The sequence below is a fragment of the Thalassophryne amazonica genome, chromosome 3, assembly GCF_902500255.1.
Source record: "Thalassophryne amazonica chromosome 3, fThaAma1.1, whole genome shotgun sequence".
Classification (NCBI taxonomy): Eukaryota; Metazoa; Chordata; class Actinopteri; order Batrachoidiformes; family Batrachoididae; genus Thalassophryne; species Thalassophryne amazonica.
In genome coordinates, this window is record NC_047105.1 from 63486952 (window position 1) to 63559040 (window position 72089).

At 41.8% G+C, this 72089-nt stretch overlaps 1 protein-coding gene across 1 annotated transcript; it reads right to left on the bottom strand.

Annotated features, from left to right (window-relative positions):
* Window positions 1-1675: 1675 nt before the first annotated feature.
* si:ch1073-335m2.2 (msx2-interacting protein) lies at window positions 1676-46310 on the bottom strand. The gene is given in 17 exon segments (XM_034166535.1): window positions 1676-2667; window positions 7330-7488; window positions 7615-7809; window positions 7921-7989; window positions 8060-10611; window positions 10614-12242; window positions 12245-15387; window positions 15729-15829; window positions 19030-19143; window positions 19220-19333; window positions 19455-19580; window positions 19679-19830; window positions 19954-20154; window positions 30697-30851; window positions 30988-31464; window positions 44095-44409; window positions 46048-46310. Coding segments are annotated over 17 exon segments (9717 nt in total). The 5' UTR covers window positions 46131-46310; the 3' UTR covers window positions 1676-2535.
* Between the last annotated feature and the right edge of the window lie 25779 nt (window positions 46311-72089).

The following is a 72089-nucleotide window of genomic DNA, read 5'->3' on the forward strand; positions in this document are numbered from 1 at the left end:
GGGGATGTTTTTCTGCGTCACGAACTGGGAAAAAACTAACGCAGCGATGTAGAGACATCCTGGATGAAAACCTGCTTCAGAGCGCTCTTGACCTCAGACTGGGGCAACAGTTCATCTTTTAGCAGGACAGTGACTCTAAGCACACAGCCAAGATATCAAAGGAGTGTCTTCAGGACAACTCTGTGAATGTCCTTGAGTGGCCCAGCCAGAGCTTAAACCTGAATCTGATTTAACATCTCTGGAAAGATCTGAAAATGGCTGTGCACCGACACTCCCCATCTAACCTGATGGAGATTGAGAGGTGCTACAAAGAGAAATGGGTAAAACTGCCCAAATATATGTGCACAAAGGTTGTGGCATCATATTCAAGAAGACATGAAGCTGTAATTGCTGCCAAAGGTGTATCAACAAAGTATTGAGCAAAGGGTGTCAATACTTATGTACATGATTTACAGGGTTGGGTAGGATTACTCTGAAATGTAATCCAAAAGTAATCAGATTACAAGTAATCCAAATGTATGTATGTACATACATACATGTAATCCACATGTATTCTTTCAAAGTAATCCTACCCAACCTTGATGATTTATATATACATATATGCGTAAATAAAAAAAAAAAAAAAAAAAACTTTCATGCTGTCATTATGGGATGTTGTGAGTAGAATTCTGAGGTGAAAAGAATGAATTTACTCTATTTTGGGGTAAGGTTGTAACATAAAATGTGGTAAAGTGAAGCACTGAATACTTACCAGATGCACAGTATTTACTAAGAAAAATGGCAATGTGTTCAATACTTACGTTACCTGCTGTGTGTGTATTTATACACCCCCCACTCACCCCCAGCCCAAATTCCCCCATCCCAACTTTATATGTCTTGTAGGCCTGAAATACAGAAAAGGATGTATATTAAATGGAATGAATTTAACCACACAAAACATTTAAGTTTTTTATAATGTCTGCAATGAAATAAGCTACATGTCAGAATCACTGCAGGGTTTTTAATGTGCATTTTCAAGATTAGAGCTGTATTACTTGTCTACAATGTATTGCCCTGCATGCACACCTCACTGCCACCAAATTGTCCCATGGGCCAAGACCATATAGTTCAAGAGCTAGATATGGACCTTGGACTATGATTACCCCCACCTTGTTTATCCCAGCCTTTTCAGTTAATTTCCTATTCCAGACATGTCAAAGATTCAGAAAATATAGTGAAGGTGTGTGTTGGCCCATATCTAGCCCAACTGTAAGAATAGGTGGAGGTACATCATCTTAGCTTGGCTGGCTGATTTTCAGATTTCAAATTGGACGGGGCCATGTAGTTTGGTAATGGCTGTTCTAGGACATACCATTATTTCTTGAGTCATTTGAATTACTGTACAAAAAGGTATGTATGTACATATACAGTGGTCCCTCATTTATCGCGGGAGTTACGTTCTAAAAATAGACCGCGAAAGGTGAACTGCGATATAGCGAGGGACCACTGTATTTCATAAGTCAATGTTGTGAAGACTTGGTGACATTGACTGCACTGAGAAAATAGTGTAGTTTCTGAAATGTTTGTTTTCAATAAACAAAAAGAATATTTTCAATAAACAAAAAGAATATTAAAACTAAACTACATCCAGGAGTCAATGCTTAAATTTTTTATCTGGGTGAACAAAACCCCAAACTTTTATACTCTGGAGATTTTTATTGAGTTACAAAATATGAAGTGCCATCAGCAGACTCAGAAGTTTGCCAACCTTTTTGCATTAGAAGTATTTACAACCCACCCCTGCTGCCCCCATAATCAAAGGGAGGAATTCACTCTCAAAATCCCGAGAACACTCAGTTATTAGAGTTCCACTGTTAAAGTTTAAATATTTAAAATATTTACAGAGTCCAATAGTCCAAAAACTCCCAACTGGAGCATGTTCAAGGCCAAAGCTGTAACTGCTTCAGTAGTGTGAAAATGAGCAGAGCTGGTGGAATTAAAAGCTGTTAAAACATGGTCCTCAGTCACAAAATAATTCTTCTTCCAAAGAATTTCTGAGCATGGAAGTCTGTACATAATTATTCAAATGTACATGATGTAACAATGTCTCTAGCTGTTGCAGTACAACAGCCTCCATGATCCTCTTTTGAATAAATGAATAACCATTAAAAACGAAGAAAAAAAAAAGGCCACACTCATGTTCAAATGTCATGTTTTCTTCCTTCTTCAGAGCATCTGAGAACATTAAAAAGTTAAATAAATAGAATTACAGCAGAGAAACTGTCAAATAAGACCGAATCTGGTATGGTCCATCCCTGAGTTCTTTTGAGAAGGACAAAAATACCAGACAAGTGTGACTAAAAAAAAAGGAAAAAAAAAAAAAAAAAAATAAAAATAAAAAATCCAAACTGTTGATCAGGTATTTTTCCAGGGGAATGTCCAGGGTAGGGTTGAAGAAGAAGAAGAAGAAGAAAAAAAAAAAAACTACTTGTATTCCGTTTTTTTGAAGCCCATCAGCAACAATACGCATGGACGAGTCTGTCCCAGCAATGAATGTTACACAGACGTGATCACAATCATGAGGTGTGGCGAGATGCTGGAGATCCTGTTGAGAAGGTCGGGAGCGAGCTGTGACAAATGGCTTTCTGAAAACTCACATGGCGGGAAAATCTGGAGCACATAAGCAGGCTGAAGAAAGAGATGAGAAACAATGAAAGACACTTAACTCTTTCCTGTGTGCTTTCTTACACCACACTGCATTTTGTTTCTTTGTTTCCCCTCCGTGGAACACCCTAAAATGAGTGTATATCACTGATGAACCTGGACTAGCAGGGCGAAGCCACATACTGTGAAACAAAGGCTGCATCCACAGCAGCAATACGTGGGTTGATCCAAAATTAGCAGGTATGTGCTGCCATGAATCAAAAAATAATTTTAATGATGATATCTGGGTCATTTGCAGGCAGGCCAGTGAAAATAAATGTAAACGCATGCTAGGCAAATAATACCTAAAAATTAAAACATTTTCTATATACATATTGTTCACAAATCTGTCTAAATCTGTGTTAGTGGGCACTTCTCCTTTGCCGAGATAATCCATCCCACCTCACAGGTGTGGCATATCAAGATGCTGATTAGACAGCATGACTATTGCACAGGCGTGCCTTATGGCCCAGTCACACTGCACTTAACGAAGGGCAACGAAGCTCTGACGAGACAAGAAATATGGACTTTTGTTGGCATCGTTTAACCTTCGCGCAGCTTCGTTCCTGCAGCTGGCGCTTCGTCAGGATTTTTAAACTGTTGAACAATTTGAACAAAGGGCAACGAAAACCTCAATTCATCCGTGTTACTTTAGCTGTCGTTGACATGTTTTGTTTGTTTAGTTTTTGTAACATTTTTAAATTTGACTTCGTTTGAGTAGCTGAATGTTTTCACACAGTACAGAAGCCGGTCTGTGAGCGCTGAGGCTGCTGCTGCGTTCATGTACCGTTGGAAATTACAGGGCAAACTCAGCCTGTTTGCTTGGATTTTTTTTTTTATCTGGGTGGGGGGTCAGCTTCAATGAGCTCAGGCACCTTACATAGGCCAGAATTAATCTTTTGTGTGGATACAATTACTTATTTTGCCACAAGCAACTGCTGAATTTGAAACAACAAAAAAGTTGTAATTTCCGACAGTACTGGAATGCAGCATTAGCGGCAGCAGCAGCTCCTGCGTGCACTTAGTATTTTTATTAAATATAATTAGTGTAGGAATGACAATCCAGTCCTTCTGTACATGTGGCAACGGGTAGATGAATCAAAATGATTATATAAAGAACTGTTCTGGAAGGCAGAATTCAAGTTGTGGATCAGTGATCAGCTGGTGGAAATAACCGCATTTGAGTCAATGCGTGCGTTCACACGCACTGATCAATTTACTGCTCTGATATATTCAATAATCTTGACACATTTATTCCCTGTTTTGACAGTTTTCTGTTGTAAATCAATATATATGGCTTAGAACATAATACAGTGATACAGCAGTGACCACAGCACACCAGGTTTTTTTTTTTTTTTTTTTAAATTGGAGTAAGACGGAGTGCGCAGCGTGTCGTCAGACAGTGTGGATTCTGATGATAAAGGAGATGATCCCTCTTTTGTTCTGGACGAGGAACCAGAGCAGGTGGTCCACCGACGTGCACACAGATCTCCACAGCTTCTGTTTGCAGTTTCTCCAGGACTCAGGCGCTATGAGCTCCATCCCAGCGCAGAGTCCTGGAACGCAAAGATGCAGACACACACTGCTCCAGCTGTGGCTCCAGGCACTTTTCAATTAAAGTGTCAAGATCGTTAGCTTCGGTTTTGTTAAGTTCCTCTTTCGTCCCTTTTGCACTCTTGCTTCGCAGACTGTTCGGTGATAAAGCTCTTTTGTCCACCTTTTCTCAACAAATTGTGCTTTTTTTTTCCTTCTTTTTTTTACTTTTCCCCTTCGTTCAGGAATCGCCATGTACCGTGTGACTGGGCCATTAGGCTGGCCACAATAAAAGGCCACTCTGAAATGTGCAGTTTTAGTTTTACTTTATTGGGGAGTTCTAGGGGAATCAGAAAACCAGTATGTTTTGACCAACCTTTGCCTCACATCTCCTTCCCATAGAGTTGCTCAGTAGCCAGACGCCATCGAATGTGAGCATTTGCCAACTCAACTGTCACGATGAGAAACTGCATTCAGGTTGAGACTGATGAGGATGACCAGCATGCAGGTGAGCTTCCCTGAGATGGTTTCTGACAGTTTGTGCAGAAATTCTTTGGTTCTGCAGCAGTTGTCCAGGTCACTGGTCTCAGACGATCTTGGATGTGAACATGTTGGATGCAGAGGTCCTGGGCTGGTGTGATTACACACGGTCTGCAGTTGTGAGGCCGGTAGGATGTGCTGCCAAATTCTCAGAAACGTCTTTGGAGACGACTTATAGTAGAGAAATGAACATTCAATTCTCTGGCAACACTAACACATTCCAGATCTGATTAGACAGATTTGTGAACAATATGAGAGAAATGGATTTAGATATATAGATTTACAGAGATTCTGATTGGTTGAAAGTAACCAATGACATCTTACGTTTTAGCTAGCAGTTTCAGCAATGTGGTTCCGTGCATATGAGGAAAGGTTTAACAAGCACGGCTGGTTCCACTGCACCTCCCCCCAATTTTTCTCAACAGATTCACGCTGATCTCGGAAATGCCCCAGAAATCCAGAAAAACTTGGAAAGCCGTAGATCTGCAGAAGATTCTCATCCAAGTGTTGCATTAATATTTTTGTTCAGTGTGTGTACATTGGTCCCTCGCTATATCGCGGTTCACCTTTCACGGTCTCGCAGATTTTTTTTTAGTGCAATTTTGCATGCTGCTTTTTTTTTTTTTTTTTTTTTTTTAACTGTCTGCTGTGCTTAGCTGCAGCCAAAATCTGGCAACAGGTCCAGAGACTACACTCGCTGTTTTGACGCAGAGCGCTCCAGCAGTGAAGAAAAAGCACGCGCATTGTGTTCTGCGTGTGTCTGTTTATAAGAATCTTCTCGTTCAGAAGAAAAAAAAAAAAAAAAGCGCGCCAACAACTACCCATATCACTCGGAAAAGACACCTGCCCCGAGGTGGAAAAACACGCTGCGGAGCGGCGCCACGATGAAGGCGCGATCAGAGGAATACTGGTCAGTTACTATTAATGTGTCCAACCTCGTAGGTTGATCGTTAAAATTAAATTTGTTAGTTCTAAAAGCCATCAATTATTTATAGGAAAACGTTCTATTTTTATTTCTCAAACAAATGTTTGGGCCTGAAAACAGGTTTTGATCTTTGGTTTCATTCTATAATACTGGACTTATTTTCTACTAAGGTTTGAACTTTGAGAGTGTTTACACAGGAGAGAAAAGTGAGAAAATGTGTGTAGTGAGGGGTTTTACAGCCTTAAAACATCTATAATAATTGTAAAAAATAACGATGCTACTTCGCGGAATTCACCTATCGCGGGCTATTTTTAGAACGTAACTCCCGCGATAAACGAGGGACCACTGTGTATGTTTTATATACACACACACACACACACACACACACACAGTATTCACAGCGCTTCACTTTTTCCACATTTTATGTTACAACCTTATTCCAAAATATTTTTCCCCCTCAAAATTCTACTCAGAACACCCCATAATGACAACATGAAAAAAGTTTCTTTTTTAACTTTTTGCAAATTTATTAAAAATAAAAAACTAAGAAGTCACATGTACATAAATATTCACACCTTTTGCTCAATACTTTGTTGATGCACCTTTGGCAGCATTTGCAGCCTCAAGTATTTGTGAATATGATGCCAAAAGCTTGGTGCACCTATCTTTGAGCAGTTTTGCCCATTCCTCATGCAGCACCTCTCAAGCTCCATCAGGTTGGATGGGTAGCGTCAGTGCACAGCCATTTTCAGATCTCACCAGAGATGTTCAATTGGATTCAGGTCTGGGCTCTGGCTGGGCCACTCAAGGACATTCAGAGTTGTCCTGACATGCACCGTCAACTGCAAGACCTTATTTTGAGGAAAAAATGAATTTCATCCATTTTGGAATAAGGCTGTAACACAGCAACAATGTGGAAAAAGTGAAGCACTGTGAACACTTTCCGGTTGCACGGTATATTAAATATCATTGGTTTAACAACTCCAACTTTGAAAAGATGCAGTATGTACTGATAACCGACACTGGTGTGATTGGAGAGTGGACATCGAGACTGCGTAGGAGATGTTCAAGATGGGTGAATTTAAAAAAAGAAAGAAAAAAGGCACACCTCAAAGAAAAGTGTGGGAAGTCTATGAAGATGACAGTAGTGCTGGTTATGTTCTGTGGGCTGATTGCGATACCATTTTGACTTTATTAGTACTTGCTGTTAGAGTCGTGGTCGCGTTTAATTAAAGCATCGAGTGAGTTTCGGTCGTTTGTGAATTAACCTGTATGACTGGCACACAGTGCCACAGTCAGTCTGTACTAATATTTTTTCTTAAATCTGAAATGGATCTATGGCTTTCTGTAACAGTGCAACTGTATGAAACGATTGTATCAGTTTTATATGTTACTATTTACATCGGTCGTGTAAGATTTTAATTTTTTTATATTTAGGCACATGGCCAACCAACAGCAAATAAAATTTCACAATGCTCATCTAAGGGGATTGGAATTTGTTTTGCAAGAGAGACAGTAAAGCCCATGGTAACCTCTGAGTAAAAATGCTCCCAGCTTTTCAACACCCACCCAACAAGCAAAATAAAATAATAATAATAAAAGTCTAAAAATATGGTGACAGCAGATGAGTATCAGCATTCATGGCTTACCTGATTGGAACCCGGGTTAGGGATATTTATGATACCAGCAGCTAACTTCGTCTGCAAATAGTTAATAAAGGCAGCTTTAAGAAACTGCGTCTGGTTCAGGACATCATCTTGATCTCGTCCACATGGCAGAGCAAGGAGAAGGCAGAAATCAGTGTCCCCCTTGGAGGAAAGATAGATGCTGCTATTAAACTTTAGGTTTTACTTAAAGAGACTTTAAAAGGAGCTAAATAACACAGAGACGTCTACTACAAAAATCCCAGTATGATTAAGAGTAAAGAATTATACCGTCATTCTTCTGGCTACACTTTCCAGTTGTGATGCCTCGAGTCTCATTCTCTGGACTATTCGGAGCAATGCACCTCCTTCTTGTAGGGGTAGCGATCGATGGGCCAAAGCTTTGTTGCCACAGACAAAATGTAACTGAACTGCAGCTGTGTCATTCTTCAGTGCCAAATGGCCTTGCCACACAATTGGGTATTTCTGTTTAGAGGCAAGGGAAAAAGAAAGAAAAAAATAAAAATAAAAATCTAATTTAGCACATTCAGACACAAAAAAAGAAGTTTAGTATCTGTTTGAAGAATCTTATCTTACTGTGAGTAACTGCACCATATTAACAGGCTGCGTCATCTTGCCATCTGATTTTCCTTGGAGTTCACCACCCTACAGATCCCAATAAACGTGTCAAGAACAATTATAATCGCATATTTACATAAAAACAGAATAAACGTACAATGACTGGTATGACATTCAGTGGTGGCTGACTAACCCCAACAGGAGATGTGTCTTGAATTTGAGAATGGATGCCTCTTTGGTTGGAATACATCCCTGAATACTCTGGGAACGAACCACTTGGCCCTGGTGGCATTAGTTGGACTCTCTGGGAAGATGGCACTGCTGGTACAGATTGTCGAATCCCCACCAATCCATCCTTAGGAAGAGGGGAGTGGGGCCTTTTCGTCTCCAATGGCTTTGCAGCATCCTTTTCAGATACTCCTGTAGGCAGAACATGGGCTCTTGGAGACAAGGCTAAAGGAATGTTGGAAGGGGTTGATGAGGGGGTTAGAGTCTCTTGAATGAGTCCAGAATGAGAGTCTGAAGCAGAGCGCTCCCCTTGTTGATGCAAAAGCACACGCATATCTCTTTGCGTCATGTATGCTTCCAAATGGACACCACTGCGCATGGATCCACGAGGATCTGAAGGCATAGCCTCTGATTTTGTGGCGGATTGTCTTCCAGTAGCCTGGTGGAAGCGCCTGGCTTCTTCTTGTTCACCATCATGGCTCCTTACAGAACTGGGATTTACCTTGACAACTTTGTCCCTCCCAACAGCTTGGGGTGAAGTAGGTCGTTGTTGCATTGGGCCAGACCATGGAGAGGGCAGAGACTCACTGTGTATTCCATAACTCATCACTGACAGAGGTGGAGTATTGACCCGAACATCTCCTTGAACAAGATGCCCAACTGAAATTGACTGTGTAACACGGTGTGGAGACATCCGTCCTAAACCTCCTGGCACACTGTGGGGAGGCATGATAACTGACTGTTCTGGATGATGCACACCAGTAATAAACTGCTGCATGGCAGGAAGTCCAGAAGACAACATCACTGGTATGCCCTTAGGTGATGAAGAGCCAATAGGTGAGGACATTTTCGTAAATTGGGCGTGTGGGTGACCGGACTTTCGTGGGGAGCGCGGCTCTTGTTTGATGTTTGATGAAGTAACATAACCTACATGGTTACCAGGTGGAGAAGGCAAGTGGGGGCTTATAGCAGGACTTATAGCAGAGGTCCAAGACTGCTTAGCCCCATCTGTGCTGTGAGGATCAGTACTCTCCATTTTTTTTTGATGTTTCATCGTCATATATTCTTGGTGATAACTCATTACTTGCTGATTACCAACTCCTTGTGTAAGACGCTTCACTACTCCTTGAGGTCCAGATTGGTATGTGGAGTCCATCTTTTCCAAACCTGACTCTTGTTTAATTGAAGACATTGCTGATGGCATCTTACCAGGATGCCCATGATCTGTTTGGGATGAAGACCCTTTTGGAAGTCCTGACTGAGAGTGAGCATACATTTCCTGCTTAATCTGAGGCATGGATACCAGCTGCTGAGACTCCATATCACCTGCTGTTGCTTGTGGGATCTGACTTATTTTTGCACTTATCCGCTGTGGTCCTTCAGTTTTCTGACCAGAATGGCTTAATACTACAACTCCTTCAGAAGTGTTTACCCTTAGACCAGAACATGGTCCTGTAGTGAGTGTGGAACTCTCAACAATGAAGCGTGCAGAAGTTCTACCTTCATCACTAATAGAGGGACCATGGTATATGCCAGTATCATCTTTACTGGACCTATAATGTTGTTTAGGAACAGCCATATCCACACAGGGAGTGACAATATTCACATTCATTTTGTCCTCAGAGTCAGGAGGATTGCACACACGACTAATGACAGATGTTGCAGTGGATGCAATAACAGAAATGACAGACTTGGTCTCAGGAGATTGTAATGAAGCTGGAGGTCGAGTGATAGGTGGAACTTGAGGAGCAGGGATTCTACTTTCAGGAAGTGGTGATTTATTTGGTATAACACCTGATGCAGGATTGCTTTCAGTTGGACTGTGCTCTCTAATAGTAAGTACATTACTTGGAATAGAACTGTTACCTGCCAGCGAAATGTTCTTGTTTTTCATGAGAATCTGTCTCAAGTCACTGGTGCTTTGCTCAACAGCCATGTTTTCAGAGTCAGAGTCCTTGGGTGCTACTGGCACAACAGGTGAAGGGGAAATGCCTGTATCTTTAGAATGATTCTGGCAATCAGGTGGAGAAACAGGAGTTCTATTTGTTTGAAGGGGTCTAATATTTGGTTTGTTGGCAAGTGGAGACAACGAAGGGGAGATGCATTCAGATGGAATCTGCTGAGGCCTTGGGCAGACTGGACTCTTGGCCTGACGGCACAAAGATTTCAAATGTTGAAGCTGCTCTTCAGAAGATGATTCTCTCTCTGTATTTGCATCAGAAGCATTGACAGCTGAAGACTCTGGTTCTGATTTCCATGTTGATGGAGTGATAACAGCAGCTGTTGCTGATGATGGCTGTGGCTCTGGAACAATCTTTATATTAGGTGTTTCACCTGCTACAAGACCTGTGGAATCCTCTATTGATGAACGCTCTTCCTTCAAGTCCTTCTTTACTTGTCGGTGGCCTTTAGAACGTTTAGGAGTCCGAGGCCTTCCTCTGGTACTCTTTTTCTGCGTGGTTGTGTATTGAGGTTCTTCTTTATAGTTGACATGTTTGGTTCAGGTTCATCTTCCTTGACAGGTTGAATTAATTCTTGCATCTTTGATTCTGAACCTACTTCCGCACTAGTCAATGGAGGTGCTTGGGCCAAGGACACAGTTGCATCTTCAGCTGTAATTGAGTCAATAGCAGCCATAAGTTCTGTTTCACTAGCAGGATTAGATGGCTTTTCTTCCTCTGAATCACACTTTACCTCTGTGATTTCTGCATGTTGCATAAGTGGCTCTGTGATTGGATCTGTAAGTTTGGCAATATTCTCCACTGCCTGCTCCAATTCCAGCTCTTGCGAAATTAAGGATTCTGTTGACTCTAGTGGTTCATTTCTTTCCAGAGCAGCATTTTCTTTTTCTTCATTGTTTGTCCCCCCTCTATTATTGTTATTATTGCACTTTGAATAATGATCAGTGTGATCACCTGGTCTCAACTTCTTTGAAGAATCATCTTGATTTCCAAACTCATCATCACCTAACTGAAGAAGATCTTTCACCTCTGTGACATTTAATCTGATTTTGAGGTTCTTGAGGACAGGAGACTTGGGAGTATTTGTCAACTTGGCTTTTCCTTTAACAGTTGTATCTTTTTCTGAAATAGGTTTCTCTTCAAAGAGTCCTGAATCTGTCTCTTTCCCATTTGATTTATTCTCCAAAGTTTTTTCCTGTATGGTACTCTTCTCTTTATCTCTCTCTTCTCTTTTTTGGTCAACTGACATTGATGGACCTTCTTTACTTGAAGCTGAAAGGTCTTGTGAAGCCAAGGTGTCCTCATCTGTAAAAAAAATTTCCCGATCATCTTCCTCAGTGAGCACAATTTTATCACCCTTCCTCATATCTCCAGTTCCTGTGGCTACAGACATTTGAATTGATGTACCCTTCGTGACATTAGGGGAATGTTTTCCTTTGAAGCCTCGAATTCTTTCACCACATTCAGATTCATTTGAGTCTGTGTCTTTTGTGTCAATTTTTAATTTTTCTACTTTTACTGTTGAAGTTTCATCAGCCTGTCTGCGATTCTTTGGAGGACGACCCCTTTTAGTTGGGGGTGTTGGAGCAGGAGGCTCCTGTTCCATATTTTGCTGCAGTGTTGCATCTTTGTCTGTACCACGCTTTCGTGCAGAGCGTGGAGACTCTACAACTTCCTTTCCACTACGCACTGGTGCATCATCTTCTACTGGGGTTGCATAAACCGATTTAACATTTCTCCGCCGCCCTCTGCTCAGTGATATGCTCTGCTCCACAATGTCAGTATCCGGTGCATGAATAGGGGACTTGCCGGTGGCTTTAGAATCTGAACTAGCCTTTAAAGTCTCAGCTCTTGGAGATGACCCACGTTTCAGTTTCTCTTTGTCAATGCGCTCACTCTTACGTGTTGCTTGTTTCTCAGAAACATGGGTGGAAATGCTTGTGACAGGAGTAACTGGAGCAGCTGATTGTTTGTGCTTTTTACTCTTTACTTCTTTTGTTTTATGTTCTTTCTGAGGTGGCACTGCCTCTTCACTGGTGTCTTTTTCAAGAGGCATTTGTCCTTTGCAGATTTGAATTTTCTTTTCTTCTTCAGACTCCACTACTGCTTTATCTGGGTAATAGTCCTCTTTCTTGAGGATATCCTCATCTTTGTAAGATGAGGTAGCAAAGGGCTAGTATTATCAGGTACTTCTGGATGTGTTGTATCAGGATCAACCTCTGGTTTGCAACTACTAATAAGCTCATGAGAATCATGGTGGATTAGTTTTTCTGCAAACAGAGGTTTTACATTTTCAATAAAAGTAGCAGATGGCCCATCAAAGTGTGTCAAATCAACTTGATCCAATGAACAACTGTGTTCTGGTGCCAGTACAGGTACAGGATCTGGAACAGGTGCCATCTCAGATGGTGGATGACATGCGAGTACAAGTTTATTTTCCTTCACATCTTCCTTTATGAAAGACTCCGGCAGATATGGCTCTGAGACTGGATTTATCACAATGCCTTTATCTTCTTGTGGAGTCGTGTCATTGACCACAGCCTGGATGACAATAGGTGTGAGCCGTGGTTCAGATATTGGCTCGTCAGCTGGGCTAATGGGTTTAATTTCTGGTTCTGTGATAGATTCTGTTGTTTCATTTGACTGGAATGTTCGCCCCTCAGGTGCTTTTTCGATTTTATTAGCATCTGTTGTAATTGTGTCTTTTTTGGTTTCTTCCAATGGCTGGGTTTTATTCTTCTGTTGCTGTAACCGTGTAAGTTCCAAAAAACGACTATGGAACAAGACAACTGGCCCAGAGTCAACTTCACCATCAGCTGTCCCTTGCTGCCCAGACTGATGGTTGTGTGTGTGCTCAGGTTCTTCATGCTTGCGTTCCAAGTGTTTAAGTCGCCTTGAGTCAAGCTCAAACACGGCACTGTGAAGAAAGCGGGAGGCAAATAGTTCTCTGCGTTCCTGTTCCTCTGGCTTAGGCTCCTCTTTCCTGTCATCAAGTTTGTCTTCAGAGCCACTTCGAATCTTCTTCTTTTTCATATACCAGGAAGGTGTAGGCCTTGGTGTGGATTCTACCTTCTCTGTATCTTTTCTGTTTCTAAAGCTTGCAAAGTGAGTGTCATAATCTAAGAATGACCAGTTGTCTTCCCTGGATGATGACAAAGATTTTGCACGTTCAAGCAGAGCCTTTGTATCTGGTGTGATGGTCTGGTCAAGTGCAAAAGAGTAAAATTTGTTCCTTTCAAGATGTGCAAGTTTAGCGTCTGTAAATCGGTCTACCCTTGGCCTCTCAGGTAAAGGCACAGATGTTGAGGGTACAGGTGACTGGGGTTTCATTTCTCTGTCCTCTTCAGAGTCTGATCGTACTTCCCCAGGCTCCAGGTCATGACAAACACCATATTCTAAACGCTTGCGACTAGGAATATTTTTACTTCTAGAAAAGTTCAAGTCGGGCAGCAAACTCTCCTTCACTCTACTCTCACATCTCTTTTGTTGCTCTTCTTCAACACAAACTAAAGGAGCGTTTGGCTTGTTTATCTGAGTGTTGTGTGTCCTTTTGACCAATATTTCCAAATCTGAATGCATTTTGTCATTTCGACTGAACTCTTTCTGAGAAGAAGCCACATAGTCATCATCTGCATGATGGGGGAACTGCTGATGTCCTGGTGAGGAAGTATTGGTCCAATCAGGATCTTCACTTTTTTGTCTAAAACTTCTGTAAATTCGCTCCCTCTTGATCCCAGAGTCTGTGTCAAACTGCTCTAATTTCTTTAGTTTATAAGATGGGAAATTGTCTGTGACATCTTCGGGTGGTTTACCAACTTCATGGACAAGACTGCGATGTTCCAAGTCCTCCATTTCACTTTCTTGAGGACTTCCTGGTTTATCAGGTTTATCAGACTCCCGCTGCTGTTGCTGCTGATGCATCCTTCTATTTTGCTCCATTTGTTTGCGATAACTCTGAGAAAGGTCAATGTCCATGTGGTCTTCCTTGTTCTTAGCACATTTATCATGATCAGCAGGCTGAGAACCAAATTTGAGAGCTGCATGTTGTTCTTGCTCTTTATTAGTGCTGGGTTCTATTGTTCCCTCATGAGTAAACCTTCTGGATGAACTGTGCCCTGGGTGCCGTTTTGGCTCCAGTGAGTCTATAGCTGTGTCTGATTTTTCCTTCTGTCCCTTGGGCTCCTCTTGATCATCCTTCTGAGTTTTACAAATTTTAAGCTTTGAATCTCTCTTCTGTGAATCTTTTTGCTTGTCAGAATCTGTCTCTTTTAAAGACACACCACTGACACCCAGGTCAGAGGCCTGACTACCATGTTCCTCTTCCAGCCTACTTCTCTTCTGCCGAAATGTTCTTCCACTGGAATCAGCAAAACGCCTTTTTCTTGCAGCAAGGCGATCTGAATCTACTGATGAGTCTTTCCCATCATTAATGGCATCTGACTTTAAGTGTTTCTTAAGACGATTTTTTCCATCCAGGTCAGAGTTGTCCACTTTACTCAAATCATTTCTTTCAGTTTTTACAGAGTCACTCTGAGTTCCCGACATTTGACTTCCACTAAGAGGGTCACCATCCCCCTTATATTTCTGTCTCTCATGAGCATCTTGGTCTGATCCCTTTCCTCTTAAAGACCCTCCATCCAAACCAGATTCAAGTTCTGTTGCAATTACAGGATTGCTTGGGGACTGTCCCTTTAGTTTCCTGGATTTAATCTTGTCAGTTTTATCTTTGTCTCCTTTCTCTTTTCGTTTTGTACGTTTGGTTTTCTCAGCACCTGGCACACGCTCAGGTTGACTGTTCTTCTCAGTCTTGTCACTTTTTGATGCATGTTCCAAAAGGGATTTTTCAGCTTTGTCAAAATGTGGTGGTGAGAGTGAGCTCACACTCTCACTTCGCTCAGAGGACTGGCTATATACCCTCCGCTCTGTGTCTCTGGGAGCACGTTCAGATGGTGAAGGGGATACAGTAGGAGTAATGGGCCGACGTGGATGTGAAGGACTCCATCTGCTACGATCAGCCTCAAATCGTTCTCTCTCCCTTTCTCGCTCCCTCTGAATATATGTGTATTTTCGAATATCCTGCTCAAAGGCATCTCTGTAATCCCTGTAATCTCTCGGGTCTTCATGAAAACGTGGATCAAAGTGATCCCCCTGATAATGTTCCAGTTCAGGAAAACGGTCTCTGCTGCGTACAGCATAGTCTCTTCGAGTATCTTCTGGATAGAGGCCAGGAGTCCTTATATTCTCATAGTAAGCTCTCTCTGCAGTAAATTCATGGTATGGAGGTCTGCGATCCTCTCTGGAAAAAAAATTAGGGACTGTCAATACTGAAGTGAATTATCAACATTAGACTCATACCTAGAGATTTTGCAGATCTGTGACAGAAACATTCACAAAAGACCATTTAAATCAACTTCAAAGTAAGACTACATCTTTCATTTGACTGAACAGTTATAACATCAAATTTTGTTGCCCTTACAGCAATTTTAGATATGTAGATATTAGATCAATTCTGTTTCGATGAAAGAGGTGCACAAGTTTAATTTGCCACAACAATGTAGGAAAGTTTAAAATAATGTGCCATATTTTACTAAGAATGTACAAATATCTTAAATCTTGCAAATAAAATGAGAAATTTACCGTCGTTCCGGAGGAATTTCATAGAAGTCTCTAATGTCTTGTCCTGATGCCTGCATGGATCGGTAGAAAGCCATCTGGCTCTCTTGACTGGCAAAGTCCACCTAAAACAAATTCATTTCAAATAAATATTAGTACATAACTAAATTAAAATACTGGTGATGAAAGTGGGCCACGGGGGAAGGGAGCGCTAACAAAACACTCCCAGAAAAATTTGAAATGTCAGATGCATTCTGGTGCATTTTCAGGTCTATTTTGTTGGCTAAGGTCAATTTTTCCACTTGTATTGTGCTACCAGCCTTTAATCCAAAAACACATTGTGGTTCAGAAAAGTACACAGTAAAGAAAATGACAATTCAAAGAACTCAAAAATCATAATTCACAGTATCAATTCAAATGGAACAATATGATTATTTATGACAACTTGTTCTACCTTCACTCACTTCTGAGTTGTCCTAGCTTTGACAGGAGCTTTGGCACTATTGATAATATCCATTTTCAAATTCTTTGTCACCTTATAACCCTTACAAATATTGTTACTTTAACATTAATTTCTGATTTCTGTACATTTTGATGTTACACAAAATTTGTAACTAAAATAGTTTTAATAAAAAAAAGATTATTTAGAAATCTTTGAAGTTCAGCTGTAAATTAAAACCATAACTTATCTATTGTTGAGATAGTTTCTTGATTAACATTATAAGGAACCTTGGGCATTTATTTTTGTACAAATAAAATAGCATGAAAAGTAATGTGAATGTGTGTGCCAAAAGCCATGCTTTTATCACAAAATGAACAATTGTTTTGCTATGCCGCCCCACTATTCATTCAGCAAATGTTGAAATGTTTGTTGTGGGACAAGAAATAGATTTCTTAAAATATAAAGAAATATGAAACAGTGCTGTGTTATTTTCTTTGATTGCTTGATCATAAAAAAAATTAGGGGTGGGCAAACATAAAAAAATCTTAATCGCATTAACTCAATTACTTTCTGTGATTAATCTTGATTAATCGCACGGTATATGTGAAACCCAAAAATGAATTCAAAAGCCGCTTAAAAGCAGTTTTATTTGAAAATGTAAATGAACATTGCATATATTTGAAAATGTAAATTTCAACTGAAACACACTAATGAAATCAAATATAAAACCACTGGCAGGTCATTTGTTATCCTGTTTCATATCAAAATAAAAATATTCATGTCCATGACTAAATGTACCAAAACAAATACGTCACAGTTGTACACATACCACAATTTGATATGTGTACAATTGTGATGTATTTGTTTTAGTATATTTAGATTTTGTTGTGATTTGGCACTTTATAAGCCGATTAAATTGAACTGAAATTGAACTGAAATTGAACATTTTATTGAGTCTTAAAGTAAATAAATATGAATTTGGTCACTGGATCCTTAAACTTTGTACATAATGAACTCTACTTGGTGAATCCTTGATCTCTGGACATAAATAGGAATAAACAAAATCTGTAGTTTTTGTCAAAAGCATTTCCTTTCAGACATTATTGGCATGAATGTCTTTCCATATATCTGAGCTTACAGCTGCTATGCTTCACTTCAGGATGTAATTTGAAAAGAAAACACAGCAAGTTTCATTTTGGGAGGAAAAAAACCCCCAAAACGTCAATTGTAGTTTCTTGTCTGTATTACATTTGGAAAGAGGTGTCATTTTATTTAAAGTGGCGATTCATTTTGAAGTTAATTCCGACAGGACTCTGTCTCAGCCGCGCAGCGTTTCGAGCTGTGTGAACGGAACGGAGGACGATTCTTGTTTCTTGACAGCAACAAGACAAGAGTCCCAGTTAGTGACTTTAATCCACACAAAAGTGACTGACGATATTTTAATGGCTTTGCGAGGGGTTAAGAAGCGGCTTGCCGTTTCTGAAGAGCAGTGAATCAAAGAACCAACGAGCTACTGGATCGAAGCATTGCTTCAATGGTTCATGGTTTCAAAGTGGAGCCGCGCTACAGAAATGGTTTATTACAGACCAAACCCTTAATATCCGACTTTATTTATACGTCCGTATGACTCTGAAACTCGGAAAAATCCGTATAATTTACGGACTATAGGTTGACATGAAACCCACCGAAAAGATGTGTTCACCGCGGGGACACGTTCGGCTATTCGAGATTATTCAAGATTTTTTTTTTTTTTACCAACGACGAACAATGCGTAAAAAAAAAAAAAAAAAAAAAAAAATTGACCGATGCAGCTGCATCGGTCCAAACCGGTCTGGATCCGGGCCTGATCCTGTAGAACTGTGTACCGAAAATGTCCATTCAAAAGTTCGGCGTCTTTCTGCATTTTATTTTGTTGTGCATTGCATAGCCTGTACTTTTCTCGATCCTCGTGTCGTTTTCTGTGTGAACTCAGCTATCAGCAGGAAGCAGCAGCATAGCTCGCCCCCGACTGACGCTTTCAAAATAAAGGGCAACGAACAACAGTCATAAAAGGCTAAAAAAAAAAAAAAAAAAAAAAAAAAAAAAAAAAAATGCAGCGTTATGGGGAGGAACAAAATTGTCGGCGATAATGACCTCAATAATTAATGCAACGTTAGCGCGTTAACGTTGCCCTGCCCTAAAAAAAAATTAAACAAAATCTTAAGTTATTTAAAGTTGAGACTTTTCTTCTTACAGCAGTAAGAATAAAATTTAAAAAACTGTGTAGCTTTATTTAGTAAAAATAAAAATAGGTCAATATAGGTTCCGAATATAAAATATTCACTCGGCTCGACAGGGATCGATTTAACATCCGACAGCTAAAAGCTAACGTGAAGTGAACAGTTTAACAGACCAATAACATCACGTATTTTCAATTACTCACTCACCACAGACAAATTTGGAGAAGCTTTGTTGCTCAAACTCATTACTGTTGTGGTTACGGCTCCAAGACAAGTTAAACTCTCATCTATATGCTAATGACATTAGCATTTTTAGCAGCTGGGAGCTTCACCTGTTAGCTTCACTTAATGTATGATTACTGGAAGAAATATACAGCTCATTAACTTTTAATGTCCACAACAAAGTAAACCATTAGGAGAACCACCACGCAGTCCCCAAAATTATGATTTAATAAACTCCTGAACCCAAAACAAAAATAACCCTTGTTTGGAGATTATTAGCTGCTTGCAAACCAACACGGCGCATTACCACCACCAACTGTATGGGCGTGAAACTGAGTGAATGGAACCCAGAAACGTTCACCACGAGTAAAAACCCGGATTTCCTACAATTTCCAGAATGCTTTCATCACTGATATATACAATCTATTAAATGTCTATTTACCTTTACTTTATTGCCTCCCATCTTCCAGCCTTTTGTCTCCCTTACAGCTGCCTGTGCAAAATCTGTGTTGTTGTATAAAATGAGAGCCATCCCTTTCAACCTGTCAAAGACAACCTAAAAAGAACAAACTAAAATTACATACATATTTGTGAAAAATGAACAAGTGGCATGTCAAAGCAACAAATCAAACCTTGACTACATGTCCATAACGACAGAAGTGTCGTGTGAGATTTTGCTCTGTAATATTGGAGGTCAAACCATCCAGCCAGACACATGTGGTAGGCATGCTTTTCCCAAAACCAAGCTTCAATGACAACAAAAAGAACATACAGGAGTCATGTATAGAACAGATTTGTTTGAAGTCGTACAACAGCCATAAATATTACCATTTTTTTTTTTTTTATTGTTTGCTATAAGAATACTACCTTCAGTCTGTTGCTTCCTAGATACTCTCCATCCATCTTCTTTATGGCTTTGCATACACTAGCAATATCAGAATACTGCACAAAGGCATACTGGGGAACTCCATTTACTTTTTTGATGTCAATGTCCTTGAGAACAAAAGACAAAATCAGTAGAATTTACATTTAGCATATATAAATGCATAAAGTACATATTTACTTGTACAGTCCTTTGCATGATAACATACCACAATTTCTCCAAAGCGTTGAAATACATCAAGAAGTTGTTGGTAACCTGTGGTTTTCTCAAGGTTACCTATGAACAGTGTCCTCGTGGCCTTTGGGTGGAATTCATCTATCCGTCCATCCAAGGGCCGGAACTCGTTTTCACTCTCTGTTTCTGGGGGTTAGAAATTATTTCATATTACTAACACTGAAGTACTTTTTGCCCACACCAAACATAGTCCACAAACAATATAACTCCCATGCATCATATAAAAACATTACAATTATCACCACATACCAGGACCGTTCCAGGCAGTGACCTCAATAAGCATGCCAAAGAAGAGTTTTCCTTTGGAGACACTCAGAGCTTTCTCCTGATCCTCTTGCTGTCTAAAGAATACCAAACCATAACGGTCCTCTGATGCTCCGTGGATCTGCACAGAGGTCACTTTCCCGTGTTTTTTGAATTCATGGAAAAGTCCATCTTTTAAGCTCGTATCTGTAAATGATAAAAATGCATTCACATTACTCTCATGTAGGGCTGCCACAAACGACTATTTTGATAGTCAACTAGTCAACGATGATTTTTTGCGATTAGTCGACTAGTTGGATCATACGTAATTTCCTAAATTTAAGGCCTGCAGCATTTTCCGAGAAATGTCAGGGGATGAAAACATGAACATTTCCAAATCAATGACTATTTCTTAGACTTCATTTACATCAACCATTCAGAAATACAAACAGTGTGGTACTTGATAGTAAATATGCATCAGGTAGGCAGTTCTCAAAAACTAAATGTCCATTCTGGAAGGAGACAAGTGAGGGAAGCCACCAATACACAACTCTGGAAGAACTTTTGGCTTCTGTGAGTGGAGAAAGTGGGAATAGTGCAACATTTTTATTTTATCTTCATTTTACATATTGTCCCAACTTTTTCTGATTTGTGGTTGTTTCTGTTGCATTTCTAAAATTACAGAACTGCTTTAAAGAAAAGTGTGAACATTTTATTGTGTTTTAAAACTTTGTGGAGCAAATGCAAAACACCAAACTCTTAGAAAGAAGGAAAAAATACACAGACGTGCAGGCAAACTTTGATATAAACTGAACAGAACAATGCAGGCTGATTTGACTCCCCATATTTTTTTGTATAAATAAATCAGAATAAAATAAGAGGCAACTTACTTTGAAATGAATAAAACATATAGCTGCAGCTTATAATAACTTTGAAAAATAACAAAAATCAGCAGCTTGCATTTTTATTCTGACTCCAGTTCATTTTTGTGTGATGAAGTCATTTTTAAAAGTCTTTTTTTTTCTCCTTATCAGTCATGTTTTGTGCTTGAACACTACATTAACCTTAAGATTGAACAAATAAATACCTTTGGAAAATAACAGCTGTTAAAGTTCAGAGTTCTTGCCTGCTTTATGTGATCTGTGTCTGAACATAACTGCACAGCTTCTCCACAGCAGGGTTTTTTACGCGTGTGCGTAATTTTTGCTCCGTTAATTTATTTACTCTCATTTTTAAGGATATTTAACTGTTTATTTCATCTCATGATCTCATAAATTCAGTATACAATGCGCACATGGTGTGAACAGTACGGCGCCTTCGGACCCGGACAAGTAGAGAAAGTGCAGAGAAGTAAAGGCAGCTCCACGGTTTGGGTTTTGTTTTTTTTTTTTTTAACATGTTCACTCGGGTTAAAATCCTCTCTCTCTGCACCGTGCTCACTGTCTCACGTGCACTGATGGTTCTCAGCAGAATGTAATGTCTCGTGCCTCAGTTCAGGAATCTTCCTCCCCCACAGTCTACAATCAGTTGACTCTGCGCACGCGCACACACCGACAGCTCCTTCGGTAAACTGTGCATTTTAAACGGCTTTGAACAAGACGGCCACTGTTTTAATTGGCCGTCTTATCCAAATTTGAACGTCGAAATGACGGCAGGACGGCTCGCTGCCTAAAACTATGAATGGAAAGAAAAACAAAGACTTAAATAAAATAAACGACTCGTCGACTACTAAATTAGTTGTCCACGGTTTCAATAGTCGACGTAGTTGTGACTAGTCGACTAGTTGTGGCACCCCTACTCATGCTCATGAAATATGGCATGACCTAACAACACATTACACCATCTGGATTCTTCAAGGCAATGCGAAAAGCAACAGGACACAGTGTTTTCTAATGATCAACGACACCTGAATAACTGGGCCTCTGCAGATACAGGCTACTGGCCAACAGCTCTTACTGAGCCTTGTACAAACTACATCTTGTTCAACTTTGAATAATTAACACATTGTTATATCTTTTACATCAGAAAAAAAAAACAATAGTTTTCATCATGTTTTTACCAGGGAAATTCAAGTTTACCCAGATTGTCAAAAGAACACACACACACACACACACACACACACACACACACACACACACACACACACACACACACACACACACACACACACACACACACACACACACACACACCTTCAACCGCTTAGTCCAATTAAGGGTCGCGGGGGGCTGGAGCCTATCCCAGCAGTCAGAACGTGAGGCGGGGTACAACCAGGACAGGACGCCAGTCTGTCACAGGGTCACAGACAGACAGACAAACACATTCACACCCACTCACACACCTACGGACAATTTAAAGATTCCAATACACCTAACCCGCATGTCTTTGGATGTGAGAGGAAACCGGAGCACCCGGGGGAAACTCACGCAAACACAGGGAGAACATGTAAACTCCACACAGAAAGGCCACAGGTGGGAATTGAACCCATGACCTTCTCACTGTGAGGCAACAGTGCTAACCACTAATCCACCATGCTGCCTATTCAAAAGAACACTGCTCTGGAAATACCAACTCAAACAAACAAAATTACCAGGCAACATTGAATGTGAGACAACCAAGATGCCATGTTTCAAAACTATCATGGTGAACATTTTTATGTAATGTCAGTAATAAGTCACAACTCGATACTTTTCCCTAATAGATTGCTGCCGAGTCAAAGCTGGGAACTACTACACCTCACCTAATGACGGCTAACAAATGGGCTAGCAGGGCTAAGCCCTAGATATCCGTGGCTTATCAACCAAGTCCATACATATCCTGAGATGAATACACTTTTTCCTATTCATACAAGGTTTGAAGTGTGAAGTTTTTGGCAAGGGTCGAACGCCCGAAGCCCCTGGCAGGGGATCTGCGGGTTTTCCCCCAGAAAAATTTGAAATTTTAGATGCATTCTGGTGCATTTTTAGGTCTGTGCAAAACATTCGGGGAGGCCACAAGAAGTTGGCCGACTGTTTAGACTACTGTCCAACATCTTTGAATGCACTATGACACCTCTGGAATGTGGGAGGAATTTTCATTCGGCCTTTAGTGTGACGGGGGTATTATCTATTACACGGGGCAGTATAAATTTTTTAAATATAATCCTTTGTGTTTCTGACTCATTTGCTTTTCTTAAAAGTGCATATCACTAATAGATGAAATGTCAAATGAGTTGACTAATCAAAAATCACTAATTACAAAAATACTGATGTATTGTGCTTTATTTTTGGTGTCCTGTGCCCTGAGATATTAAGTCAAACATGGGGAATTTAGCCAGATTTCACCTTCTGCGTTGAAATGCTCAGATTTGAAAGCCTGCCATAAATGTTGACTTCAGTGACATCATCTTTGAAACCACCCCCTAAAACCCATTTGCCATTTTCACTGAAACTTTGCCTGAAGTAAGAGGCTATTAGCTCCATATGATAGGCCGTTTTCACACAGCAGTGGGTCTATGTGAAGAAGAATAAATTACAGTAATTCAAGATTTGTAATGTTTTGTAATCTATTGTAAGAGCCACAACTTGAGGCAATTTAACTTAATTATGCATATTTAATGTCATTTTATGTTATGCGTAGGTCATAAATAACATCTAAAAAGGCTAAAAACATAAGGACGTAGAACACAATGCGCCGTTTAAAAAAAAAAAAAGCATGCAAAATTGCACAAAAAAAAAAAAAAATCAACGAAACTGTGAGGCCGCGAAAGGTGAACCGCGTTATAGCGAGGGACCACTGTATAGCATTTTCGAGTCGAGCGTCTGTTTACTGCCTTTGTTATTGTTCCGGAGCCGTGATAGTGTAGCTATTACTTGCAGACCACCGCCATTACCTTCGGGTTTTTGCCGTTTGAGTACCTAGCATTGCATTCATCCGTGTTTAGTTAAGTTATTTTCACGAAAGAATAGGAAATAAATGGCAAAGGTTTCGAAAAAGATCGCTGAAAACAACAACATGCCGCCGCCGTGACTTGAAAAGGCTAAAACCTTTCACCCTTGTGTTTGTGCAATATGCTGCGACACACTGGTCAGGCATATTGACAAACAAGTCCCTGAGAGCTGTGTTTAATCAAAGTTTCTGCCGCAAAAAAAAAAAGTGTAAACAACAGCCGCCAGGCGCACAAGCCGATACGGCCTACACGTAGTGACTTATTTTAGCCTTCGTGCTCAACGGGAAGCTGGTCACGGCGCGTGCACATTTTTCGGTGGCGGGCCGTTCAAATGTTATATATAACGGGAGAATCGCGTCCATTTTCCCAAAACGCTTAGGTTGACCGAATTATATAACCTTTGTTACATGTAATAAGACTATGTTGTCTTTAAGTGTCATATCCACTTTAATGAACGTTTAGTGCTAACGTCCAATGATCATGTGATCATTTGTAAACAGGAAACAGTTTGCACAATTTAAGTTTCGTGAAAACTATTAACTTGTTTTCATGTGAAAATGAGTGAATTCCCCACACCCCCCTCCATTCCTCTCTCAACTCTTCCCTCTCTCCTTGTTTAGCTTCAAAGAAAGCTCTTGTTTCTCCAAGAAAACAGGAGGTTTTTGGAAACACAAAGCCTTTAATCTATAAAAGAAACTGTTAATTTCTGAATGTCACAGCAGCTACAGACACAGGAGGAAATCTGGATTATTTAATTCGGTACTTTAACGTTTCCCATAATCCCCTGTTGTCCCCTGCGCTTCCCACAACGCACGGTGCCAGCAGAGTTCTGGCATCTCACAGCGCATGTAAACAATGGCTAACGAGGATGTGGATGGCGCTGATCCAGCACGTTCACAGGCGATTATGATACGTTCTCCCAAATACAGTTATGAAAGTGGGCCACGGGGGGAGCACTAAAACGTTTTGGCAAGGGCCAAATGCCCAAAGTCCCCAGTGGGGGGTCTGGGGGTTCTACCCCAGAAAAGTTTGAGATCTAAGATGTATTCTGGTGCATTTTCAGGTCTATTTTACCACCCCAAAAAAAAATGTGTTTTTTTTTTGTTTTTTTTTGGGTCAGGTCAATTTTTTCCACCCAGTCTTTTCACACAACTTGTATTGTGCTACCAGCCTTTAATAAAAAAAAACAAAAACAAAACAAAAAACACAACCATACATTGTGGTTCAGAAAACTACACTGTAAAAGAAATGCCAATTCAAAGAACTCAAAAATAATAAACCTCAGTATCAATTCAAATGTAACAATAGGAGTATTTATCGCACATTAATAGATCAAGTTGTTCAACCTTTACTCACTTCTGAGTTTTCCTAGTTTTGGCAGGCACTCTGGAGCTATTGATGATCTGTTTTAATTCTTGGCCACCTTAAAATCCTTACAAATATATTTTTAATTCAACATGAATTTCTGATTACTGTACATTCTGAAGTTAAAAAACTTTTCTTACATTAGAAAACATTTTTAGACAAATAAGAGGAAAAGTAAAGTGTACATGTAATAATGGTACATACATCCATTCATTCAGCAACTGCATGTTTCTGATGTGGTCAAGAAATATATTTCTTAAAATGATAAACAGCACTGTGCTACAACCTCAATTCCAATGAAGTTGGGACGTTGTGTACAGTGTAAATAAAAACAGAATATAATGATTTGCAAATCCTCTTCAACCTATATTTAATTGAATACATCACAGACAAAATATTTAATGTTCAAACTGATAAACTTTGTTGTTTTGTGCAAATATTTGCTCATTTTGAAATGGGTGCCTGCAACACATTTCAAAAAAGTTGGGACGGGTAACAAAAGACTGGGAAAGTTGATGAATGCTCAAAGAACACCTGTTTGGAAACAGGTGAGAGTCATGATTGGGTATAAAAGGGGCATCCCCAAAAGGCTCAGCTATTCACAAGCAAAGGTGGGTGAGTATCACCACTTTGTCAACAACTGCATTAAAAAAAAAAAGTCCAACAGTTTAAGAACAATGTTTCTCAACGATCAATTGCAAAAAAAATTAAGGATTCCATCATCTACAGCCCATAATATAATCAGAAGATTCAGAGAATCTGGAGAACTTTCTACATGTTAAGCCTAGTTCACACGACAGGATTTTAAAATGATCTTTAGGTTTCCAAAACCTGAGAGACCACACAGGTGAAGATAAAAAAAAAAAAAAATCATAGCTCTAACAGGTTTGGTCGTACAGTGTGTGGTGTTCAGCCACACAGTAAGAACAACACCACCACACACGAACTTTCCCACCTCAGACAGGAAATCTCGCAAAATTTCTCAAGATTAAACATGACTTCAGAGTAAACAAACGGAGGTACTTTGTGGACTATTTAAAACAGAGGGAAAAAAAACAATACAAAAAGAAAAGAAAAGGTGTTCTTTAAAGGAGTGGAGACAGCGTGACCACCGGACTTTCTGGTAAGTCAGAACAGCTGTTTTGATTTTATTTTCCACTCTGTACGTCCGTCATCTCGCTTTCTGATTGGCTGCACGTCACATTCAGCAGGCTGTGTGCTCGTTTGTGGTCGGAAGACACAACACACGCTGAGATATCGGCCCAAAAAAAATCCAACATGTTGAATATCCCCGATTTGCGATCGGAGCGCTCCTGACGGCCTTCCGAGCAGATCAGAGTGCTCTAACACACCACACACGGGAGGAATATCTAATAAGATTATCTTTAGCATCATCACGATTAGGAATTTTTGGAGACGATTAATTGTCAGGCAAATAATTACGATTGACGATTATATAGTCTATTTTTTTCTCTTTTTTTCCCTTCTTTATATTCTACTATCATAGTATGATTACACAACTCTGGAAGAACGTTTGGCTTTTGTGAGTGGAGAAACTGGGAATAGTGCAACATTTTTATTTTTATCTTCATTTTACATATAGTCCCAACTTTTTATGATTTGTGGTTGTTTCTGTTGAATTTCTGAAATTACAGAACAGCTATTAAGAAAAGTGTGAACATTTTATTGTGTTTTAAAACTTTGTGGAGCAAACACCAAACTCTTATAAAAAAGGAAAAACACCTGAACATGTACAGAAAAACTGATATAAACTTAACAGACCAATGCAGGCTGATTACACTCCCCATACATATATTTTTTTGTATAAATAAATCAGAATACAATAAGAGGCAACTCACTTTGAAATAATTAAAACATATAGCTACAGCTTAATAACTTTGAAAAACAACAGAAATCAGCAGCTTGTATTTTTATTCTGACTCCAGCTCATTTTAGTGTGATGAAGTCATCCTTTTTTTCCCCTCATCAGCCACGTTTTGTGCTTGAACACTACATTAAGCTCAAGATTGAACAAATACATACCTTTGGAAAATAAACAGCTGTTAAAGTTCAGCTTTTTGTGATCTGTGCCTCTGCACAGCTTCTCCACAGCAGGGTTTTTTTTTTAAACCTGTGTGTGTAATTTTTGCTCAGTTCATTTATATATTCTAATTTTTTTAAGGATATTTGACCGTTTATTTCATCACGTGATCTCATAAATTCAGTATACGACGCGCACATGGTGTGAACAGGACGGTGCCGTCAGAACCACACGTGTAGAGAAAGTACAGAGAGTAAAGGCAGACCCAAGTGTTTTAATACATGTTCACTCGGGTTAAAATCCTCTCTCTACTCCGCACTCGCAGTCTTAAGTGCACTGATGGTTCACAGCAGAACGTTAACGTCTCGTGCCTCCGTTCAGGAATCTCACTCCCTCACCTGCTCCCTCCCTCGCAGTCTGTAGCGAGTTGACTCCGACACACACACACACACACACACACACACACACACACACACACACACACACACACCCTTCGGTAAACTACCCATTTTAAACGGCTTTGAATAAGACGGCCACTCTTATTCGGCCGTCTTATTCAAAATTTGAACGTCAAAATGACGGCTGCCTAAAACTATGACTTGAGAGGAAAAACAAAGACTTAAATAAAATAAATGGCTTGTCAACTACTAAATTAGTTGTTAATGATTTCAATCGTCAACGTAGTCGTGACTAGTCGTGGCAGCCCTACTTAAAACCGAAATGCATCCACAGTGGTGCCGTGGTACGTGGCTTTGGAACCAGAACCTCCTCACGCTCCGTGTTATTATCCGAGCCTCGCTAACCATCCGACCAAGACGAGAGGGAAACAGAGTGACGCAGCGAGGCTGAGTGTGGCTGCTGCTGCACGATGACGTCAGATTGAGTCGTTTTATGCAACTTTGCGGATAATATAAGTAATTCACGGTAATCGCGATTAGAAAAAATATTTGCGAATATGAAAAATAATCGCGACTGGCGAATATTGTAATAATTGTGACTGCCCTAATCACGACTGTCGGGGCATCCTTAAGATTGTCGGAAGGGGAAGATCGGGTCCGATATTGACCTAATTATCCTGCCACGTGAACCCGACCTAAGCAGCAAGGCCTGAAAACCAACACTGAATGCCTGTGACCTTCGATCCCTCAGGTGGCACTGCATTAAAAACCGACATCACTGTGTAAAGGATCTTACCGCATGGGCTCAGGAACACTTCAGAAAACCATTGTCAGTTAACACAAATCATCACTACATCTACAAGTGCAAGTTAAACTCTACCATGCAAAGTTGAAGCCATACATCAACAACATCCACAACCACCGCTGCCTTTTCTGGGCCCGAGCTCATTTGAAATGGACAGATGCAAAGTGGAAAAGTGTGTGCTGTGGTCTGATGAGTCCACATTTCAAAATGTTTTCGGAAATCATGGACGTTGTGTCCTCCGGACAAAGAGGGAAGAAGACCATCCAGATTGTTACCAGCACAAAGTTCAAAGCCAGCATCTGTGATGGTATGGGAGTGTGTTAGTGCCCATGGCATGAGCAACTTACACATGTGATGGCTCAATCAATGCTGGAAGGTACATCCAGGTTTTGGAGCAACACATGCTGCCATCCAAGCAACGTCTTTTTTAGGGACGTCCCTGCTTATTTCAGCAAGACAATGCCAAGCCACATTCTGCACGTGTTACAACAGCATGGCTTCACAGTAAAAGAGTGCGGGTACTAGACCTGCCTGCTTGCAGTTCAGACCTGTCGCCCATTGAAAATGTGTGGCGCATTATGAAGCGCAAAATAGGACAACGGAGACCCCGGAGTGTTGAACAACTGAAGCCGTACATCAAGCAAGAATGGGAAAGAATTCCACCTACAAAGCTTCAACAATTAGTGTCCTCAGTTCCCAAACACTTATTGAGTGTAAGGAAAGGTTGTGACACAGTGGTAAACATACCACTATCCCATCTTTTTTGAAATGTGTTGCAATGAGCAAATATTTGCACAAAAACAAAGTTTATCAGTTTGAACATTGAATATCTTGTCTTTGTGGTGTATTCAATTGAATACAAGTTGAAGAGGATTTGCAAATCATTGTATTCTGTTTTAATTTACATTTTACACAACATCCCAACTTCATTGGAATTGGGGTTGTATTACTTGATGGTTAAAAAACTTTAAATAAACAATCTGTTACTTATAGTTAAGACTTTTCTTGTAGTTACAGCAGTAACAATAAAAACTGTGTAGCTTTATTGGTAAAAAGAAAAAAAAAATAGGTCAAACACTCAGCTGCAGCTAAAAAGCAAATTTAGCTGATAAACCTCAGCAGAGCACTAACATGTATTATTTTCACTCACCTCAGACAAATTTTGTCCGTTGCTCAAAGTCATTAATCTTGAGATTGACTCGCAAACAGTTAAACTCTCATCTAAATGGTAACAGCATTAGCATTGTTAGCCGCTGGAAATGTCACCCGTTAGCTCCACTTAATGTATGATTACTGGAGGAAAAGTGCAACTCATCACTTTTAATGTCCACAACAAAGTAAACCATTTAAAAAACAACAGAGCAGTCCACAAAAAAATATGACTTTATAAACTCTTATAACCCAAAATAAATGAACCGTTCTTTTGGAAATTATTGGCGGCTTGCAACCAACACAGTGCATTACCGCCACCAACTATTTGGGCGTGGAACTGAAATGAACTGAATGAATGGGCTCTAATGTATGTTATCAAAATAACCTGGAAACATTCACACACATGAGTAAAAACCTGATTTCCGTTCATTTCCGGAAAACTTTCATCCGTGCAAATAGAGAGGGTTATCTAAAGGAGGTGTAGCACCTGTGATGGAGTTCTGCTGTGCCCTGATGTTGACTTATTGTCCATATTTCATGAGGTTTGTTTACACTGTGCCCTGAACCGGAAATCTGCTGAAACTGACCTCTCGCGTGAGTCACGGACCACGAGACAGCGCGAGGATTCACAACTGTGAAAGAGTAAATGAAGGATTTGATTACATTTTTCTTTTACTCAGACAGAGAGAGATGCTGCTTTCAGCCTGTGCTACACAGAAGCAGTCAAATGTTGTTAGTTTTTATTCATCAATTTATTTTGGGGGCATCAGATCATTCTGAGTGCTTCTCAATAGTTTTGTGGAGTACTTGCTATAAGACGGTGCTGCTGTTATAATACAGTATCTCTGATATGACGCTGCTATTGCTACAATGTGAACTATACAGTAAACCATTTTTTGAAAAAGTTGTTTAGGAAGGGCTGAATGAGAAGACAAGCATACCAGGAGTTACAATTATCCACTTTTTTGTACTCAAAATAGCAACTGGAAAAAGGGGTGGGGAGTGGGGAGGGAAGAGAAACTATTAACAAGTTGAGCTACTGACTGACATAGTAACTCACCGGTGGAACGCACTGGTAGGTTTTGCACTTTAATTCCAAAGCTTCTGCGTGGCTCCTCTGAATCAAGCACCATAGAAGACTGAGGAGGCGCGTGCGTCGCTGATGACTGAACAGAACGTGCCCGAGACCCGTCACTTGAGCTGCTGTTTGAATCACTACCATAACAAGCCAGACAAAAAAAAAAAAAATCACCAATATGTTATAGTCTACCCACTGACAAAATGTATTCAGCCAGAATGTATATTTCATATGAAACTTCATTTTTTGACTAAATAAGAAAATGTATCAAACCTCCCACTTCCTGTGCTGCTAGTGGTGCTGACAGAATCCGAACTGGATGACCTGCTATGGGATCCAGATCGAGGGCCTCTTCCAGGGGACAAAGGCGCTCTTTTAGGGGAGTGAGGAGTTTTGGGCGTTTGTCCTGTGGTCCGATGTGGAGAAGGGTGCCTTGACTGTGAGGAATGAGAGGATCGGCTTCGACGGTGATGGTAAGTTCTGTCAAGACGTCGCCCTCTGTCATCTCTATAGAGGTCACGTCGTGTAGCATTCGTAAGTGTGAAGGGATCCCGGATCCGAGAATCAAAATGAGGGTCTGAAGTCTCAAAGCTTCCGCTTAAAGCACTGCTTCCTGGGCCAGCAGCAGCAAACAAAGAACGATCACGGTAATAATCAGCATTGTAGTGACGCTGTCTGTCAAAAGTGCCACTGCGGTCATGATGTCCATAAGGGCTGTGGTCATATGCACGTTCCCGGCTTTCTGAACTACTGTGGAATGAGAACAGAAGAGACAGGGAAGAAAACCGTTACTTCATTCCCACACAAAGACAAACTACAGTCATAGCCATTTTGTTTTGCAAAGACAGAACAATATAAATTCAAAAAAATCCAAAAAGACCTTACACTATAAAACAGCTGTATATTACAAATGAGAAATCACAGTTGGGGTAAAATGTGACAAAAACTAAAAGCACAGCATCAGAGTGGTGTGGCGAGCAGTGTCATTTTTGCTTTGACAAACATGTCATTTTATGACTTTAGAACTCTTACACTTTTGAAACTCTTGCAGAATCAAGATTTTTAAGAGGCTCCAGTTTATAAGCTAATAAAACAAGGTGGTTTTTGCACTTTGTGATTAAACATTGCTGATCACTCTTCTGAAAGATGAGGCCTACTGGGTAAGTACTCCTCACTGTACACTGCAGTAAGAAGCAGAGAGTCTACAGACTCACATGGATGGGACACCCACATCCTCCACAGTTTACTTCCTCAGCTGAGGCTAGGCACCCATTTACTGCTGGGTGGACTGGAAAAATGTATACGTATATGCAGCCTGAAGCACCATACCATATAGGCTGTGTGTATTTTTACTGGTTTAGAAGGCTCTGCAACTTACATGCACTGAAAAATCACAAGTTGTTATGAATAATTTGTTGACTTTTTAAAGGGCTTTTCCATGGAATCAAAGCACTAACAAAATCAACTAATACAAGAAAAAAACCGCATTAAAAACTACACTACAACAATGCATAAAAATCCCAAATTAAAGAGCTGGATAACACAGAAAACAACATACACGATAATACAGAAAGTGACATACTCCAGTGTAACTTGTATATGGATTTTTCCTCTTCAAGAGGCATGTCTTTTTTTTTTTTTTTTTTTTTTTTTAAACAGGGGCAAGTTCTACTCCTGTGGAAAATACAGTACCTGGAATAGAACTAGACTATATATTGGTTAAATACGGAAACATTTAGGTACCTCATGATTTGATTATAATTCAGAAGGCTGCAATTCAATTATAAAACAATTATCTGTGCATCTTCCCTCCACGTCCTACCCACCCAAATACAGATTTTTTTTGTCTCACTGTGGGGCTACTTGGTACTATTCAAAGCAAAGTACTTGTAATTATTCATTTTCTATACCCGCTTACTCGAATCAAGGGTCACAGGAGGGCTAAAGCCTAACCCAGCAGTCATAGGGTGTGAGGCAGGGTACAACCTGGACAGGACACCAGTCTGTTGTAGGGCTACTTGTAATTATTCATAATGAATTTACATCTAATACATCCTTTAGCAGCTCCACTATATTTGGACACACGTAGCTCTCGTTCACAGATTCTAAATAGTAAAATGGTAAATGAACTGCATTTTTATAGCGCTTTTCTATCCGCATCAGGCGCTCAATGCGCTTTACAAATAATGCCTCACATTCACCCTGATGTGAAGGTGCTGCCGTGCAAGGCGCTCACTACACACCAGGAGCAACGAGGGCCCTTTGTGATTTTCCAGTCAGGCTAGGATTTGAACCGAGGATCTTCTGGTCTCACGCCCAACGTCTTAACCACTAGACCATCACCTCCCCAAATAGTAAAACCCAGAAGGGCTATGTCCCCCCCACCGTGCTTGCTTCCACTGCCTGTGGAAGTGTGGGCTAATGTACAACTGACTCTGGTGTCTGGATTATTGCCACTCATGCAAAATAAGAGGTAAAACATCTACGTGTACCTCATCACGATGCACATGCTCACTGGTTGTAATGCAATAACGCACTTTGTGCTTGTCTCAGAAACAGACACTGTCATAACGATGAAACACTGTTGCACTGCTCATTTGCTAGCATGTTTAAAAACTGCACAAATCATGGCACACGATATCTGTTCTCTTCTTGTGCACACATATTTCCTAACTGCACTTTGGATTCAGCAAGACACAGTATGCACACAGTGCACTCCAACACAATGCGCTGCACAACACAAAATGAAAATAGTGGAGAAGATTATTTTAGTTGATCAACCATAAATGACGGCCATAATACTCTACAAATAAGCCATTTGGATTTTCTTAACCTTTTACAAAACAGAATAGCGTTCACTGGAGCCTTCAACATGCTTCAGAAGGGTGAGGATAAAAGTTGGGATTTTCTTTAGCAACACAAAAAGTGTTTAGTCATATAACTGTTTTATTAGATTTGAACTGTGCTCAGATGTAGCCAGAATTTGTCATTTGGTGGTTCTTGTTCTGTGGTGTGCTGCACTATCACAGTAAAAAAAACAAAAAAAACAAAACACAACAACAGGGGTTCTGTCTCATCAGACTGCAGCTGCACAGAGGGCTGTCTATCCCCCAAGATTTGGAGCAGAGTGTGGAACAAAGCTGCATGGCAAATGCACTAAAAAAAAAAAAAAAAACTGCTACCACCAATTTTATTTAAAACACCCATTCTCCATGTAATGTGGAGCTGCACCAGGAAGAGCATTCAGCATAAAATGTGCCAAATCAACATGCAGATCCATCTTGGCTCTCCTGTGATGAGCCAGAGTGGAAAAAAGGGAGAAACGAAAGAGACTTATTTTTTTAAAGTTAGAGTTTGAGGTTGTTCTACAATCACAAAAATGGCTTTTTACTCAGAACTAGGGATGGGTATTAATAAGGTTTTATCGACACTGATGTCATTATTGATTCTGCTTATCGATCTGTGTACTAAAAGTAGGCTTTACAGGTCTTCTATGTAAACAACATTTTACTGAGTCTTAAAGCAAATAAATATGAAATTGGTCACTGTATCCTGGATCTCTGGACATAAATGAAAATAAAAATCTGGAGTTTTTGTCAAAAGCATTTCCTTTCAGACATTTTGGCATGAACTGTCTCCATACCGCTGAGCTCAGCCGGCTGCTGCACGTCTGCGCAGAACGTCTCATTTTGGGTGGGGGGAAAAAAAATATTTTGATTGATTGCAGTTTGTTTGTATTACAAGATTTGGGAAAAGGTGTCGATTTAAACAGCGTTTCGCTTTGAAGTTATTAATTCCGACTGGATTCTATCATTCTAACTTGACTCGGCAGAGAGCCGCACAGCATTTGGAGCTGTGTGAACAGAATGAAGGATGATTCTCGTTTCTTTCTCGCAACAAGACAGGAGTCCCAGTTAGTGACTTTAATCTGCACAAAAGTGACTCACGATTGACATATTCAGGAATGAAAGTGGTGAAAAACAAAATAAGCTGAAACCCAAAAATTAACCCCCCCCCCCTTAATGCTAACTTTAACATTGAAAATGCCATAGACATGCTAATGCGTTAGCATCGGTCCTGTTTTTTAAGTTATAAAATACATCTATCAACTGTTTCAGAAGACCATAAAAACATAAAAAAGGTAAATATTACTCAGACATATGTTCTTTGGGGTTTTAGTGGGGAAAAATTAAGATAAAACAAAATAAAACAAAGAACCAATGAAGCAGCGAGTTGGATCAATGCTTCAAGCTTCCAAGAAGAGCCGGGCTGCAGAAACAGTTGTTCACAAACCCTGCAGGGGTTCTGTAATCAACGTAGAGACATGATTATTTTCCCGACAAACACCCCCAAAAACAACGGCCGCTCTGAAGGACCAATAAGGGAATCATTAAGCAAAAAGGCTATTGGTGACTGTGGATCGAATCATTTCTTAACGATACCGAAAAGAACCGGTTCTCGATACCCAACCCTACTCAGAAATACACAAATAATCTTAACAATTCAGCTAACTTATTTTAGACATGAATAACAAGCAAAAGAAACATCTACGAAGGCATCCTCTTCTACTAACATGGATAACTTTGTTGCACTGTTCCTGTACACTGAAAAATTACATTTTGGTTTGTACAAGCAATACTATACTAGAAGTACTGTTCTATGTTGTTGTTGTCATCCATTCGACTGCTCCCGTTTTATTCTGGGTCACCACAGCGGATACAAGCAAATCCGCATTGGTATTTGGCACAAGTTTTATGCCAGATGCAATTCCTGATGCAACTCTAGTGTCACCTGGAGAAACGCACACAGCCGCTGGTGTTCCGCAAAGGTCTCCCATCCAAGTACTAACCAGATCTAGGAATGGGTATCGAGAACCGGTTCCTTTCGGGTATCGTTAAGAAATGATTCGATCCACCGACATCAATAAGCTTTGTGTTTAACGATTCTGTTATTGGTCCTTCAGAGTGGCCGTTGTTTTGGGGGAGTGTTTGTCAGGAAAATGATAATTTCTCTACATTGATTACAGACCCTGCAGTGGGTCCGTAATCAACTTTACTGCAGCGCGGCTTTGCTTTGAACCTTGAACCAATCGAAGCAGTGGTTCGCAGATTGAAGCAATGCTTCGATCTATTGCTTTGTTTATTCTTTCGCTTAATTTTCCCCCGCTAAACCCCCAAAGAGCATACATCTGAGTATTATTTACCTTTTCTATGTTAAACCGACCTGTTATGGTCTTCTGAAACAGTTGATAGATGTATTTTATAACTTAAAAACGGGAGCGATGCTAATGCGTTAGCATGTCTATGGCATTTCCAATGTTAAAAGTCATAATCTAATGATTATTATATACAATTTTACAGAAAGAGACAAAAATAGAATAGAAACAACAGAAAATATAAAAGCAACTAACAATGAACATACATAAATAAATAAATAAATAAATACATACAGAAACTAGAAGCACTCAGAGTGCAAATCTTCACCAAGGCCATGGGGTCACTGACGCCATAACGTCTGCTCCCAGACCACCAATAACCAGCAAAAATCTATTTAAGCATAAAAATTCAAAAAGAAAAAATAATATAGTACCTTCAATTGCACCACAGACTAAAACAGTTAAATGTGGTCTATTAAACATTAGGTCTCTCTCTTCTAAGTCCCTGTTGGTAAATGATATAATAATTGATCAACGTATTGATTTATTCTGCCTAACAGAAACCTGGTTACAGCAGGATGAATATGTTAGTTTAAATGAGTCAACACCCCCGAGTCACACTAACTGTCAGAATGCTCGTAGCACGGGCCGTGGCGGAGGATTAGCAGCAATCTTCCATTCCAGCTTATTAATTAATCAAAAACCTAGACAGAGCTTTAATTCATTTGAAAGCTTGTCTCTTAGTCTTGTCCATCCAAATTGGAAGTCCCAAAAACCAGTTTTATTTGTTATTATCTATCGTCCACCTGGTCGTTACTGTGAGTTTCTCTGTGAATTTTCTGACCTTTTGTCTGACTTAGTGCTTAGCTCAGATAAGATAATTATAGTGGGCGATTTTAATATCCACACAGATGCTGAGAATGACAGCCTCAACACTGCATTTAATCTATTATTAGACTCTATCGGCTTTGCTCAAAAAGTAAATGAGTCCACCCACCACTTTAATCATATCTTAGATCTTGTTCTGACTTATGGTATGGAAATAGAAGACTTAACAGTATTCCCTGAAAACTCCCTTCTGTCTGATCATTTTTTAATAACATTTACATTTACCCTGATGGACTACCCTGCAGTGGGGAATAAGTTTCATTACACTAGAAGTCTTTCAGAAAGCGCTGTAACTAGGTTTAAGGATATGATTCCTTCGTTATGTTCTCTAATGTCATATACCAACACAGAGCAGAGTAGTTACCTAAACTCTGTAAGGGAGTTAGAGTATTTCATCAATAGTTTTACATCCTCTTTGAAGACAACTTTGGATGCTGTAGCTCCTCTGAAAAAGAGAGCTTTAAATCAGAAGTGTCTGACTCTGTGGTATAACTCACAAACTCGTAGCTTAAAGCAGATAACTCGTAAGTTGGAGAGGAAATGGCGTCTCACTAATTTAGAAGATCTTCACTTAGCCTGGAAAAAGAGTTTGTTGCTCTATAAAAAAGCCCTCTGTAAAGCTAGGACATCTTTCTACTCATCACTAATTGAAGAAAATAAGAATAACCTCAGGTTTCTTTTCAGCACTGTAGCTAGGCTGACAAAGAGTCAGAGCTCTATTGAGCTGAGTATTCCATTAACTTTAACTAGTAATGACTTCATGACTTTCTTTGCTAACAAAATTTTGACTATTAGAGAAAAAATTACTCATAACCATCCCAAAGATGTATCGTTATCTTTGGCTGCTTTCAGTGATGCCGGTATTTGGTTAGACTCTTTCTCTCCAGTCGTTCTGTCTGAGTTATTTTCATTGGTTGCTTCGTCCAAACCATCGGCATGTTTATTGGACCCCATTCCTGCCAGGCTGCTCAAGGAAGTCCTACCATTATTTAATGCTTCAATCTTAAATATGATCAATCTATCTTTGTTAGTTAGTTATGTACCACAGGCCTTTAAGGTGGCAGTAATTAAACCATTACTTAAAAAGCCATCACTTGACCCAGCTATCTTAGCTAATTATAGGCCAATCTCCAACCTTCCTTTTCTCTCAAAGATTCTTGAGAGGGTAGTTGTAAAACAGCTAACTGATCACCTGCAGAGGAATGGTCTATTTGAAGAGTTTCAGTCAGGTTTTAGAATTCATCATAGTACAGAAACAGCATTAGTGAAGGTTACAAATGATCTTCTTTTGGCTTTGGACAGTGGACTTATCTCTGTGCTTGCTCTGTTGGACCTCAGTGCTGCTTTTGATACTGTTGACCATAAAATTTTATTACAGAGATTAGAGCATGTCATAGGTATTAAAGGCACTGCGCTGTGGTGGTTTGAATCATATTTGTCTAATAGATTACAGTTTGTTGATGTAAATGGGGAATCTTCTTCACAGACTAAAGTTAATTATGGAGTTCCACAAGGTTCTGTGCTAGGACCAATTTTATTCACTTTATACATGCTTCCCTTAGGCAGTATTATTAGACGGTATTGCTTAAATTTTCATTGTTACGCAGATGATACCCAGCTTTATCTATCCATGAAGCCAGAGGATACACACCAATTAGCTAAACTGCAGGATTGTGTTACAGACATAAAGACATGGATGACCTCTAATTTCCTGCTTTTAAACTCAGATAAAACTGAAGTTATTGTACTTGGCCCCACAAATCTTAGAAGCATGGTGTCTAACCAGATCGTTACTCTGGATGGCATTTCCCTGATCTCTAGTAATACTGTGAGAAATCTTGGAGTCATTTTTGATCAGGATATGTCATTCAAAGCGCATATTAAACAAATATGTAGGACTGCCTTTTGCATTTACGCAATATCTCTAAAATCAGAAAGGTCTTGTCTCAGAGTGATGCTGAAAAACTAATTCATGCATTTATTTCCTCTAGGCTGGACTATTGTAATTCATTATTATCAGGTTGTCCTAAAAGTTCCCTAAAAAGCCTTCAGTTGGTTCAGAATGCTGCAGCTAGAGTACTGACGGGGACTAGCAGGAGAGAGCATATCTCACCCGTGTTGGCCTCTCTTCATTGGCTTCCTGTTAATTCTAGAATAGAATTTAAAATTCTTCTTCTTACTTATAAGGTTTGAATAATCAGGTCCCATCTTATCTTAGGGACCTCGTAGTACCATATTACCCATTAGAGCGCTTCGCTCTCAGACTGCGGGCTTACTTGTAGTTCCTAGGGTTTGTAAGAGTAGAATGGGAGGCAGAGCCTTCAGCTTTCAGGCTCCTCTCCTGTGGAACCAGCTCCCAATTCAGATCAGGGAGACAGATACCCTCTCTACTTTTAAGATTAGGCTTAAAACTTTCCTTTTCGCTAAGGCTTATAGTTAGGGCTGGATCGGGTGACCCTGGACCATCCCTTGGTTATGCTGCTTTAGACGTAGATTGTGGGGGGGTTCCCATGATGCACTGTTTCTTTCTCTTTTTGCTCCGTATGCATCACTCTGCATTTAATCATTAGTGATCGATCTCTGCCCCCCTTCACGGCATGTCTTTTTCCTGGTTTTTTCCCTCAGCCCCAACCAGTCTCAGCAGAAGACTGCCCCTCCCTGAGCCTGGTTCTGCTGGAGGTTTCTTCCTGTTAAAAGGGAGTTTTTCCTTCCCACTGTTGCCAAGTGCTTGCTCATAGGGGGTCGTTTTGACCGTTGGGGTTTTTCATAATTATTGTATGCCTTGCCTTACAATATGGAGCGCCTTGGGGCAACTGTTTGTTGTGATTTGGCGCTATATAAGAAAAAAGTTGATTGATTGAGTTGATTGATAACATCTACACACTGTGGAATCATTGAACCTAAAAAAAAGTCTAAAAATGATGTTTGCTCAGTAGTAAAAAAAGTTTCATCTGCTGTGACTGGATAGCATGTATCCTTAGCGCTTGGCATCACAGTTTATTGCAACTTGCACCTTTCCCAGAAGCTACTGTCATCTGAGCACTGATATTGATATTGCATGTGCTTACAGACAAAAACAAATAAGAGACAAAATTCAATTTATTATTCAACTCAACTGCAAATATGTTTTTTTTTTTTAACATTTATGAAACATTTCTCTAAACAAGGCCATAGGGTCAGTGACCCTAAAGAGATTCCCTCCTTGGCACAGTGATCTATTTTTTTTCGTCTCTTTCTCTAAAATTGTATATAATAATCATTAGATTATTAATATACAAACACAAATAAATTTAAGAAATATTACAATTTGAAAACAAATGCACCCGAACGTGATGACAGCTGCAACTGCTTAATGCTAACTTTAACATTGAAAATGCCATAGAGCATCGGGATCCGGATAGTTCCAACCACTCCACAAAATTTCATCAAAATGTGTTCAAAACTTTTTGAGTTATCCTGCTGACAGACAAACAAACAAACGCGACCGAGAACATAACCTCCTTGGCGGAGGTAATAAATAAGTGTTTCCTGTGAACACCTAGTGACTCTTACACCTCCATTTCATCCCTGTCTTATTTAAATTTAATGACAGTTTGTTTCGGTCAAACCATATTTTCAATTTGTTAATTTCTTAAGTGATTTCCTCTAGAACTATCTGCCAAGCTAGAAAACTGCTGCATCCTAGTAACAGTAGAATACTACTGGAATGAATTTGAATAAGTTGTTTTTTTTTTCTCACCTAAATGGATGCTGCACTCACTCCAGTTTATTGTCTGGAATAATCCCAGATTGCATTTCAGAGCTTCTAGAATTGAACCATTTTCGTGCGGGTGGTATTGGGGGGTAATTTTGGGTTTCAGCTTTTTTTGTTTTTCACCACTTTCATCCCTGAATATGTCAATCGTGAGTCACTTTTGTGCGGATTAAAGTCACTAACTGGGACACCTGTCTTGTTGCGAGAAAGGAACGAGAATCGTCCTCCGTCTGTTCACACAGCTCCAAATGTTGTGCAGCTCTCCGACGATTCAAATTTGAACGATAGAATCCAGTCTGAATTAATAACTTCAAAGCGAAACACTGTTTTGTTTATTTTTATTTATGTCCAGAGATCAAGGATACAGTGACCAATTTCATATTTATTTACTTTAAGACTCAATGAAATACATAGAAAACCGGTAAAGCCTACTTTTAGTACAAAATTCACGAGGTATCGATAAGCAGAATCGATAATGGCATCGATAGATAAAATCTTATCAATACCCATCCCTAGATCCTGCACTACTTAGCTTCTAAGATCTGATGGGATCAGGCTTACATAGAGCAGACCAGCCGCGAGAACATACTGTTCTATAAGACTGCAAAATCACTAACAGTCAAATGAAATAAAACTACCCAAGTCAATCAACTTTTACGAATATTTTCCCAATACTGAAAAATTTGATTATTTTACTTTTATTAACTCATCTCCAAAAATAAATAAATACTGAGCATTTTCCATCATTTTGTAAACCAGGGGATCTGATTTCAGAGACAGGCTGAAGTATAGCTGAAAGAGAGAAACTTGTAACATTATGGTAAATAATTGTACAATATTGTCACATATGCTGAAAGTTAAAATACCATGCAGATTTCTTACATCTCTCATACACACACACACACACACTAGGGTTTGTCACAATGTACTGAACCATACGGTACACATGCAACGGTTCAGCGCACAAAACTGTATGTAAAATACACAGCATGACTGTACACAGTTTGATTATATATACAGGCATATTCGTTTTCGCAAGTCACCGACATTTCAGTGAGCTGCACTGCTCCTGTCTTCAAGTGGTCAGCCTCCTCAGACCGCTCTCTGTCAGTTGAATGGAGGAAGCTGGAGTGTGCTAGCCATTTGAAGCAAGCAACCACATTATTCCACTCAGAAACTTTTGAAGCATAAATGGAATTTGTTACCCCTTTCTTCCAAAATACAAATCTAAAAGCAAAAGTGTATCGATCCGCATTTGTGTCCAATCACTGTCTTCGTATGAGATTACGAACATTGGAGTTTAATCAAGATGTAGTCATGACCAACTTGTGACAAAAGTTGGCATTTTTTATGAATTAATGTAAAATTTCAAACATGAGATGGCCACCAAATAGCAACACTGTGTATATTGATTTCAAATCTGTATGGAGTGAGGTTTTATGAGATGCAGTCATTTGCACAAAAATCCAACATAAAATGGACAAAATATTAAAGGCAGTCTGACACAACACGTCACTCAAAATAACAAAAAAAAGTGCTGCACAGTAAATTCATCCAACATGAATTGCAAGCAACATAATCCAATTCAAGTGTTTAATAAAAAAAAAGTTTACATTCAAACTTTATCTCACAGTGCTGAAGTGGTTGACAGCAGTCCTCTGCTACTCATAGATTAAGGCTACAGTATAAACGTTTGAAGAATTTTCAAAAACTGAACTCGTACCAAACTGTGATATCTAAACCGAGGTGTGAACCGAACCGTGATTTCTGTGTACCACCATGCCCTTAATACACACACACACACACACCGAAAATTAAGCAATTAATGAATTAAAGCGCAATGGTCAGAAAAACAAAAATATAGAGGACAGAACAATACCAACCTTTTGAGAAAGCAGTTACCGAAACTTATCCAAATAAAATCTAGATGGTCAGAATGTGAGAGCCCGAATGAAAAACCAAAGGGAAAAAAAAAAATAACTTGACTTGCTCAGGTGGGGAAAAAAAAAAAAAAAAAAAAGAGAAGCTTTTCTTGATTCGCACTGCAAATAATCTTCAAACAGAGTGGAGCACGAGGCCAGTAGATTGTTGAGGTATAATCCACAATTAGGCTACTTAAGTCTCATCACTGGATGAAAAAGGGAGAAAAGAAAAAAAAAAACCACAGAAATGGACATCTTGATGAATTTCAGGATATATGGGAGGCGATAAAAAAAAAAACAACAAAAAAGAGGCCAAACGTAACATCTTAATGAATAAAAATGGATTTTTTATGAAGTTTTGAGCAATTCAGTACATTTCCAGGTAGAATGAATGTACAGTACATTCTTGCCCAAATAGAAAATACATCCACATGGATCAGGCTTGATGGCATGAGAAAAAATGGTATGTTCCAAAAAAAAAAAAAAAAAAAAAAAAAAAATATTCCTCTGAATAGTGCCAACTTATAACAATCTTGAAAATACTAAAAACAGTATGATGATGGCACATATAATCCTAGGAGATGGGAGTAATTCCACAACCGATTGATCCAGTTGGACGTGGATTTGCAATCTTCTTTCTTGCCGTGTCATTTCAGGCAACATGAAAAAAGCGTTCTTCAGTTCTCTGTAGATGTGCCCTTCTTCTCACTGCTTATACTGAGGCCTGACAACTATATCCACACTTGAATAATCCACAAGGACAGCAGCTACACCTATCCACACTAAGGTCCATACAGAAGTCAGTACATCCAACACGGGGTATCATATTGCGTAAATTCCAACTATGGAGTTATCGCATGTCTTCGTGGCCAGCAATCCCCAACGAGAATAGCTCCACAAATTTTGCTGGGTAGCTTCTTGGTCTCTTAATGCCGTTTTAGGTCTTCTTGAAAGAGCCTCCACATATGGAGCAAAGTGACAATTATACAGACTGAATTTCAACCTAGAGTGACAGACAGCCTACAATATATGTACTAAAAGTCTTTCCTGTGGTATCTAAGATGCATAAGCTTCTTCCAGCCATTTGTTTAAATTTAAATCCAGAAAAGGTCTTATCCACTGTTGGGTTAAAAAAAAAAAAAAAAAAAAAATAGTCCAACAGTCAACTGGTGTTCAAAGAGGGAAAATTAAAATGAAAGTGTACAGTCTTGACAGTACAAATACATTAGCTGATGGAAAATGTATCCTTCAACAGAAAGGTTTTACTTCCGCTTTCATAGGAATCCATGGGGGAAAAAAAAATTCAAGTAGAGATCCAAAGTTTGGCAGGAAGATGTTGATTAAAAACAAATCCAAAAGATCCGAGAGGTAGTCTCCCACAAATGTAATAAATCCAAAACTCATCAGGATATTCCTCACAGATGTATATCCAAATCAGAAGTCAAACTCTGAATCAGTTACATTATCAAATGATTGTGTGTAATTTACTTAATCCAATAGCCAAGGCAAGTCGGGGTGAAAAGCGAAACAATCCCTAGATTACCTTTGTGTAACCCATGTGGCATTTATCCGTCACAAATAACCAAACTATGTCATTATGTTTTACAACTACCTGACACCTAGATTCCCCTGGATATTAAGGGGAGACTGTGTCCACTTACCCATCTATTCTCCGTTCATAACGCCCCTCTCTGGTGTGAAGGGAAACAGGGGGGCCAAACACTGGACCAACCGTTCCCCTAGAGAATCCAGTAACGTCTCGACTGCTCGAAGGGGTGCTGTCTTCAAGGCCCCTAACAGCACTAGGGACTGACCCAGGTTCATTGTAATCAGTTCGAAGGTCTCTGTCCCCCATCTTGTTGACAGCATTGTGAGCCTTCTGAGCACTTTTTATATCCACAAAATCCACAAAGGCTGCAACGCCGCCTTCTGATCCACGCTTCCGCAGAACTTTAACGCTCTCCACACGACCATACCTAAATGGGGTTGCAAAAGACAACTTAAAAATACATACAAATGTACGTATACACACCAAGTATGAGTATAGTAGCTGTTGGACAGCTGCTCTGTAAGATAAACGCTAGTAAATAAGCTCATTTTGACTAACATTGTAACTGGTAAGCTAACTTAACCTGTGATGCAAGGCAGCACTACACTACATACATGTGCACAAACTCTTGGGAAGAATTCTTTGTTTCTTTCTACTGAAATATGCAAATTAACATTTTCAATGCTAATCTAAAAAGAACTCCTGTCAATATAACTACCACGAGATTGCCAAATCTTAAAGGATTGTCAGCAAAGAAAACTGTAACTGTCATTCAATTTTTTTGGTGCTTTTTTACTTAAATACTCAGGGAAAGGACAAACAACTGAGTCAAGAGACTGCACTACACTGGAACTCTTACAACAATTTTGAAAGCATGTACCACAGCATCATGGCAACTTCAAAACTAATTTTTTGGTTGCCAAAGCCAAACTGCACAAATTTAGTGTTTTGCCATTACCAGTAATGCAATGTATTCCTTTCTGCACACATACAAAATCATTGGAAGAGGTCCAATTTACAGTTTCTCTCTATAGATATAGACAGATTCACATCACTCACAAATAACAAAATTGTCAAAGTGTCAGAGACTGTCAGCAAGGAAAACTGCAACACTCAGTAAGTTTTGTTAAGTGACATTTGGCTTGAATACTCAGGGTAAGGTCATAATGTGATTGGTATCAATATGAAGTCTTCCAAAATTTTGTACGCATACGCTATAGAGAACACCATATTATGTGTAACACATAACACAGAATAACAGCATGAAGCTTAGGCTTCATCATGCTGAGATGTGTCCAATCTTCAAAATTAGCTGAAGAACACTGGTGATTTTTAAGAATTCCGATTGGACGCAACATATATAGCAAATGTAAATGCTGGATCTTAGCCTAGCAAACGTTTGTTTTGGGTGTCTTCCTGGAAGTGAGTTTGCTCGAAAGCAATTTAAGGTTTTGGTCTTAAACTTTTACACACAGTTAAGTATGAAAATTCATATAATGTATTTAAAAAACACACATTACAAAAAGCAACTGTTCTTATGTAGAAAGGCACCCAAAAAGCAAAATAACAGTCTGGGTTAACGATGGCAAGCAGCTCGCAACGCGCTCATATTTCAGCTACTTAAATTTTCACCCACGTTAACGTCAAATATTTCTGCACCAACAGTTCAGTGCTTTAAAAATCAATGTTCACACAAGAAAGCCAAGTTCTCCTTCTGCCCAACTGACGTTTTTGACCAACGTGAAACGTCGCGACTTCCCACAAAATGGTTGGCAGGAAGCTAACCGTGCTAGCTACTAGCAGCCAAGAATTAGCAAAAGTTAGCTAAACACTGCAGATTGTAAACATTTATGCTCGTGTGAACTTTTTACGCGCACTGTACTCCAACGAATGAAAATGTGTGATTAATCCGTACGCACAGTGTGCACGACACTACTCGAAAAAATAAATATTAGGAGGAAGAAAAGGGGGGGGGGGGGGGACCCGCTAGCGTTAGCTGCATTAGCAGCAGGCTATCCACCGCAGCTAGGCGGCCAGAGCAGAGGATCCCTCTTGCGTAACATACCGTTTAAAATGCTCCACGATTTTATCCTCTCGAACGTGTTCGGGTAAATTTCCCACCCAGAGGTGTCTGGTTTCCCGAACCATCTTGAGCTTTTCTGTCCCCCTTTATACACATATGATCTGGCACGTTTCTAATCCCTGCCGGTCAGAGTTCCGCTTGCACAAAATGAACGACGGCGACTCTGTGGACGTCGTGGGCCTGAGCTCGCCCGTTGCTGCTGGCGTTCAGCTTCAGCCAGCCGCGGCGTCCTCGATTCATGCGTGTGAGCGCGTGGAATACACGGGGAACGAGCCGCGCGTGCCTGATATGGTCCCGCGCGTTCAAGGTCCTCTGCGGTGCACGCGATCAAACTGCACCGAAAAAAAAAAAAAAAAAAAATCAATACTGTTGAAAGCAGTATGACATTGAATATCAATTCCCGCACATAACAGGAAAAGAAAAGAAATAAAGTCACGCCACAGTAACGAGGATATCAATTATTGCAGAACATGGAAAAATCTGTCAAACGGCTGGACTGAACTGAATACTAATGTAATTACTGATGTAATTGAATATTTGAAGGACTTGTGGCCCACTCTTGGGCCTATACTATGCTGGAAATTATTAATCTGTCACTAACCTCAGGATCTGTTCCTAAATGTTTTAAATCTGCAGTGATTAAAACCATAAGAAACCTAATTTTGACCCTACTGGAAAATAGGCTGGTATCAGAACTATCATTTTGTTCTAAGATTCTTGAAAAGGTGGTTTCGCAGCAGCTTGTGGACCACCTTACTGAGAATATTCTCTTTGAGCCACTGCAGTCTGCATTTAGAATGCACAGAGACACAGACACCACTACGGCTCTGTTACTGTTAGATCTTAGCGCTGCGTTTGATATAGTGGACCATCGTATTCTACTTGATAGACTAGAGAATCATTTTGGGATTACTTGGAATGTACTTGCATGGTTATTATTAGTATTATATGAAGTTAGCAAAGTAGCAAATTAGCCATGAGACATACTGCCCCAACACATCTTACCTAATCAGTCACTCTCATTGTGTTCTATACAACAGCACTACCTCTAACCTTGGTGACATGAAATACGGGGTTCCACAGAGGTCTGTCTTAGGCCCCCTGCTTTTCCCCCTTTATATAACACCCCTCGGGCACATACTGTTGGGTTATGGGATTACTATTCATAGCTACGTTGATGACACTCAGTTGTACATGATGATAACTGCTGGTAATCTAGTATATGTAAAGTCTTTAGCTGATTACTTTGCATCAGTGAAAAGCTGGATGTCCAGCAAATTAAATGATGTTCCTTGGTCCAGCGAGACATTGACACCATTTTGACCATCTGACCCAGTCTTGTGTGTCATACATCACACTGACAAAGTGAGGAACCTTGGGGTAATTTTTGATTCCATACTGTCCGTTGACCACATTAGAGACATCACGAGGACTGCTTTCTTCCACCTGCAAAACATAGCTAAGATTCATCCCATCCTGTCTATGGCTGATGCAGAGACTATGATCCATGTATTTGTCCCTTCTAGATTGGACTACTGCAATGTTCTGTTCTCTGGTTTACCACAGTCCAGCATTAAGGGTCTCCAATTGGTTCAAAATGCTGCTTTCAGAGAAGCTGGTGTCAGAGAAGAAGCAGAATGTATGACCACATTAAATCGATTTTAGCATCTCTTCACTGGTTTCCGGTCTGTGTGAGGTTGAATTTTAAGGTTCTATTACTAACCTATAAAATTATTCATGGACTTGCACCTCCCTACTTAGCTGACTAATTATACCCTACACACCGGACTCTGCGTTCTCGGGGCGCAGGAATACTTTGTGTCCCTAGGGTGAATAAAAAGTCTGTAGGCATCAAAACCTTCTCTTATCATGTCCCTGTTTTGTGGAATGATCTCTCTGTGACTACGTTTACATGCCGTTAATATTCGGGTTAAGGTCAATATTCCGGTTTCTGAATCATTAGGAATAACCCGTTTACATGCTTAAGCAGACAGAGTTACTCCTGTATACATGGTCAGGTATCATTTGGAATATCCCCATCTAAACAGCGACGCACGTCTTCCATCAGTGCTTGATTTGGTCTGACGTTCGTGCAAATCCTGCTTCATGTAATCCTGCTTCTGTAAAACCCCTCACTACACACTTTATACACTTTTCTCAAACAGGCATTAACATTTTCTCACTTTTCTCTCCTGTGTAAACACTCTCTTTTTTCTTCTGGGCAAGAAGATCATAAATAGACACACGCAGAACACAATGCGCGTGCTCTCCCTTCGCTCACTGCCTCCGGGGGTACGGATGCGGGACCCGCAAAGAATCCAAGTCATGGCCACAGAGTTCTGCGGCTGCGGTATACTGAGACCCCGCGGCCCTGTGGATTTTTTCCGCAAGAAATCTATCCTTGTGGGTTGCCTCCGCATCAAAACAGTGAGCGTAGTCTCTGGACCTGTTGCCAGAGTTGGCACAGCTACCACACAGCAGAGAGGGGGGCGGTGTGAGTGGCCCGCTGCGATGTTTACCGAGCCGGCAGACTCAGTAAGCGCATTGGAGCCAGAGCAATCGCGGTGATGCCGACCGGTGCTGCGACCGGTGCCGCGACCGGCCCGCCTGATAATGATGCAGAACACAATGCGCTGTTACATCTGCTTCTGTGGTGTCTGGTGGGGCCGCATACAAGTAGTTGCCGTACTCAAAAAACCAAGATTCCTTGCAGATAGGACATGCGCAGAACACAAAATAATGTTCCTTTCTATGGGGATATCCCGATGCGCGTTTATATTACCTGCTATTCGGGTTAGAAAAGGAGTAACCCAGAGGTCTTATTCGAGTTTTTAAAAACCGGAATATGAGCATATTTGGGGTTTTGCGGGTGTTTACATGGCCGTGCGCAACCGGGTTATTGCTAATATTCCGGTTATGAAAGGGTTATTGGTTGCATGTAAACGTAGTCTGTGGAGATAAAACAGATTCTGTAGAGACATACAAGTCCAGGCTTAAGACACATTTATTCTCCCTCTCGTATGGCTAGCATACTGGCATAGTATGGAAGTATGCTTCCTATCCCTTTAGCTCATCTTATTAGCAATGGAACAGGTCTCACTTCATTTAAATTCTGGGGTCTGTTAGTGAAGCTTAGGGCCAGCTGCTGGCGATCACCTGAGTACTCTGTCTGCTTCCCTGTCGATTTACTGCTGGTGAACTCCTACCTCGGGTGCAGTTTTTCTGGCTGACTGATTCTCCTCTTTTTGTCTCTGTCCGGGGCACTGACAACACCACTGACTGATCCTGGCCCAGCACCACCAAGGCGCCGGACTGGACTCGGCATACCACTTCTGTTCCACAACTAACTGTTGTGAAAGTGTAGGTACACGGACCCACAACAGGGGGCGTAATAAACGGACAATGGAGAAAGGTGAATAACAAGTTTTACTGTTGTGAAACGAGCACAACTAATACAACAACCAATAATTTGGGGTTTAGGTCAAAATCCGCTGGTGTCGTGTGGGCAGGCTCGAAGGTAGGAGACGTCCGTCCCAGTCGAACCGGAACCACCCAGATCTCCTCTGCCACCGAACCCTGGGAGTACTGGAACCGCCAAGTCCCGAATTCCCAGGTGGCCACTGCCTCCGCTCGTCGGATCCGGTACTGCTGGCGGGAGAGAGCAACAAACACACAGGTGTGGATGCGACAGCACCCAGTAAACGGAGAGGGGAGAAGCCGCCTCCACCTCTTGTCACTATACAGCAGGAAGGTGAGTACTTATCCAAGTAATTAGCTTTCAGTAGTCAGCTGTCCTGAAAAGGTTTAACAAGTTTTATCTGGTTATGCAGAATATGCGTGCAGAGAACGTTACCTCAATCTTAAGGCGATATCTCGGCACTGAGGTGGAGACGCCGTCCTGATGATATACCTCCGTGCTGAGTGGAGTCAGCTGTGTCCAGTAATGGGTGACAGCTGTCACCCTGACTGCTCTCGTAAGGCGGCAGCGCCCTCTGGTGCCTGGAGCCCGCACTCCAGGCAGGGCGCCCTCTGGTGGTGGTGGGCCAGCAGTACCTCCTCTTCAGCGGCCCACACAACAGGACCCCCCCCTCAACGGGCGCCTCCTGGCGCACGACCGGGCTTGTCCGGATGGCGACGGTAGAAGTCGGCCAGGAGGGCCGGGTCCAGGATGAAGCCCTTCTTCACCCAGGAACGTTCTTCGGGGCCGTACCCCTCCCAGTCCACCAGGTACTGAAAACCCCGGCCCATTCGACGGACGTCGAGGAGCCGGCGCACGGTCCAAGCCGGTTCCCCGTCGATGATCCGGGCAGGAGGTGGTGCCGGACCCGGGGTGCAGAGGGGTGAGGTGTGATGGGGTTTTATCCGGGAGACATGAAACACTGGATGAATCCGCAGCGAGGCCGGAAGCTGGAGCCTCACTGCGGCGGGATTGATGACTTTGAGGACTTTGAAGGGACCGATGTATCGTTCTTGGAGTTTGGGGGAGTCCACTTGAAGGGGAATGTCCTTGGTGGACAACCACACTTCCTGCCCAGGATGATACTTGGGGGCCGGGGCCCGCCGCCGGTCTGCATGTTTCTTCGCCCTCGTCCGGGCCTTCAACAAAGCAGAGCGGGCGGCACGCCACACCCGATGGCACTTCCGTAGGTGGGCCTGGACCGAGGGCACACCGACCTCTCCCTCGACCACCGGAAACAAGGGGGGCTGATACTCCAAGCACACCTCAAATGGGGAGAGGCCGGTGGCTGATGACACTTGGCTGTTGTGGGCGTACTCGATCCAGGCCAGGTGGGTACTCCAGGCCATCGGGTGCGCGGCTGTCACACAGCGTAGTGTCTGCTCCAATTCTTGGTTGGCCCGCTCTGCTTGCCCGTTGGTCTGGGGGTGATACCCGGACGAAAGGCTGACCGTGGCCCCCAGTTCCCGGCAGAAGCTCCTCCAAACGTGTGAGGTAAACTGGGGACCGCGATCGGAGACGATGTCTGATGGTATTCCATGCAGACGGACGACGTGGTGGACCAGGAGGTCCGCTGTCTCCTGGGCCGTTGGGAGCTTCGGGAGGGCCACGAAGTGGGCCGCCTTGGAGAAACGGTCCACTATCGTGAAGACGACGGTGTTTCCCTGGGACGGCGGGAGACCCGTGACAAAGTCCAGGCCGATGTGGGACCAGGGGCGATGAGGCACGGGCAGTGGCTGTAGCAGCCCTGAGGTCTTTCTGTGGTCGGCCTTGCCCCTGGCGCAGGTGGTACAGGCCTGGACGTAGTCCCGGACGTCGGCCTCCAGGGATGCCCACCAGAAGCGTTGCCGGACGACTGTCACGGTCCTTCGCACCCCAGGGTGACAGGAGAGCTTAGAACCGTGACAGAAGTCCAGGACTGCAGCCCTAGCTTCTGGTGGGACGTATAGTCTGTTCTTTGGTCCGTTTCCGGGGTCCGGGTCACGGGTCAGGGCCTCCCGGACGGTCTTCTCCACGTCCCAGTGAGGGGCGGCCACAGATAGCGGACGAGGTCCGGATGATGAGGATCCGGGGATCCGACGGTTCCGTTTTGACTTCATCTTCGTGCACCAGGGACAATGCATCCGATCTTTGATTCTTGGTCCCGGGACGGTAGGTAATCCGGAAGTCAAAACGGCCAAAGAACATGGACCAGCGGGCTTGCCTGGGAGTGCAGGCCGCTTGGCGGTCCTGAATGTACTCCAGGTTCCGATGGTCAGTGAAAACCGTGAATGGCACGGCTGTTCCCTTCCAACAGATGTCTCCACTCTTCGAGGGCCTCTTTCACAGCAAGGAGTTTCCCGATTGCCGACGTCATAGTTCCGTTCAGCGGGGGTCCACCTGCGGGAAAAATAGGCACACGGGTGAAGGACCTTATCGGTCTTCCCGCTCTGGGAGAGCACCCGCTCCTATCCCTGAGTCCGAGGCATCCACTTCAACCACACTAACTGGCGCTAGGATCGGGCTGCACCAGAACTGGTGCAGACGAAAAGCGCCGTTTCAACTCCTTGAACGCGGCTTCGCACCGATCCGACCAGGTGAAGGGGACTTTTGGAGAGGTCAGGGCTTCAGGGGCTAACTACTGACTGTAGCCCTAATGAACCTCCTGTAGAAATTAGCAAAGCCGAGGAACTGTTGCAGCAGCTTCCTACGGCTTGTGGGTTGGGGCCAATCTCTCAACCGCCGCAACCTGGCCGGATCAGGGCGACGGAGTTGGAGGAGATGATAAACCCCAGGAAGGACAAAGAAGTGCGGTGGAATTCACACTTCTCGCCCTTCACAAACAGGCGGTTCTCCAACAAACCGCCTGCGGACCTGACGGACAGCCGGACATGAGTCTCAGGATCCGGGGAAAAGATGAGTATATCGTCCAGATACACCAAGACGCAACCGGTGCAGGAAGTCCCGCAAGACATCGTTTACCAACGCTTGGAAAGTCGCGGGAGCATTAGTGAGACCGAACGCATGACCAGGTACTCAACATGACCTAACGGGGTGTTAAATGCCGTCTCCATTCGTCTCCCTTCCGGATCCGAACCAAATGATACGCATTCCTAAGATCAGCTTGGTGCAGATTTTGGCTCCATGCAAGGGGGTGAACACTGAATCCAACAGGGCAACGGGTATCGATTGCGAACCGTGATTTCGTTCAACCCCCTATAATCAATGCATGGACGAAGCCCGCCATCCTTTTTAACCCACAAAAAAGAAACAGCAACCCATCGGAGAGGTGGAATTCCGGATCAACCCGGCAAGCTAATGAGTCCCGGATGTAGGTCTCCATTGATTCACGCTCCGGCCGTGAGAGGTTGTACAGCCTACTGGACGGGAACTCCTGCCTGGAACCAAATCAATGGCACAATCATACGGGCGGTGGGGAAGGAAGCGTGAGAGCCAGATCCTTGCTGAACACGTCAGCGAGGTCATGGTACTCCGCCGGCCACCGCCTTCACATTGGGCGGGACTCGGACCTCCTCCTTAGCTTGGGAGCCGGGAGGAACCGAGGAACCTAGACACTCCCGATGGCAGTTTTCGCTCCACTGAACCACTACCCCCGGACGGCCAATCGATCCGGGGATGGGCTTTAGCATCCAGGAAAACCCAAAACCACACGGGAGGTGGCCTGAGTCACAAAAAACTCGAATCACCTCCCGGTGGTTACCTGACACCACCAGAGTTACAGGTGGTGTTCTTATGCGTGATTGGTGGGAGTAGGGAGCCATCTAGTGCACCGAACCTGCACAGCGAGGTAAGAGCCACCAGAGGGAGCCCTATCTCCTGGCCCATCTACTGTCTAGCAGATTCCCCTCAGAGCCCGTGTCCACAGTGCTGGGGCCTTCAGGTTGAATCCTCAAACAGGATCATGACTGGGAGTCGTGTAGCAATGTGGGTGTGTCCCACGTGAATGTTTCGGCCCACCCCTGGCCCAGTCTCTAGGGGCGGGCGTTGGAGTTTAACCCGCATCGGGCGCAGATCGCTTGCAGAGGATGCTCACTCGAGCCACAAACATAACAAGCTCCGTAGGCCCGCCTCCTTTGTGCTCCAGGTGCCCTAAATGTTGCCCTGTCGTGTCCATAGCTTCGTCAGCAGGGGAGCCGTAGGCGCACGGAAGCGCAGGAACAGAGGAGCGTGTGGAGGGCGGAGCTGGTCGGAAACCGGAGAAGGGAGAGGGACGACGCGTGCCTGGCACGCCCTTCGCCTCGTTCCCGACGGCGTTCCTCTAGCCGGTTGTCGAGTCGTATGACTAGATCGATGAGCCCATCTAAATCCCGCGGTTCGTCCTTCGCCACCAGGTGCTCTTTTAGGACCAGTGACAGTCCATTTACAAAGGCGGCACGGAGGGCAGTGCTATTCCAGCCGGATCTCGCCACCGTGATGCGGAAGGCGACTGCATAGGCAGCTGCGCTCCGACGCCCCTGTCTTATTGACAGTAGCGCGGTTGAAGCGGTCTCTCCTCTGTTGGGAGGATCGAACACCGTTCTGAGCTCCCGCACAAACCCATCGTATGTATGAAGGAAGCCCGTGAGTTCTCGTCCCAGAGCGCTGTAGCCCAAGCGCTGTGATGCCTCCCCCGCGAGCAGGTTTAGTACATACAAGCTACTTTGCTAGCGTCAGTCGCGGTACATCACGGGACGCTGTGCGAAGACGAGCGAACACTGCATCAAAAATCCACGCACGTCTCCACACAGCCTCCGTACGGTTCTGGAGGTCTTATGTAAGCTTCTGGGGACGGAGGAATGGACCGTTGAACGACCAGTGGAACGTCGCTATCCCGCGCAGGGTCCTCGGAGGAGAGAGCCGCAGCGGCGCCCGGAGGGCGCGCTTCCACTTGTGCGGCGAGAGCCTCCACCCTGCGGTTTAGGAGAACGTGCTGCTCGGTCATTAAATCGATCCGAGTGGTGAAAGCGGTGAGGATCCGCTGCAACTCATCGATTACCCCTCCCGAAGACGCCGACGCGCCCTGTTCTCCATTGGCCGTTCAACAGCCGGTTGACGCCCCTCGGGATCCATGACGCTGGCCGAGATATCCTGTTGTGAAAGTGTAGGTACACGGACCCACAACAGGGGGCGTAATGAACGGACAATGGAGAAAGGTGAATAACAAGTTTTACTGTTGTGAAACGAGCACAACTAATACAACAACCAATAATTTGGGGTTTAGGTCGAAATCCGCTGGTGTCGTGTGGGCAGGCTCGAAGGTAGGAGACGTCCGTCCCAGTCGAACCGGAACCACCCAGATCTCCTCTGCCACCGAACCCTGGGAGTACTGGAACCGCCAAGTCCCGAATTCCCAGGTGGCCACTGCCTCCGCTCGTCGGATCCGGTACTGCTGGCTGGCGGAGAGAGCAACAAACACACAGGTGTGGATGCGACAGCACCCAGTAAACGGAGAGGGGAGAAGCCGCCTCCACCTCTTGTCACTATACAGCAGGAAGGTGAGTACTTATCCAAGTAATAGCTTTCAGTAGTCAGCTGTCCTGAAAAGGTTTAACAAGTTTATCTGGTTATGCAGAATATGCGTGCAGAGAACGTTACCTCAATCTTAAGGCGATATCTCGGCACTGAGGTGGAGACGCCGTCCTGATGATATACCTCCGTGCTGAGTGGAGTCAGCTGTGTCCAGTAATGGGTGACAGCTGTCACCCTGACTGCTCTCGTAAGGCGGCAGCACCCTCTGGTGCCTGGAGCCCGCACTCCAGGCAGGGCGCCCTCTGGTGGTGGTGGGCCAGCAGTACCTCCTCTTCAGCGGCCCACACAACACTAACCGGAGGTCCTGGCCTGCAGCTTGCCAGAATATTATATATTAGAGACCCAAGATGGACTGTACTGCATTTTCTTCTGTTTCTTCTAATGGAAACAAACTTTTGTACAATCTGTAAACACCTTGTAACTGTTAGAATGGCCAAAGCAGCGGGTCACCCCTCTGGGTCTGGTCTGCTTGAGGTTTCTTCCTCATTATCACCAGAGGGAGTTTTCCTTATCACTGTTGCCTCTGTGCTTGCTCAGGGGGTTTGATAAGGTTAGACCTCACTCATGTGAAGAGCCTTAAGGCAGCTTTGTTGTGATTTGGTGCTATGCAAAAAAAAAAAAAAAAAAAAAAAAAAAAAAAAAAAACATTGAATTAATTAATTAATTAATAATGAAAGTCATCAGAGGGCTGATGCAGACCTGCATGCTCTACACACCACAATATAAATGTACAAGTAAATATACATATGGCTGTAATGGTGTTTTTGACTATGTGTGACTTCTTTATGAAGTCATTAATACCACCGATTCACAAATATTTTGCTCATGAATATATGTTTAGATCATCCATCTAGGCTTCTTGGTTGTTGAAAAAGGTTTTTTTTGGACCATGTTTTACTCGACCTGAGCCTTGGCTTTTTGACCAAACACTGCAAATCTAATGACCTTTAGATATCTATCCAAGTAGCATTCCCACAAGTTTGATCCATCTAGGTTTCTTGGTTGTTGAAATATACAAAAAAGGTGTTTTTCAGATGAAGTTTTCCTTGAACTGGACTTGTGACATTTGACTAAACCACTCCAAAATCTAATGACCTTCAGATATCTATCCAATATTCCTACCAGGTGTGAAGGAAATCCATCCAGCCTTTTTAGATTTATCTTGTCCACACTCACAGACACACACACACACACACACACACACACACACACACACACACACACACACACACACACACACACACACACACACACACACACACACACACACACACACACACACACACGCCAGTGAAAACAATACCCTGCTTTGCTGCTTTGCTGATGAGCAGGGTAATAATAATAATAATAATAATAATAATAATAGATTTAAGATTTATTCATATAAGTTACATCTAATGCACAACAGCGTACAACCCCAATTCCAGTGAAGTTGGGATGTTGTGTAAAATGTAGATAAAAACAGAATACAATGATTTGCAAATCCTCTTCAACCTATATTCAATTGAATACACCAAAAAGACAAGCTATTTAATGTTCAAACTGATTAACTTTATTGTTTTTGTGCAAATATTTGCTCATTTTGAAATGGATGTCTGAATCTCCAGATTGACAAGGAAACTGGGTGGGCTTTGAACACAGACCTTGCAGTGAGACAAGAATGCTTACCACTCACATTCTTTAAATGGTTCAAAATACTCCTTGTAGACTTGAAAAATTTATATTACACTAATACTAGCCTTACTTTTATGAGCTTTCTGTACATGTGAGCTCAAACTTTGTGTTGTTAACATCTGAAATTCTAAATATTGACTTCCCTTATGTCTGGTAGTTGTAAATCTTTTTGGACCTTTCTGACTGTGCTCTGTGGAGTCACAGTGAAAGCCTGCTTCTATTGTCAAGGGGAAAAAGAAGTCTGCAGGTTCGAAAGGGTGTTCTCTTAAGGCCCCCTGACACTTGCACAATTTTGATCCGTGCACTTGCACACATTCTGCCCTGCAAGAGAGTAAACTCGACTCAAACTTGTTATAAACCGTTGGAAACTGTGGACCGCTTTGTGCAAGTGTGCAAAGAAATTTTGAAATGTTCAAAATCTCAGACACGCATTAATGACGTGAACTTCATGTGAACATTATGCAAACAGTTCAAAAACACTGCATGTGAGTGCGAGTGATTGCGTCAGCGCACCGCATCAAAGCGCAGCTCATCTGATTGATTATAACGAGATGTTAGAGCTAACCAAAACATACTTTACAGCTGCCACACAAGAAGGAATGAACATGCAACTGTTTTACCAAGCTATTACAATATAAACATGACAAATAATTACCTTTTTAGATGGCTCCAAATACATTCTCCACCTCATTAAGCGCACAAGAAAAGCAGCAGCTGGAGCGCTCCTCTGTGATTCCAGAAGCAATTAGAGCCATCCTAAACAGCTAACTCGGACAGAAAATGCATTAATCCACTACAGAATAATTATTTTATATACGCAGTGTCCAGCGCACAACACGGGGCATCCAGTGGAACAAAGCACGATGCCAAGCTGGGATAGTCACGATGAAGTGCATGCAAGTGCGTGGATCAAAGCTGTGCAAGTGTTAGAGCGCCTTTACTGTGCTCATTTTCTACCTGCTGACAGCATATTTTAATAAGTGGTTGATGTATTACCCAAAGCCTTGTGCTAAATCACTCTGTTGGTGAGGGAAAAGAATCTTAAATCTTAGTGGTGCCTCGACATTTTGAGCATTTATCTCTTTGTTTGCATTCTGCTACACTAGTGTAGATAAGTGTTAAGTTTGTCTCACTTTAACACTTCATAACACATTCCAAGCTGTCTTTTTCCTCAAACTTCCTCGTCTCCCACTCTTTCACTCCAGTCACCCTCCCCCACCTTCTTCCCTTTACCTTTTGACCCCCAGTCATTAATCCCTGCTGCCCGGGTTACTGACCTTGACACTCTCCTTCCAGGAGATGTCGTCCTCCTCCTCTGGATAACACCTCGGCTGGTTTACTCTGGCAGCTCATTCAGATTATAGGTTGTGTTTATTTCAGTATATGTATTACTGATATTATAAGTGCCAGTTTCCTGTGCTGTTTACATCTTAAAGCCTTTTGGAGAATTGCAAATTTTTTAACTGAAGTCATGGCCATGCCCACTTATTTTACATATCCTTTAAAATTATTGTGTTTGGTTGCTTGAACCAAATTTTTCAAACAACCTGCTGCTTCTCAAGTCTAACCTTTTTTGTTGAGTGGACTTCAGCACCCTTGTGGGTAGAGGAAATAAATAATATAGAGGAACCTTTATAGCAAGGTTTTATATGCTCTGAGGTTGTCAAAATTAGAAATACACATGTTACATAAAGTCTTAAGAAATCACTTACTGGAAAATCAAAACTAATTAAAAATATCATTGTTCTCACTGTTTTTCTTTGAATGACCCAGAGGATGAACAGGTTGTTTCAACCAGCAGCTTTGGAGCTTTCAGGGCAGGCTCGAAGGTAGGAGACGTCCGTCCCAGTCGAACCGGAACCACCCAGATCTCCTCTGCCACCGAACCCTGGGAGTACTGGAACCGCCAAGTCCCGATTCCCAGGTGGCCACTGCCTCCACTCGTCGGATCCGGTACTGCTGGCGGGAGAGAGCAACAAACACACAGGTGTGGATGCGACAGCACCCAGTAAACGGAGAGGGGAGAAGCCGCCTCCACCTCTTGTCACTATACAGCAGGAAGGTGAGTACTTATCCAAGTAATTAGCTTTCAGTAGTCAGCTGTCCTGAAAAGGTTTAACAAGTTTTATCTGGTTATGCAGAATATGCGTGCAGAGAACGTTACCTCAATCTTAAGGCGATATCTCGGCACTGAGGTGGAGACGCCGTCCTGATGATATACCTCTGTGCTGAGTGGAGTCAGCTGTGTCCAGTAATGGGTGACAGCTGTCACCCTGACTGCTCTCGTAAGGCGGCAGCGCCCTCTGGTGCCTGGAGCCCGCACTCCAGGCAGGGCGCCCTCTGGTGGTGGTGGGCCAGCAGTACCTCCTCTTCAGCGGCCCACACAACACTAACCGGAGGTCCTGGCCTGCAGCTTGCCAGAATATTATATATTAGAGACCCAAGATGGACTGTACTGCATTTTCTTCTGTTTCTTCTAATGGAAACAAACTTTTGTACAATCTGTAAACACCTTGTAACTGTTAGAATGGCCAAAGCAGCGGGTCACCCCTCTGGGTCTGGTCTGCTTGAGGTTTCTTCCTCATTATCACCAGAGGGAGTTTTCCTTATCACTGTTGCCTCTGTGCTTGCTCAGGGGGTTTGATAAGGTTAGACCTCACTCATGTGAAGAGCCTTAAGGCAGCTTTGTTGTGATTTGGTGCTATGCAAAAAAAAACCCAAAAAAAAACAACCCAAAAAACATTGAATTAATTAATTAATTAATAATGAAAGTCATCAGAGGGCTGATGCAGACCTGCATGCTCTACACACCACAATATAAATGTACAAGTAAATATACATATGGCTGTAATGGTGTTTTTGACTATGTGTGACTTCTTTATGAAGTCATTAATACCACCGATTCACAAATATTTTGCTCATGAATATATGTTTAGATCATCCATCTAGGCTTCTTGGTTGTTGAAAAAAGGTGTTTTTTTGGACCATGGTTTACTCGACCTGAGCCTTGGCTTTTGACCAAACCACTGCAAATCTAATGACCTTTAGATATCTATCCAAGTAGCATTCCCACAAGTTTGATCCATCTAGGTTTCTTGGTTGTTGAAATATACAAAAAAGGTGTTTTTCAGATGAAGTTTTCCTTGAACTGGACTTGTGACATTTGACTAAACCACTCCAAAATCTAATGACCTTCAGATATCTATCCAATATTCCTACCAGGTGTGAAGGAAATCCATCCAGCCTTTTTAGATTTATCTTGTCCACACTCACAGACACACACACACACACACACACACACACACACACACACACACACACACACACACGCCAGTGAAAACAATACCCTGCTTTGCTGCTTTGCTGATGAGCAGGGTAATAATAATAATAATAATAATAATAATAATAATAATAATAATAATAATAATAATAATAATAATAATAATAGATTTAAGATTTATTCATATAAGTTACATCTAATGCACAACAGCGTACAACCCCAATTCCAATGAAGTTGGGATGTTGTGTAAAATGTAGATAAAACAGAATACAATGATTTGCAAATCCTCTTCAACCTATATTCAATTGAATACACCAAAAAGACAAGCTATTTAATGTTCAAACTGATAAACTTTATTGTTTTTGTGCAAATATTTGCTCATTTTGAAATGGATGTCTGAATCTCCAGATTGACAAGGAAACTGGGTGGGCTTTGAACACAGACCTTGCAGTGAGACAAGAATGCTTACCACTCACATTCTTTAAATGGTTCAAAATACTCCTTGTAGACTTGAAAAATTTATATTACACTAATACTAGCCTTACTTTTATGAGCTTTCTGTACATGTGAGCTCAAACTTTGTGTTGTTAACATCTGAAATTCTAAATATTTGACTTCCCTTATGTCTGGTAGTTGTAAATCTTTTTGGACCTTTCTGACTGTGCTCTGTGGAGTCACAGTGAAAGCCTGCTTTCTATTGTCAAGGGGAAAAAGAAGTCTGCAGGTTCGAAAGGGTGTTCTCTTAAGGCCCCCTGACACTTGCACAATTTTGATCCGTGCACTTGCACACATTCTGCCCTGCAAGAGAGTAAACTCGACTCAAACTTGTTATAAACCGTTGGAAACTGTGGACCGCTTTGTGCAAGTGTGCAAAGAAAATTTTGAAATGTTCAAAATCTCAGACACGCATTAATGACGTGAACTTCATGTGAACATTATGCAAACAGTTCAAAAACACTGCATGTGAGTGCGAGTGATTGCGTCAGCGCACCGCATCAAAGCGCAGCTCATCTGATTGATTATAACGAGATGTTAGAGCTAACAAAAACATACTTTTACAGCTGCACACAAGAAGGAATGAACATGCAACTGTTTTACCAAGCTATTACAATATAAACATGACAAATAATTACCTTTTTAGATGGCTCCAAATACATTCTCCACCTCATTAAGCGCACAAGAAAAGCAGCAGCTGGAGCGCTCCTCTGTGATTCCAGAAGCAATTAGAGCCATCCTAAACAGCTAACTCGGACAGAAAATGATTAATCCACTACAGAATAATTATTTTATATACGCAGTGTCCAGCGCACAACACGGGGCATCCAGTGGAACAAAGCACGATGCCAAGCTGGGATAGTCACGATGAAGTGCATGCAAGTGCGTGGATCAAAGCTGTGCAAGTGTTAGAGCGCCTTTACTGTGCTCATTTTCTACCTGCTGACAGCATATTTTAATAAGTGGTTGATGTATTACCCAAAGCCTTGTGCTAAATCACTCTGTTGGTGAGGGAAAAGAATCTTAAATCTTAGTGGTGCCTCGACATTTTGAGCATTTATCTCTTTGTTTGCATTCTGCTACACTAGTGTAGATAAGTGTTAAGTTTGTCTCACTTTAACACTTCATAACACATTCCAAGCTGTCTTTTTCCTCAAACTTCCTCGTCTCCCACTCTTTCACTCCAGTCACCCTCCCCCACCTTCTTCCCTTTACCTTTTGACCCCCAGTCATTAATCCCTGCTGCCCGGGTTACTGACCTTGACACTCTCCTTCCAGGAGATGTCGTCCTCCTCCTCTGGATAACACCTCGGCTGGTTTACTCTGGCAGCTTCATTCAGATTATAGGTTGTGTTTATTTCAGTATATGTATTACTGATATTATAAGTGCCAGTTTCCTGTGCTGTTTACATCTTAAAGCCTTTTGGAGAATTGCAAATTTTTTAACTGAAGTCATGGCCATGCCCACTTATTTTACATATCCTTTAAAATTATTGTGTTTGGTTGCTTGAACCAAATTTTTCAAACAACCTGCTGCTTCTCAAGTCTAACCTTTTTTGTTGAGTGGACTTCAGCACCCTTGTGGGTAGAGGAAATAAATAATATAGAGGAACCTTTATAGCAAGGTTTTATCTGCTCTGAGGTTGTCAAAATTAGAAATACACATGTTACATAAAGTCTTAAGAAATCACTTACTGGAAAATCAAAACTAATTAAAAATATCATTGTTCTCACTGTTTTTCTTTGAATGACCCAGAGGATGAACAGGTTGTTTCAACCAGCAGCTTTGGAGCCTTCAGGGCAGGCTCGGACTGATAATCTGTGATTTTGGGCATTTGCCCGGTGGGCCGCTGCACGTTTAGACGTGCGTGGGCCGGCCTTCCCATATTTATAGAGATTATGGAAATATACAGTGTTCTCGAACCGTGCGCTGCTGTCAACACGAGGAAAGTCTGTGATCGGTGAAGCTACAGCATTTAATCGGCACAGCTGCAGAACCACTTCTTGAATTTGTGTCAAAATAAAAGTTCTGTAGTGTTTCATACACGGCGCAGTCTTATTCTAGGTTTCAGTTTTGTTTCCATTTGATCACACAACGGAGACTTACATCGAGCACAATGATTGACATGACCAACAGCCAATGACAATGGAGAAGCATACAGGGTGGCCAATCAGATTGCAGGAAGAGCAGGCGGCTGCTCCCTCCCCTGTGAATGGATTGAGTCCTCGGCGCCTGGACTTCTTTCTGCTCTTCTACAGATACAAGTTTGGAATAGTTTCTTTTATCCTAATTAACTGTGCTTTACTTTTGTTAATCTTTAAATGCAACAGCTACGGACTTCAGCTCCTTAATTTGCTGCTGTGTGAATCCTAGCAGTGGTTACACATTACCCCTCTTTCTCTCTCGCTCTCTCTGTTATATGGCTGGGGGGGCCTGGCTGCCGGTTTGTTTGTCTTTTGGTTTCCTCCCAGGTGGCTTGCGTTTGGGACTGAGTGGCTGTGTTGCTGAGGCTGTCAGGACCTCACCCTGATCACCTGCGACTCGTCAGGACTCACAGCTGTGGTGCATCTGGATGGATTGGAACATGTTGGCATTTAAGACTGGAGTGCACAGTGTGTATTTGCCAGAGACTCGACCTTGTGACCAGACGGGTGAGATCGTCGTCTCGGGAGCCATCTCATCAACAGCGGATGCTGAGAACGTCCAGGTTTGATGCACAGTCTGTGAAAGAGGAGGGGGTGAGGTCTCATGCTCGTCAGCACACTTCCTGAGGTACGTTAGATTTTGTGACTAACAGTTATACAGTCAGTAAATGTGGTGTCCCTCACACCTTATTGTATTGAGCTGTTTGTTAGTCTGTATCAGCTTCCACTGCAGTGGAGTTTTGTGAACTGGATGTTCCATGCCTGCAGGTTGGGAAGCTGTATCAGTAATCAAGCCAGGAAGTGTTTGCTGTTTGTACACCTTTAAGTGTTCTGTGTGTAGAGTGTGGACTCACATAATGGTTCCTTCTTTCACAGACTCGGTTGTTGCGGCCACCTGGGGGGTGTCGGCGGGGTCCTTGGGTCCGAAACAGCTTCTGGCTCCGGACCGTTAGCGCTGCTGGGAGCGCACCACGCCAGGCCGCACCTTTTTGTTATATTATCACTGTTATGTATTAAATTCAGTTAGCCTTTGAACCGTGCTCTGCTTATTTCATACTGGGTCCTTCAAACGCTGGTCGGTTCTCCGAGCTGCGTCCGACACATAACACTCTCTCTCTCTCTCTCTCTCTCTCTCACTCACTCACTCACTCACACACACACTTTGGAGACACAAAAACTTTTTTCCGCTTGTGTGCATTTGCTTCCGTTTTGTCAGACCCGGCGCCAGAAAAAAAAAATATTAAGGGGGCGATGAGTTTATCACAGGGGGCGGGGTCGCCCCCCCAAAAAAATAGTGCACACCGGAGGAGACGTGCACTCCTGGAAAGCTCGTGTATTTACGCTGCACCGTTGTAAGAGACTGACCAAGAGTGAAGAGTGATGACAGTATTTTTTAAAATTATTATTTGAACGTATAGATGCTCAGTCAAGTGATCTCTTACATACCACAGAGCCGGTGTTCTGTCGAGATGAGGTGCGCCAACTTTCGACACTCTGAGCTGTGATGTACCTTGGCATTGTCCAATAGGAACAACACGTCGGGCCAAAACACGGAAGACTCGTGGCAGAAACCACTGATCTCTACAAATGGACTGGACCAATCCGATTGGTGCAGAAACCACTGATCTGTACAAAACTTAACGTGTGACAGGACTGCTTCATTTATAGAGCAGTTTTCTGAAGAAAAATCATTGGAAATGTTTTTTTTTGTTGTTACCATCAAAATTTCTGATTACTGTTAAAAAAGTTTAGAACACTTGGAATTAAAATAGGTAAATAAATAAATAAATGGTTCTTTAGAAATCTTTCATCTGTATTAAAACCACCTGTTATTTCAGATTAGATAATTTCTTGTTTAACATAAGGAACCTCAGACATTTATTTTTAGACAAATAAAATAACATGGAAACTTGTATATTTTTTGAAGTCTGGTAGATTATTTATATCTTATTTTAACCAGAAAAACAAACACTAAATAAATACAAGTGTTTATTATAAATGGCCCTGGCATTTTTCCTCTGGACCAGCCCACTATTGGCCCGACGAATCCACCCCCAAACACGCACACCCACCTGTCCATACCAAACCCCCAGTGAACAAATATTATACACCTAAACACCATGACATACACCTAAACACACACTTTCACTGTCATTTCACCTTGATCATAGTGCAAAACGCGGACCCGGCGCCACGAGGGGGCATCCTGATAACATTAAAGGCAATTACATATTTTGACGAAATTACTGGCATTCAGGCATTAGAAAGACAAAAAATACTGTATAATTTGCCAGCATTAAACAACAAGAAAAACAGAGAAATACTAAGGTGATCGCCGGCCACTAACCCTAAACTTCACTAAAAGACCCAGAATTTAGGTAAAGTTGAGGCCGCAGCCCGTTCCAATTACTAATAAATGAATTAAAAGAGTAAAAAGCGTAAAACAAAACTGTACCAGTATGCTAGCCATATGAAAGGGAAAATAAGTGCTTCTTAAGTCTGGACTTGAAAATCTCCACAGAATCTGACTGTTTTATTGACGCAAGGAGATCATTCCACAGAACAGGGGCACGATAAGAGAAAGCTCTGTGACCCGCAGACTTCTTATTCACCTTAGGGACACAAAGTAGTCCTGCACCCTGAGAACGTAAAGCTCGGGCCGGTACGTAAGGTTTAATTAGGTCAGCTAGGTAGGGAGGTGCCAGTCCATGAATAATTTTATAGGTTAGTAGCAGAACCTTAAAATCTGATCTCACTGGGACAGGAAGCCAGTGAAGGGATGCCAAAATGGGTGTAATGTGGTTGTACTTTCTGCTTCGTGTCAAAAGTCTGGCTGCAGCATTTTGAACCAATTGGAGACCCCTAATGCTAGACTGCAGTAAACCACAAAATAGAACATTGCAGTAGTCCAATCTAGAAGAGATAAATGCATGGATCTGGGTCTCAGCATCAGCCATAGACAGGATGGGACGAATCTTCGCTATATTTTGCAGGTGGAAGAAAGCAGTCCTAGTAATATTTCTAATGTGGAGGCCAAAGGACAACGAAGGATCAAAAATTACCCCAAGGTTCCTCACTTTGTCAGCGTGATGTATGAACACACGAGCTGAGGCTGAGTGTTAACTGGTCAAATTGATGCCGATGTCTCACTGGACCAAGAACCATCATTTCAGTCTTATCAGAGTTTAAAAGTAAGAAGTTTCTAGACATCCAGCTTCTCACTGCTGCAAGGCAATCTTCTAAGGATTTTATGTGAATGAGATTACCAGCACTTATCGGCATGTATAACTGTGTATCATCTGCATAGCAGTGAAAGGTAATCCCAAAATGCCACAATATGTGCCCAAGGGATGCTACATAAAGGGAGAAAAGCAGGGGGCCTAAGACAGACCCCTGTGGAACCCCAAATTTCACGTCACTAAGGTTAGAGTTAGTGTTACTGTACAAAACACAGTGAGAATGACTGGTCAAGTATGACGTCAGCCATGCAAGGGCACTCCCAGTAATCCCAAAATGATTTTCCAGCCTATCAAGTAGAATATGATGATCCAATGTATCAAATGCAGCACTGAGATCTAACAGCAACAGAACCGTAGTGGTGTCCGAATCCATTGTAAGTTCAATGTAAGTACATAATGTAATTGTAAATACGTTAAAAATATATGCATGACACAAGAATGTGAAAACACATTGTGGTCCATTTAAAAATCAAATGACAAAATAGAAGTAATAATAAAATAAAATGCTAATATTAATAATACTAATAACAATAAGAAAAATAATGATAACATTAATGTTAAGACAGTAAATTAACATAAAAGCATTATGTAATTAATAGGGATTAAAAAGGATTGAGTTCTTCTAAAAACTATTGAGGTCTAAGGTTCTAAAAGCATTCTGAACTCACATGTCATTCCAACTCATAACAGAAACTTTGCATAATTTATTACCACCCTTGAAACATGTCAGCTACTTATTTTACAACCCCAATTCCAATGAAGTTGGGACGTTGTGTAAAATGTAAATAAAAACAGAATACAATGATTTGCAAATCCTCTTCAACCTATATTCAATCAATCAATCAATCATTTTTTTTATATAGCGCCAAATCACAACAAACAGTTGCCCCAAGGCACTTTATATTGTAAGGCAAGGCCATACAATAATTATGTAAAACCCCAACGGTCAAAACGACCCCCTGTGAGCAAGCACTTGGCTACAGTGGGAAGGAAAAACTCCCTTTTAACAGGAAGAAACCTCCAGCAGAACCAGGCTCAGGGAGGGGCAGTCTTCTGCTGGGACTGGTTGGGGCTGAGGGAGAGAACCAGGAAAAAGACATGCTGTGGAGGGGAGCAGAGATCGATCACTAATGATTAAATGCAGAGTGGTGCATACAGAGCAAAAGAGAAAGAAACAGTGCATCATGGGAACCCCCCAGCAGTCTACGTCTATAGCAGCATAACTAAGGGATGGTTCAGGGTCACCTGATCCAGCCCTAACTATAAGCTTTAGCAAAAAGGAAAGTTTTAAGCCTAATCTTAAAAGTAGAGAGGGTGTCTGTCTCCCTGATCTGAATTGGGAGCTGGTTCCACAGGAGAGGAGCCTGAAAGCTGAAGGCTCTGCCTCCCATTCTACTCTTACAAACCCTAGGAACTACAAGTAAGCCTGCAGTCTGAGAGCGAAGCGCTCTATTGGGGTGATATGGTACTACGAGGTCCCTAAGATAAGATGGGACCTGATTATTCAAAACCTTATAAGTAAGAAGAAGAATTTTAAATTCTATTCTAGAATTAACAGGAAGCCAATGAAGAGAGGCCAATATGGGTGAGATATGCTCTGTCCTTCTAGTCCCCGTCAGTACTCTAGCTGCAGCATTTTGAATTAACTGAAGGCTTTTTAGGGAACTTTTAGGACAACCTGATAATAATGAATTACAATAGTCCAGCCTAGAGGAAATAAATGCATGAATTAGTTTTTCAGCATCACTCTGAGACAAGACCTTTCTGATTTTAGAGATATTGCGTAAATGCAAAAAAGCAGTCCTACATATTTGTTTAATATGCGCTTTGAATGACATATCCTGATCAAAAATGACTCCAAGATTTCTCACAGTATTACTAGAGGTCAGGGTAATGCCATCCAGAGTAAGGATCTGGTTAGACACCATGTTTCTAAGATTTGTGGGGCCAAGTACAATAACTTCAGTTTTATCTGAGTTTAAAAGCAGGAAATTAGAGGTCATCCATGTCTTTATGTCTGTAAGACAATCCTGCAGTTTAGCTAATTGTTGTGTGTCCTCTGGCTTCATGGATAGATAAAGCTGGGTATCATCTGCGTAACAATGAAAATTTAAGCAATACCGTCTAATAATACTGCCTAAGGGAAGCATGTATAAAGTGAATAAAATTGGTCCTAGCACAGAACCTTGTGGAACTCCATAATTAACTTTAGTCTGTGAAGAAGATTCCCCATTTACATGAACAAATTGTAATCTATTAGACAAATATGATTCAAACCACCGCAGCGCAGTGCCTTTAATACCTATGGCATGCTCTAATCTCTGTAATAAAATTTTATGGTCAACAGTATCAAAAGCAGCACTGAGATCTAACAGAACAAGCACAGAGATGAGTCCACTGTCCGAGGCCATAAGAAGATCATTTGTAACCTTCACTAATGCTGTTTCTGTACTATGATGAATTCTAAAACCTGACTGAAACTCTTCAAATAGACCATTCCTCTGCAGATGATCAGTTAGCTGTTTTACAACTACCCTTTCAAGAATTTTTGAGAGAAAAGGAAGGTTGGAGATTGGCCTATAATTAGCTAAGATAGCTGGGTCAAGTGATGGCTTTTTAAGTAATGGTTTAATTACTGCCACCTTAAAAGCCTGTGGTACATAGCCAACTAACAAAGATAGATTGATCATATTTAAGATCGAAGCATTAAATAATGGTAGGGCTTCCTTGAGCAGCCTGGTAGGAATGGGGTCTAATAAACATGTTGATGGTTTGGATGAAGTAACTAATGAGAATAACTCAGACAGAACAATCGGAGAGAAAGAGTCTAACCAAATACCGGCATCACTGAAAGCAGCCAAAGATAACGATACGTCTTTGGGATGGTTATGAGTAATTTTTTCTCTAATAGTTAAAATTTTGTTAGCAAAGAAAGTCATGAAGTCATTACTAGTTAAAGTTAATGGAATACTCAGTTCAATAGAGCTCTGACTCTTTGTCAGCCTGGCTACAGTGCTGAAAAGAAACCTGGGGTTGTTCTTATTTTCTTCAATTAGTGATGAGTAGAAAGATGTCCTAGCTTTACGGAGGGCTTTTTTATAGAGCAACAGATTCTTTTCCAGGCTAAGTGAAGATCTTCTAAATTAGTGAGACGCCATTTCCTCTCCAACTTACGGGTTATCTGCTTTAAGCTACGAGTTTGTGAGTTATACCACGGAGTCAGACACTTCTGATTTAAAGCTCTCTTTTTCAGAGGAGCTACAGCATCCAAAGTTGTCTTCAATGAGGATGTAAAACTATTGACGAGATACTCTATCTCCCTTACAGAGTTTAGGTAGCTACTCTGCACTGTGTTGGTATATGGCATTAGAGAACATAAAGAAGGAATCATATCCTTAAACCTAGTTACAGCGCTTTCTGAAAGACTTCTAGTGTAATGAAACTTATTCCCCACTGCTGGGTAGTCCATCAGAGTAAATGTAAATGTTATTAAGAAATGATCAGACAGAAGGGAGTTTTCAGGGAATACTGTTAAGTCTTCTATTTCCATACCATAAGTCAGAACAAGATCTAAGATATGATTAAAGTGGTGGGTGGACTCATTTACTTTTTGAGCAAAGCCAATAGAGTCTAATAATAGATTAAATGCAGTGTTGAGGCTGTCATTCTCAGCATCTGTGTGGATGTTAAAATCGCCCACTATAATTATCTTATCTGAGCTAATCACTAAGTCAGACAAAAGGTCTGAAAATTCACAGAGAAACTCACAGTAACGACCAGGTGGACGATAGATAATAACAAATAAAACTGGTTTTTGGGACTTCCAATTTGGATGGACAAGACTAAGAGACAAGCTTTCAAATGAATTAAAGCTCTGTCTGGGTTTTGGATTAATTAATAAGCTGGAATGGAAGATTGCTGCTAATCCTCCACCCCGGCCCGTGCTACGAGCATTCTGACAGTTAGTGTGACTCGGGGGTGTTGACTCATTTAAACTAACATATTCATCCTGCTGTAACCAGGTTTCTGTTAGGCAGAATAAATCAATATGTTGATCAATTATTATATCATTTACCAACAGGGACTTAGAAGAGAGAGACCTAATGTTTAATAGACCACATTTAACTGTTTTAGTCTGTGGTGCAGTTGAAGGTGCTATATTATTTTTCTTTTTGAATTTTTATGCTTAAATAGATTTTTGCTGGTTATTGGTAGTCTGGGAGCAGGCACCGTCTCTACGGGGATGGGGTAATGAGGGGATGGCAGGGGGAGAGAAGCTGCAGAGAGGTGTGTAAGACTACAACTCTGCTTCCTGGTCCCAACCCTGGATAGTCACGGTTTGGAGGATTTAAGAAAATTGGCCAGATTTCTAGAAATGAGAGCTGCTCCATCCAAAGTGGGATGGATGCCGTCTCTCCTAACAAGACCAGGTTTTCCCCAGAAGCTTTGCCAATTATCTATGAAGCCCACCTCATTTTTTGGACACCACTCAGACAGACAGCAATTCAAGGAGAACATGCGGCTAAACATGTCACTCCCGGTCCGATTGGGGAGGGGTCCAGAGAAAACTACAGAGTCCGACATTGTTTTTGCAAAGTTACACACCGATTTAATGTTAATTTTAGTGACCTCCGATTGGCGTAACCGGGTGTCATTACTGCCGACGTGAATTACAATCTTACCAAATTTACGCTTAGCCTTAGCCAGCAGTTTCAAATTTCCTTCAATGTCGCCTGCTCTGGCCCCCGGAAGACAATTGACTATGGTTGCTGGTGTCGCTAACTTCACATTTCTCAAAACAGAGTCGCCAATAACCAGAGTTTGATCCTCGGCGGGTGTGTCGTCGAGTGGGGAAAAAACGGTTAGAGATGTGAACAGGTTGGCGGTGTACACGGGGCTTCTGTTTAGGGCTACGCTTCCTCCTCACAGTCACCCAGTCAGCCTGCTTTCCCGGCTGCTCGGGATCTGCCAGGGGGGAACTAACGGCGGCTAAGCTACCTTGGTCCGCACCGACTACAGGGGCCTTGCTAGCTGTAGAATTTTCCACGGTGCGGAGCCGAGTCTCCAATTCGCCCAGCCTGGCCTCCAAAGCTACGAATAAGCTACACTTATTACAAGTACCATTACTGCTAAAGGAGGCCGAGGAATAACTAAACATTTCACACCCAGAGCAGAAAAGTGTGGGAGAGACAGGAGAAGCCGCCATGCTAAATCGGCTAAGAGCTAGTAGCTACGCTAAGCTAGCGGATTCCTAAAAACACGCAAAGTGAATAATGTGTAAATAATTTAGAGGTGATTCAGCAGAAGGAGTGCTTTAGTTAAGGCACGTAAAGATTACACTGGGAAACAAATCGTAATCTAGATAACTAGACCAATCTAACTGCGCAGATTAAACAGCTAACAGATACAGAAAAACACAGCTGTGCTCCGGAACAGGAAGTGATACAATACCGCAGTGAGAGCCAACCACCAGTAGAGGCAAGCAAGAGAGGGTTAGGGGAGATTATCTCCCCTGTATTCAATTGAATACACTGCAAAAACAAAATATTTAATGTTCAAACAGATAAACTTTATTGTTTTTGTGTAAATATTTGCTCATTTTGAAATGGATGCTTGCAACATTTCAAAAAAGCTGGGGCAGTGGTATGTTTACCACTGTGTTACATCACTTTTCCTTCTAACAACATTCAATAAGCATTTGGGAACTGCGGACACTAATTGTTGAAGCTTTGTAGGTGGAATGTTGTGAAAGTGACGTGACACGGACCCACAACAGGGGGCGTTAATGAACGGACAATGGATAAGCCAAAAAGTAACAATTTAATGTTGTGAATCGCACAACAACGTACAGACAATAACAATATAGTGACTGTCAATCATACACCAGGTGACGTGTGGGCAGGCTCGACGATAGAAGACGCCTGGCGAGAGAGAAGCCGGATCCACACACAGCTTCCACCACCAACGGAGCTGAAGAACACCGGAGCCGCCAAGCCCTGCGCCCCAGGTGGCCGCTGTCTTCAGCAGTCAGACCCGGTACTGCTGTCAGAGAACAAAGACAGTCCAGATGAGTGTGAGGACGCACACTCAGTAATCCCACAGTCACTATGCAGTAAGGAGGGAGCACCTCCACCTCCAATCACACACTCGTGCAGCTCCTGATTAACCACTTATCTGGTCTGGGGTGTGAGGCGAAGCCGTCGCTGTCACACCAAACGCCAATCCC